This window comes from Vicia villosa, unplaced genomic scaffold (assembly GCF_029867415.1).
Source record: "Vicia villosa cultivar HV-30 ecotype Madison, WI unplaced genomic scaffold, Vvil1.0 ctg.002553F_1_1, whole genome shotgun sequence".
Classification (NCBI taxonomy): domain Eukaryota; kingdom Viridiplantae; phylum Streptophyta; class Magnoliopsida; order Fabales; family Fabaceae; genus Vicia; species Vicia villosa.
Window position 1 is genome coordinate 224,089 of NW_026705967.1, and position 72,089 is coordinate 296,177.

The following is a 72,089-nucleotide window of genomic DNA, read 5'->3' on the forward strand; positions in this document are numbered from 1 at the left end:
TTCTGGATAAAGGCTACACCAAGGCTGATCATGTAAAGAAGATTATCAGAAGCTTACCCAGAAGATGGGGCCCAATGGTGACTGCATTCAAGATTGCCAAGAATCTGAATGAAGTTTCTTTGGAAGAGCTTATCAGTGCCTTGAGAAGCCATGAAATAGAGCTGGACGCAAACGAGCCTCAGAAGAAAGGTAAGTCTATATCTAATGTTAAAAAATGCACTAACGCTTTTCAGGCTAGAGAAGAAGATCCTGAAGAATCAGAAACTGAAGAAGAAGATGAACTGTCCATGATCTCCAGAAGAGTGAACCAACTCTGGAAGAGCAAGCAAAGGAAGTTCAGAGGCTTCAGAAGTTCAAAGAGATTTGAACGTGGAGAATCTTCTGGTGACAGAAGATCTGACAAGAAGAAGGCTGTCTGCTATGAGTGCAATGAGCCTGGACATTACAAGAATGAGTGTCCGAAACTTCAGAAGGAGAATCCCAAGAAGAAGTTTCATAAGAAGAAAGGTCTTATGGCAACATGGGATGATTCTGAATCTGAATCAGGATCAGACTCTGAAGGAGAGCAGGCAAACTTTACGCTGATGGCGACAAAAGATGATGGATCAGAATCTACATCAGAATCAGATTCTGAAGAGGTATTTTCTGAACTATCTAGAGAAGAGTCAGTTTCCAGTCTAACAGAGCTTCTTGAATTAAAAGCTCATCTTAGTATCAAATACAAAAAGCTGAAAAAGCAATTTGAATTTGAAACTAAGAAGCTTGAGTTGGAAAATTCTGAATTAAAAGAAAAAGTTTTAAAATTATCCAATAATGTTGGATCTCCTTCTGATTCAGAAAAATCCACTCCCAGTCTGAATCATATTCTGAAAGAATATGATTTAAGTTTCAGGAAGTTCTTATCTAGAAGTATTTGCAGAAGTCAGCTAGCTTCTATGATATATGCTGTGTCTGGGAACAAGAGAGTTGGCATTGGTTATGAGGGTGAAATCCCATACAAGCTTGAATCTGTGGATGATATGAAAATATCATACAAGCCTCTGTATAACCAATTTAAATTTGGCCACTCCCATGATATTAAGCACACATCACATGCACAAAGTTTTCACATAACACACACCAAGAAGCATGTGACATAACCTAAGAAATATCATGGAACTCAGAATAAGAAGTATCATACTGTTCCTCCTGTTAAATATTTTGCTAAACCCAAGTTCAATCAGAACTTGAGGAGAACTAACAAGAAAGGACCCAAGAAAATGTGGGTACCTAAGGAAAAGATTATTCCTATTGCAGATATCCTTGGCGGCAAAGAGGACAGAAAGCAAAATGTCATGGTACCTGGACTCTGGGTGCTCGCGACACATGACGGGAAGAAGGTCTACATTCCAAGACCTGGTGCTTAAACCAGGTGGAGAAGTCAAGTTTGGAGGAGATCAGAAGGGCAAAATCATTGGCTCTGGAACCATAAGTCTTGGTAACTCTCCTTCCATAACTAATGTACTTCATGTAGAAGGATTAACGCATAACTTATTGTCCATAAGTCAATTAAGTGACAATGGTTATGATATAATCTTCAATCAAAAGTCTTGCAAGGCTGTAAGTCAGAAGGATGGCTCAATCCTATTTACAGGCAAGAGGAAGAACAACATTTATAAGATTGATCTTTCTGATCTTGAGAAGCAGAAGGTGACTTGTCTTATGTCTGTTTCTGAAGAGCAATGGGTCTGGCACAGAAGATTAGGTCATGCTAGTTTGAGAAAGATTTCTCAGATTAACAAACTAAATCTGGTCAGAGGTCTCCCAAATCTGAAATACAAATCAGATGCTCTTTGTGAAGCATGTCAGAAGGGCAAGTTCTCCAGACCTGCATTCAAGTCTAAGAATGTTGTTTCTACCTCAAGGCCGTTAGAACTCTTGCACATTGATCTGTTTGGCCCAGTCAAAACAGCATCTGTCAAAGGGAAGAAATATGGATTAGTCATCGTTGATGATTATAGCCGCTGGACATGGGTAAAGTTCTTGAAACACAAGGATGAGTCTCATTCAGTGTTCTTTGAATTCTGCACTCAGATTCAATCTGAGAAAGAGTGCAAGATCATAAAGGTCAGAAGTGATCATGGTGGCGAATTTGAGAACAGATTCTTTGAGGAGTTCTTCAAAGAAAATGGTATTGCCCATGATTTCTCTTGTCCTAGAACTCCACAGCAAAATGGAGTTGTAGAGCGAAAGAATAGGACTCTACAAGAAATGGCCAGAACCATGATCAATGAAACCAATATGGCTAAGCATTTCTGGGAAGAAGCAATTAACACTGCATGCTATATTCAGAATAGAATCTCTATCAGACCTATTCTAAATAAGACTCCTTATGAATTGTGGAAGAACAGAAAGCCCAACATTTCATATTTCCATCCTTTTGGATGTGTATGTTTTATTCTGAATACTAAAGATCATCTTGGTAAGTTTGATTCCAAAGCACAAAAATGTTTCCTTCTTGGATATTCTGAACGCTCTAAAGGCTACAGAGTATACAATACTGAAACATTGATTGTAGAAGAATCAATCAATATCAGGTTTGATGATAAGCTTGGTCTTGAAAAACCAAAGCAGTTTGAGAATTTTGCAGATTTTGATATTGATATATCAGAAGCAGTAGAACCAAGAAGCAAAGCTGCAGAAGCTGGCAGTCTCAGAAGCAATGGATCAGAAGATCAAGTTGCTGCATCTTTAGAGAATCTCAGGATTTCTGAAGAACCAACAATCAGAAGATCACCTAGACTTGCTTCAGCTCATTCAGAAGATGTGATCCTTGGGAAGAAAGATGATCCTATCAGAACCAGATCATTTCTTAAGAATGACAATCAGAAGCAGTGATCAGAATCAAAAGGCGTAAAGTCTATTCATATTTTACAGCTGTCATCCATTATCTGATGGTGAACACGTGTCTGTACGGTTAGTACAAAGCGTGCAGTTGAAAAGACGCCGACCTAGGTAACTGTGTTAAATCATTTCATTTACCATGTTCTCTCTCCTAATGTCATTTCTCATTAAATGCATAATGATTTCTTTATTTTCAAATCATTTAAATAACCCGCTTCATCTTCATTCCTTCTTTTCCTCTCTTTCTCTCTCTCTTGTGTATCCCCTTCGTTGCATTTTTTTTAACCCTAGTTTTTGATTTGATCTCAAAGCATAATCATCATGAACTCATCTTCTTGTTCATCGAACTTAAAAGAAAGGCTCACTTCTACACAGATCCTTCTACGCAAATATGAGTATGCTCCATTGAAAACATGCTTAATACCCACGAAAGAACTGGAAGTTCTATGTGAATCTGCTGTGGACATCAACAACTTAAAAGCAAATGGCTTTAAATGTGATGCAAGAATCTTTGAGCAAGGATGGTCTAAGTATCTTGATAGATTGGTTGGTCCAATTTATCCTGAACTTGTGAAGGATTTCTGGGTACATGCAACGGTTACCCCAACTGCCATCATTTCATTCGTGCTAGGGCATGAAGTGGTTATCACTGAAAAGCTCATCAGGAAGCTGTACAATCTGAATGATGAAGAAGGTTGGTCTGGTTTTCGACATGCATCAGTTGATTGGTCTAAAGTTGAACAACAAATCTCTCAGACTTTTGGAATTGACTCTAATAACACAGGCACCTTAAGGCCGTTTTATAAAGTATGGGCTGAGATTATTTTGGGTTCCCTTCACCATAGAAAAAGGATGCTCTCCTCCTCCTACATCAGTCCAGATCACAAGTACACTCTTTTCTGCATTGGCAAAAAGATTGAGATCAACATCTCCCATATTCTGTTTGAGAATCTGAAGACTTCTATCTTTGAGTCAAGAGAAGACGAAAGAGCGAAGTACCCTCATATTTCAAGAACGACTATTCCGTTTGGAAGAATGATTTCAGACATTCTAATTGAAAGCAAAGTGCTGGACTCCATCAGAAAACTCAATGCGTCCCATTTTCTTGGAGTAGTTCAAGGTCCCATTTTCAATGGTGTGGATTTGTTCAGACTGGAACTCATTCAAAATGTACCTTCTGTGTGCACAAGCTTTCCTGACATTCTGTCAAGAAGAGTTGCTGTTGAAGGTTTTGCCTCTTTGTTTCAAAAAGAACTGCATCAGGTTGTCAAGCTTTACCTGGAAGATTGTGTTAGGAAGCAATCAGATATTGATCCTGCTTGGATCCGTGGCAGAGTACTTCCGTCCAAGGCTGGTCTTCTGAAGAAGGATCAGAAGGAACTAAAGGCTAGGCTAAAAAGAAAAGCCCAAGAAGATGAGGCTCAGAAAGCCAAGAAGTTGAGAGTCACCTATGATCCTGACAAGGTGGACTCTGAAGAACGAAGAGATAAAAGGATTAGAGATTCCTTTCGCAGAAACAGATCTTCTTCTTCTGTACAAACCTCCAGGCAGGTCTTTACTCCACCTCCTTCTGTCCCTAAACCATCTTTCCAATCACCTCCATCTGAACCAAAAGTAAACTTCACCTTACCAAATCCTTCTCCATCATACTTCTCCTCTCCCATTCTAAACCCCACACCTTTAAGTATTCTTCCCCCAACTCCTTCTGATAAATCTTTCTCACCAATTCTCTTTACAAATACTCCATCCTCTTCTCAATCTATCATTTCTGATATTCCATCTTCATCAATCATTCTTTTTTCTTCCGTATGTTTCTTTTTGTTTTTTAGCTGAATCTTTTATGTTTTTTGATGATATGACAAAAAGGGGGAGAAATATGTGATAAATGATTTGATTTAATCAGTTGCTTTACTAACAGAACTTGCAAAGTTTTATGTTTCTAAGTTGTGTTGTTGCAGGAATCGAAGATTCAAGATCAACATAAGAAGCAACGAGATGATGAAGCAACTCTTTAGAGAAATAGCTCTTGGATTATTGAAGCAAGCTGAGTGCTAGGAAGCTTCAGAATCAGAAGCAAGAAGGAAGAATGTTCAGATATTCTGATAATAGAATATGATCCAAATCATTGTCTATTTGCTCTGATACATTGTCTATTGGATCTGATATATTCTATATGGCTTATATGGCTCTGATACATATTTTGTGTTCTGATACACACTTTATGTTCTAACTCATTCATGCTGACTTTTGTCGTTTAGTTTTGTTCTGTAACATTGCAGGATGTAGAGATGCTCTGATGATGCTCTGGTACATTCAACAATGTTCTGATACAATCTAGCATGAAGTGATGTAAGAAGAAATTCAAAGCTCTGAAGCTATCCGAGGGAAGCAGAAATCAGAAGCTGTGAATGTTCTAAAGATCCAGAAAACTCAAGTTCTGAAGCTGTCCTAAATGGAAGCATGAATCAGAAGCTGTGAATGTTCTGAAGATCAAAGAAATTCAAGTTCTGAAGCTGTCCTAAATGGAAGCAGGAATCAGAAGCTGTGAATGTTCTGAAGATCAAAGAAATTCAAGTTCTGAAGCTGTCCTAAATGGAAGCAGGAATCAGAAGCTGTGAGTGTTCTAGGGATCTAAAGAAATTCAAGTTCTGAAGCTGTCCAATGGAAGCAGAAGTCAGAAGCTATGAATTATCAAAAGCAAGAAGCTTATGTGATCGTCTCTACCGAAATAATCAGGGAAGTCTTTTATTATTAAAGTTCTTCGAGTATTTATTTCAGGGGGAGATTATTCATCTCAGGGGGAGATTGTTAATCTCAAGGGGAGACATATTCACATGCTTATGCTATAGCTGTGTAATTTGTCTTTAGCCGTCTGCTCTTTCTGATCGCAAATTCATATCATTTATATATGTTTTTGTCATCATCAAAAAGGGGGAGATTGTTAGAACAAGATTTGTTCTGATCAATATTCTTAGTTTTGATGATAACAAGGATATGAATTTTGTGCGAGATAATGTGGTACTCTAATACATTGCAATTTCCCTTTCAGGAAATATATAAAGAGTATGCACAAATCAGCGCTCAGAAGCTTTGTCTCAGAAGGTTCAGCATGCAACATCAGAACATGGTCTGGCAAGACATCAGAAGATGGTCAAGGCAGAATCAGAACATGGGTCAATGGAAGCATCAGAAGAACTTGAGATCAGAAGCAGAAGCACTGAAGTTCTCATGGTATCACGCTCAGAAGCACTTCAAGGTCAGAAGACAAGAAGATGCTTTGCACCAAGCTGTTTGACTCTGATGATATTCAAATATTTTATTCACAAACATCAGATCAGAAGAAAGTACAAGTGGCAGGCTACGCTGACTGACAAAAGGAACGTTGGAAGCTATTAAAGGCAACGTCAGTAGACACAGCGTGAACAAGGCTCGAGGTAGTTGACAAATGCGTGAAACATTAAATGCAAAGATGTACGGAACACGCAAAGCATTAAATGCGCTCAACGGTCATCTTCTCAAGTGCCTTTAAATATGAAGTTCTGATGAGAAGCAAGGTTACGAACTCTGGAACAACTCTGAACCAAATTGTGTGAATATTAACTTGCTGAAACGCTGTTCAATTAAAAGCTCAGAAACTTCATCTTCATCAAAGCTCACTACATTGCTGTTGTAATATATTAGTGAGATTAAGCTTAAACGTTAAGAGAAATATCACTGTTGTGATTATAGCTTTTAAGAAGCATTGTAAAACTCTTATTTGATTACATTAATTTGTAAGTAACTAGAGTGATCAAGTGTTGATCAGGATACTCTAGGTAGTCTTAGCTTGTGTCTAAGCAGTTGTAATTAGAGTGATCACGTGGTGGTCAGGATACTCTAAGAAAGTCTTAGCTTGTGTCTAAGCATTTGTTCCTGGAGTGATCAGGTTGTGATCAGGATACTCTAGAAGACTTAGTCGTGGACTAAGTGGAAAACCATTGTAATCTGTTGCGATTAGTGGATTAAATCCTCAGGTGAGGTAAATCACTCCGCGGGGGTGGACTGGAGTAGTTTAGTTAACAACGAACCATGATAAAAATAACTGTGCAATTTATTTTTATCGTTCAAGTTTTTGAGACTACACTTATTCAAACCCCCCCTTTCTAAGTGTTTTTCTATCCTTCAGAGTCTACCTTCTAAAAGCCTTGTTTGAGATTAAGGCTTATAACTTTACTCTTGTGGAAATTAACCGACACACCCGACGCCAGTTCGAAGCCCCAAAGGGCATCTTTGATAGTCCAAAGATGATGTCAAGGGCCTTCCCCAACAATTAACGTATCATCTGTGAATTGTAATAAACTGAAGCTAAAGTCATTTGATACCTCGGAACCTACCCAACCAAATAACATTATGTAGTAAACATGTTAATCTTCAACCATGAGCAAGAACAAATTAAAAAGACGACAATGGGACTCCTTGACGCAAACCCCTCTCATTGAATTAATTTTGCTTTTATGATGTGAGAATAATTATTGGAGATTCAAACTCATTAAATTTATGTTACATAATCTCTTATCCTTATAAGAATTTTTGTATTAAAAAATAAAGGATTTATGAGTGATTTAGCCATCAGCAATAAATTTAAAACTTATAACTACCAAATGAATCAATATGTATTTTCTTATTTAAAAATTCAATAAGAAACTATACCCTTATTAAAGAAACTATAAAAGCTTTCTAGAATGTAAGATTTTCACATTAGATTTTTTTTTAATTTTTCATTTTTTTTATTAAGTATCTTACTAGTAAGAATTTCACCTTTAAATTAATTATATATTTATGAAGTGCACCGCATTTACGTATTATTAATATTATATAGGTCATGTTAACGAGTGTTTCCAGGACACTGATTAAACATTTTAAATAAGAAAAATATCTTAAATTCAATGTATTCAATATATATAATATTCTTTAAAAAATTAATTATTTATATTTTCAATATATTAAATATATATTTTGAATAAAAAATTTATCTTTTTAATTTATTAAATAGTGTTCACTTCCACGTACTGAGTAGGCCCATGCCCCCACTTGTAAACTTCTACCGATAACACAATGTTTTATACTATACTAGTATATAGCATGGCGAGCAGTGTTATTTCTTACATTTGTTTATGTATTTATTTCTTACATTAAATACTACAAAATAGTAATTATACATGGTTGAAATGGATCATGGGCGGAGACTTTAATGCTATTAAGGTACGAGGAGAGAGGAAACGGAGAAGAATGGCGGATAACTCTAATGAAATGCTTGAATTCGCGTCTTTCATTGAAGATAGTATGTTGGTAGATATTCCTTGCAAAGGAAAAAAAATCACTTGGTATAACGGAGATGGTAATTCGATGAGTAGAATCGATAGGTTTCTTGTTTCGGATAAGGTGGTGAGAGAATGGGGCGTTGTGGGTCAATTTGTAGGTGATAGAGATGTCTCCGATCATTGTCCTATTTGGTTAGAAGTTGATAATAATAATTGGGGTCCAAAACCGTTCATCTTCAACAATGAATGGTTTTCTTTTGATTATTTCTTTCCTTTCGTGGAGAAGGAGTGGAGAGACTTTAGGGTGGAAGGGAGAGGGGACTATATTTTGAAAGAGAAGCTTCGTCTTCTTAAAGAAAGACTTAGATGGTGGAACAAGGAAGTTTTTGGTAAAATGGAGTTGGATGTGGAGGAAGGAGTTAGGGATATTAATAAAGGTGATGACAGATTGGAGTTGGAAGCGGAGGACCTTCATATTGATATTATATAAGAGAGGAAAGAAGCTACTAGTCGGTTTTGGTCTAAATTGAGAATTAAAGAGAATATGTTAGTTCAAAAATCGAGAGTTAAGTGGCTAAATGAAGGCGACTCCAATAGCGGGTTTTTTTCATAACGTAATGAGGGAAAGGAGAAGACATAATCACATTGGCCCAATCAATTTACCGGAGGGAAGTATGGCATCGGTGAAGGACATTAAAGAGGAAGTAGTTCGTCACTTTTCAAGAAAATTTAAAGTGGTGGACAGAGTATCACCTACACTTGATGGGATTCTTTTTGATAAGCATAGTGAGGAAGAAAGAGGGTGGCTTAAAGACCTTTCCAAGAGGATGAATTCAAGGAGGCGATAGATGGTTGCGGCGTTTCCAAAAGTCCGGAACCGGATGGTTTCTCTTTTCTATTTATTAAGAGATGTTGGTCTTTTTTGAAAGTAGATTTCATGCGTTACTTTGATCATTTTTATGTGGGGGAGAGTTGTCAAAGGCGGATACATCTTCTTTTTTAGCTTTGATTCCTAAGTCTTCTAACCCGCTATCCTTGGATGATTATAGACCTATTTGTTTGGTGGGATGTATGTATAAATTGATGGCTAAAATCTTAGCGGGAAGATTGAAACAAGTTTTGAATTCTATTGTATCTCATTGCCAAAGCGCCTTCGTCCCGGGGAGACAATTCCTCGATGGAGTCCTCGTTGCAAATGAAGTGGTAGATTATGCTAAAAAGGAAGGTACATCTTGTCTTCTTTTTAAAGTTGATTTTGAAAAAGCTTATGATAAAGTATCGTGGGATTTTCTTAGATACTTGCTTATTACTTTGGGTTTTGGGGTGAGATGGAGGAAGTGGATGGAATTATTGATATTTAATAGTAATATGTCGGTTTTGGTCAATGGTAGTCCAAGTAAGGAATTTGATGTCAAGAAGGGCTTACGTCAAGGCGATCCATTATCGCCTTTTCTTTTTGTGTTAGTTACAGAGGCTTTAACAAGGTTGGTTAGAAAATCCATTGAAATTAGGGAGTTTGAGAATTTTGTCATAAAAAGAAGTTGTAGTGTTGATATTCTTCAATTTGCGGACGACACTTTGTTGATTGGAGAAGGGTCGTGGAAGCATGTTAAGGCGCTCAAGATAGTGTTGAGAGCTTTTGAGTTAGTGTCGGGTCTCGGCATTAATTTTCATAAGATTAAATTGATTGGAATTAACGTGTCTCCTCATTTTTTAGAAGTCGTCGCTTTTTATCTCTCTTGCAAGATTGAAGAAAGTAACTTCTCTTTTTTGGGAATTCCTATCGGTTGTAATCCTAGGAAGATGTCTACTTGGTCTCCTCTCTTGGATAAAATGAGAAAGCGTTTGGCGGGGTGGAATAATCGCTCTCTCAATTTTGGAGGTAGAATTACTCTCTTGAAATCCATATTGAGTTCTCTTACAATATTCACTATGTCATTTTACAAGATGCCAGCGAAAGTTGTAAAAGTTGTTAATAAGATTCAAAGTAATTTCTTATGGGGGGCATGGAGGAAAAGAGATGTATTCATTGGGTTAGTTGGAAAGTAGTGACTTTACCATACTTGAAAGGGGGATTAGCGATCAAAAATATTTCTGACTTCAACCTTGCGCTTTTAAACAAATGGAGATGGAGGATTCTTCGAGGGGATAATTCTTTATGGTTGGATGTCCTAAAGGCCCGTTACGGCGATCTTTGTGTGCTTGTTATGTGTGGTGGTGATGTAACTAATTTGTCCTCTTCTTCATTTTGGTGGCGTGATATTTTAAAGGTTAGTTCTTCCTCTTCTTTCTATAATGATCCGTTAGTTTCCAATTGTCACTTTGTGGTTGGAAACGGTTATAATACTCCTTTTTGGAAAGGTAGATGGTTAGATAATTTTATTTTGAAGGAAAAGTTTCCGGAACTTTATTCCGCTTCTTTATTGAAAAAAAGTCTCGGTGGCGGCCATGGGAGGTTGGAATTACGGTGTATGGCGGTGGGGCGATTTAGGCATTTCGGATGCGGTTTCGGTAGCGGAGAATTTATTTCCCTTCCTCACGATTCTAAGGCCTCTTTTAGAGGCGTTTTGCGGATTAAATGGTGAAAATGATACCGTGGAATGGACTATTGATTTGGAGAAAGGATACACGGTCTCTTCTTGTTATTATTCGTATACCTTATTGTGAATACCTTACGGCCCTCCTAATAGGTATGACGAGGTATTGGAATGGATTTGGAAAATAGCGGTTCCTTTTAAGATCAAAGCTTTCGGGTGGAGACTTCTTGTAAATAGGTTGCCTACAAAAGATCTTTTGTCATGTAGAGGTATTAATTTATCTCCTTCTTCTCCGAACTCAAATTGTGTTTTTTGTGGTTTGCATAAGGAAGAGAGGGACATATGTTTTTTGGGTGTAAAGTGACAACGATTGTGTGGAAAGAAATTGCTTTGTGGGTGGATTTTCCGGATTGTTCGAGAAGGAATGCGGAGGGGTGTATCCCGTCTTTTATGGAATGGTACACTTGGAGCCATGTAAAAAGGATTAAAAAGGGCAAATTGGGGGTGTTATGATTGGCAACTTCTTGGATCATTTGGTTGACTAGGAATGGCTTTTGTTTTACAAATGAGGTGTGGAACATAAATAATATAGTGTGGAACATTAAGATTTTGGTTTGGAGATGGATCTCTTTTGACGATATTGCCCTTCCAAATATTAGTTTTTACGTTTTTTTCAAAAGACCCGTTGTCTTTTATGACGTAGGTATATTTGGATTGTAATATCGTGTTGTCGGTTTCGGACCGTCTCTTGTGTATCAAGGTTGGAGAACGCTTAGTTCTCCCTATTAATGAAATTCTTGCTTACACAAAAAAAAATGGCATCCGATGGTAGAAAATTGATAACAATACATGATTGGGTCGTGGACTCGTGGTTATCAAAATGGGTTATTCAATTAGAACATAACATTTTATTTTCTTCACTTTCTTACTGCAGTTTCTTCGTAAATTTTAGCAATTTTCATACCATATATTATATATATATCATTTAATATTATAAATAACTAATTTGAAATTGTTTCATATATCATATATCTAATACTGTACATATGTCTTTTGAATTCTTAAAAATGGTTTTATATATATATATATATATATATATATATATATATATATATATATATATATATATATATATATATATATATATATTCGCTACGGACAGAACAGATGACCAACAACGGTAGGATTGATCTTCGGTGATGATTGAGGAAAAAAAAGGATTGTACCTGCAAGGCACTCCGATGTCAAAGTGAGTAAGAGAACAACAAGGTACAACAGAAAGTATAAGATTTTGGGCAATGTTTGGATTATCTTGAAACCCCTAAAAACTTTTCAACCCAATTGATTACACCAAATCCTAATTGGACCTTATCAAACTATCTCTTGATCACACAACAAAAATGATTATGTGTAGTTGACCCATATTACTTAGGAGTCGACTCCAAGTGGACATAATTTTTTTTGAGAAATATGCTTCAGTAGGAGTCAACTCATAACACGTGGGATCGACTCCTTCGTATTATGTATCGACTCCAAATACCTAGGAGTCAACTCATTTTGGACGGACAAATTATTTTCCGAAAGTTTTCATTGGGAGATGACCCACAACTTAAGGGATTCAACTCCTTAGTGATGTGTGTCAACTCTAAGACCCATATGTATCGACTCCTTTTTTACAAAAAGTTTTCTTTTAAAATGCTTTTAGTGGGAGTCGACTTCTAACATCGCCTCCAAACATGATTTTTCACAACAACAAAAATGATATTTTTGACATTTTTAACTTGTCCAAATGCTTTTGACTTGTTCCCTAAATGTCCTAAGATAAAAATGAAACCTAGACATAGAAAGATAAGATTCAATGTACAAATACTATATACACATAATACAAATAAATTAATTTGTTTATTCGGGTTAACAGACACTCAAAAAAAGAATGAGGCACTCCTCGAAACTACTACATATTCTTTTGCTAGATTCTACGAGGAGAACCGACCATTCAGAGGAATGGCCGACTACAATATTAGTCATACTCACGGTCCAAATATCTCTGAGTCCACCCAATTATGTTTGTTTGTGTCGGTCGACTTCACTAACGTGTCTTCTTTCAGAGATATCTAATCAGTCCAAAAGATCTTGAAGAAATTGAACCAACTAACACCCTCCTCTGTCACAACATCAAAAACATCCTTATAGTGATATTCATCAATATAATATATATTCTCTATTCCGATACAAAATAGAGTCAAGTTGAATTGGCTAGCATAAAAGAGATTTTTGGATTTCTACATTGATGAATATAAAATATAGTAATAATATTACAAAATCATATTTGTACTCTTTGTATTCAAGAGTTTTAAAGTGGTTGTGTGATCAAGATTGAGTGTGAACTCAGTACTACAAAATAATAAAGTTTAAAGATATCCTCATGACTATGATTAGATATTTGATTCTCTATGTGTATGTTAACAAATAATAATATCCGTTGAAATAGATCAACAATTTAAATAAAGTTCAATTATGTCATGAAATTAGAATTATCAATTGTAGTTAGAGTAAATGACAAGGTACCAATAAATTAGTTCACATGATGTCACAAGACGCAGTGTCATTGACCTCCTATTCAATTGAACGGCTTGGATCTAACCCTGTATTACAAAGCATATAGGAGTATACATACTACTACTCACTCATTTTTCCAATTAAATATCACATTTATTTTTTATCCAAAGTGCTACTATTACTAATACAACACGTGACTAAATTCCATCAGACCTATATGTGTATATAAATACAAAGTAAAGCAAAGGAAAAGACACCCAATTAACCAACCACCTTAAATTTCCTTCAATCAACAAAGCATCATATTCTCTTTTCCTCAGTGTCTGTCTCCAATTCAATTTCAACTTTAACAAGTATGGAGAATATTGGTGAAGAGTACAAACATTACTGGGAGACCAACATGTTCCTCCAAACCCAAGAACTTGATAGGTAATAATATCACTTAATTATCTTTATTCAACTATAGGGCTATATACAATTAGTTAGAGTATTAATATTTGATATGTGGTGGCAGCTGGGGATTGGATGAATCATTTTCAGGATACTATGATTCAAGCTCCCCAGATGGTGCTACTTCATCTAAGAATATTGTTTCAGAAAGGAATAGAAGGAAGAAACTCAATGAAAGACTCTTTGCACTTAGAGCAGTGGTTCCCAATATTAGCAAGGTAATTAAACATCACTAATTTTGATAATCCATAATCCATTAGTTAATTAATACTAATCATGGTTCAAACTAATTAATATGATGAGTATCGACAATTTTTGTTGTTGTTGTAGATGGATAAGGCTTCAATAATTAAGGATGCAATTGAGTACATACAACACTTGCAAGAACAAGAGAAGATTCTTGAGGCTGAGATAATGGAACTTGAATCTGGGATGCCAAATAATATTAATCCAAATTATGATTTTGATCAGGAGCTTCCTGTGTTGCTGAGGTCCAAGAAGAAGAGAACAGATCAATTTTATGATTCTGTCAATTCAACAAACTCCCCAATTGAACTTCTTGAGGTTAACTACTTGCCCCACATTCTCTCTCTTGAATTATTGATGCTAAAATATTAGACGTGGGGTATGATTATTATTATTATTATAAATATGATTGGCTTTGTAAAGAAATATTAATGAGGATTTTTATATATGGTGGAGTGCAGCTTAGGGTAACATACATGGGAGAAAATACAATTGTTGTAAGTTTGACATGTAGCAAAAGGACAGACACAATAGTTAAATTATGTGAACTGTTCGAATCTTTGAACCTCAAAATCATCACTGCCAACGTCACTTGTTTTTCAGGCAGACTTTTGAAAACAGTCTTCATTCAGGTTAGGTTACTTTCTATTCTATCCTTTCATTTTTTAACTAATCTAAAATAATAAAGAGAAGATATGCAATTTTCAAAATTATAAAACAAAATAAAACAGCTAGAATGAGGGGTCTACATGTTTCAAAACCATTAGACACTTTTTACAAAGTGGAGCATCCATTAAATGAATAGCGAATTTTTTTTTTTTTCTTTTTATATAAAATGGCAATTCTAGTAAAGTAAAGTGATGAATAGTGATAATTATATAGTTAAAATAACTTAGGTATATTTTGCATTAGTAGAGTATAGAAGATTAAAATTTTTTGTTAATATTTGAGTAGGGAAAAAAATTTAGCCGAGTAGATATACGAGTGTGAATTATCTATTTAAAAGAAAAGATTAATTACTATGTATTGTCAGTGTAAAATTATTTACACAGTCAGTACAACACAACTATTTATAAATATTATTTTATAAATAATTAAAATAAAATAAAATGGTCACAATTGAGAGAGAGAGAGAATTTTTTTTAATAAGTAACGAGTACTAACCCAATACAAAATCAAATCAGCAAAACAAACAACAAAAACCACATGCGGCAAAAAAACTATTCATCTACGGACTCCACAGGACAACCTTGTAGAATAAGGACAGAAAGGAGTGAGTGAGTATGACATAAAGGTTACATGAGAGAGAACAAAGAAAAATACCAAATTTTGAGAACGTGTTTCTCGTTATTATTGTCCTAGTTTTATTTCGGCTTGACTTCCACCGTGTGACACTGCGGGGTGCACTTTTTTATTTTCACGCACGTTTTTCTTCTAATTCTTCTACTCATATTCTTTGATGCAATTTACTTTTTATACTATTGTTATTATTGTTAACAACAATTGTTGCATTATTTGGAAACTCGGAAGCTTCCACCAAACCTACTCTTTCTCACCCACACAAAATTCATTTATACTATTGTTTTTTTCTTTTTGTGTATGATTAGATTAAGAAAAGGAGAGAGAACTCGACCAAATGGATCCAAATCCTATTCATCATCATAAATATAAAATGAAAGATAGTAACTTTACATAATATTAAATTATCAATAAGAGTGAGAACTGAAAAAATTGAATTCATATTATATTAAACGATTGAAACTGACACTCACTTTAAGACAATGTTTAGAAACAAAAATAGTCACTTTTCATATAAAATTTGAAAATTATTCATAAATTATTATAATCGATATAGCTCTTCACCAAATCACCTAATAGATAATGCTATAGGGTTGTAAAAAATGCAATAAGGTGTTAAAACCTAAAAGTCTCTAGCGCTTTTAATTTGAAATGTGTTATGACTATTATTTTCTTTGGGGTTAATGGATCTCTACTAGATAAATGGTGGTAAAATTAACATGGTATGGTATGTACAAACAAAATTTGTTAATGAAAAAAAGAAAATAATATGAGAAATACCATGTACTATATCATAACATGCATTTTGTGTTACTTTGTTTTTATCCTTTTTCAGGCAAATGAAGAAGATAAAGATCTATTGCAGATAAATATCCAAACAGCCATTGCAGCTCTAAATGATCCTCTAAGTCCTATGAGCATCTAATGAAGTATTTATCATTTTTAAGTCACTAGGGTTGAAGAATCTTGGCTTTCAACTTTTTATTAGAATTTCTAGTCATTGTGTTATTTGCTACCTAATTTCTTGCCCCATTTCTATTTCCTACTCAAATTTCAATTATTAAAGAGCTTTGTTATCTTGAAAAGTGTATCTTTAATTGAATATCATATAAAATGTTATTGTAAATGTAGAGTGAAGAGGTGTGTTATTGTAAATGTGGAGTGGAAAGGGTCAGGGTGTAGTTGGAACATGATACACCTGAATCAAACAATTGCAATAGAAACTTATTTGAAAACCTTTAATTGATAGTGCAAGCAAAAAAAAGATAGAATCAGTCACATCTAGAAATAGACCAGGCATCAAATTCACAAGCAAATAAAATAACAACTAGTTTAAACAAGAACTTCTGAGCCATACATTCATACCATGATAATCCACTATCTATAATGCTCTACCAATCGTTGAGCAGGTTAGCAGCCATAGCCTTGAAACTAACTTTCTTTTTCTTTGAAGTCGAAGGCTCTATGTTGGTGGAGGTTTCCGGTCGCTTCTCTTCTTCAACACGGCGATTAGTAGGTTGCTCAACTTTACTCATAGCAAGGCTAGGAATCATGTCAAGTAACATTGCCTGCATAGGATCAGTCATAATTTCAAGTTTTTCAGTCGCCTGACTGCTTTGCTCATCATTGCGCACATCATTCATTTCAATTTCAGTAGCCAACATATTTTCATGTTGGTTGACATTCAAATCCTCTACTCCTTCAGTACTTTGGACATTGTGAGTTTCTTCAGTCTCATGTGGTTCTAATTGTTCATTGTGAAAACCAGCACTTCCTTCTTTAATGTCGGCCTCTTGCTCGTATGGTCTTTTTTCAAGAGAATCACTTTCATCAGATTCATATTCACTTATTTTAGCGCGTTTTTTTGTAATTTGCGATCTTGCTCTTCGAGCTTGGTTTCCGTCTGTTTTTATTTTTTTAATACCTTTGCCTGCAGCTGGCCTTCCTCGTTTCCTTTGGCCACGCGTCCCTTGTGATGCCAAAGCCAAACTGTCTTGAGAAGCAGCTTTTGCACTACTCTGTTTACTTACCTTGTTAGAGAAAGATTCATTTTGGTTTTCTACATTATCTTCAACCATATGAGCATCCACCGCCAAGTCATGTCCGCTAAAACAGAGACAAAAATTAACATCAAATGCATTTACACGCAGAGATTTACATCCCTGTCTCCAAATAAGGGGGAGATTCTAAATGCTTCCATGCGTTAACTTACCAATCCTCAGCGGTTGACTCTTCTATTTCAAAGGACTTCAAGCTATAAGTGTCTTCTGATAATCTTTGGCAACTGTTCAAACAATCTTCTAACCACTTGGAATTAACTACATGCAACCTCTTGATTCGGAGAAGTTTTCTCTCAACTGAAGTGAAACTACACAAAAATGAAACCCAAAATAGAAGTGTTAAAGGCAATAAATAATAAATAAATAATATACCAATCATTAATATTCACCTTTTTCTTTCAAACCAAATGTTAATCATTCAAAACACGAGTTGCCAACAAACAGATCACTTACCTACTCTGTATTTCTTCTTCATGGTTGGTATGATAACTTGGTATGAACAAAGCCACTACATGAGTTGCAAAATTGATATTAGAGGTGAATTTACCACCACCCATGAGAACTTCAAGCTTGAGTCTCTTCAAAGAAAGTTCTAATAAATATTGCCAATCTTCTTTCCTGTATGAAAATTCAAAACAATCAGAAAGCAACAGAGCAAACTAGGAAAAATTTATACGATCATGACCAAAACCCTAAAACCCATATTCTGTGCTGAGTAAAAAACATAGATCCAATTTCACATTGAATGTAACTTACAGTGATGACATTATGTTGCGGAAATAAATGGAGCATCCATTGAAGACAGACCACTTATCCTTTGGGCAGTATTTTTTCCTGTAATGATCGACAGTGCTGACATCTTCTGACCTATTAATATTGCCTAAGAGCTGCAAAACGATGAATGAAAGGCAACTAATGATACCGAGGAATACCCTAAGTAGATCTTTGTTAAATATTACTAAAAGGAAAAAACTGGCACATCAATGAAGTAGCTACATTATAATGTAAACAACACGCCATACAGTAGAATATCCATGATACACAAAAGGAAAAGAGGATACAACAACTACACACACACTAATGCAATTTACCTGTTTGATGTCTTCAAGATTGAGATCCAAGTAGTAAGAGTCTGAGAACTCGTCAATTTCTTCTTGTAACTTCTTCTTGGTCTCTTCAGATAGGAAGAGGAAGTATCTTTCAAAGGAAACATTGAAAGCAACATACAATCAGAAGAGCTTTACATAATTAAGCAAGTCTATATTCTGTCAGAAACTCACTTTGGCTGTAGGCGGATGAGCTTCTTTTGTGCATAACAATCTAGTACCCAGGTATAATGAATGATATCACCACGACGTTTTGCTGCTTCAAATTTAAACCCTGCAGACAAATAGCAGTCCTTATTAAATTTGCAGCCAATAAAACTCTCTTTTTCAAGCAGATGTCAAAGAGAGAGAACCTTTGCTGTCTGCTGCAACACAATGGGTGACGGAGTTATTCAAATTCATTGAGAAAGTGCCGCCATTCTCAGCAACTAATTTGTGGAAGGACTCAAGAGAATGAGATGGAGGGACATTGACAAAGTCTATACATTATACATGTCAAAGGAAACTATTTTGCACAATTAACAATTTTCAGATCAATCAGGATGATTAAAATTATGAGTTATTTTTCTCATGCTGCTACACTGTCAAAATCTTCAAAAATAATTGGTAGAATGGACATGTGCTTTATACACGATTCTTAACATGAAAAAGTGAACAATAACAAGTATGATTTCACCAAAATGCTACTGGATAGATGATAACATTGTGAGATCTAAATCATAGAGCACTCCTAACAATGGGTGACTGGACATGTGCTTTTTACAAGTCACCACGCCATTTGACTACCATGATAACAACCAAGCCTTATCCTAATAGTTAGGGTGGGGAAACATTTATAACAACGCTGTAATTTGGAAATAAGTATAAAAGCATATTTCTAATATATTTCAGCAGGACAGATGATTGGTAGCATAGCGTGCAAGGTTTTCCAGGATACAGAACATCATATTTGAAAACATTAAGGAACCTCCCTTAACACTGGAAACATCTGTTTGGCTTAAATGAGAAGGAACAATTAACATATTTTTCTTTTCTCCCTTTGTAGAGGATTTTGTTTGTTTTTGTTTACTGCCCTTCTTGTTCCCGTATTCTGTATCCCTCTGTGTGGTACCATTGCTAGATTGCACCAATTCTATAAATGCTGCAAAGGGGGGAAATAAATGAATTAACCTGATAGCAAAATCACCAATGAATATGCAACAACATATTATGTAAATCCCTTACATTGTACATCAAGGCATTCATGCCAAGCCTTGCCATATCTCACCCTGTCAATCCGAGGAAATCTCAGACAGTAAGGTGCAGAGAATACCTGCAAATATAATCATTCAGATTAAAACGTGCAGATCAAGAGACAAGAAAGACTGCATAGACTACAATTCTTCCAAACTCAGATACACACTGTATTCTCAAGACCACACCTCAGATTCTATAGTTCGGATATCACTGGTTATAGACAGAATAATTGATCTGCAAAAAGAGAATGGTAATCATGGATCAACATTGAAATTGCAAGTGATATGTAATTCAGAGCTCAAACATGTTTAAAATACTCACTTTTCAGGGCTGTCGACCCACACATCAGGTCTTTCTTTGGAATGATTAGTAACTTGATAAAAACTTGGTGGCCTCTTCTTTGGATACTCATACTTTCTGAGGGAGAGAAGGAAGGCAGACTTAAACTATAAGTTGAAGATATTTGATTGAATACAAAATTTAAATTTTTCTGCTTCAATACCAGAAAATAAAGACAACTAAGACACAACAAAACTAATGAGCTCATGAATAAAATTGAAACACATAAATCTACAAGGTTTTTATATAGGGTCTAGTTCATCCTTACAAAACTGATTTGTGAACTAATTGGTGCCTCCTTTTTACAAATTGTTTTCAAGTTTTACCTCTCTTCAATGTAATAACTGAGCCTATTCCAATACACCCCTCAGATTCAGCAAAATTGAGCTAGGTAGGTGAATAATTTGGTGTGTGGCCTGAATAGATTAGTTTTGATACCATATTAGGTTTTTTGCATGGTGAGGGGTGCATCTTATTTATATTTCCAGACCTTATCTCTTTTCAATGTAGGACTTAGGTTTTTCCCAATAAAACCAACCTGAAGTAAGGTTTCAATTTGGTTACTACTGCTTCAAGCTCATCATCAGAAAGTCCAGTACCAACTCTGCAAAAGGAGACAAATCTGCAAAAAAAACAGGACAATATATTAATAGAAATATGCATAGATAACTGTTGGAATTATAAAATATTGGTATTATAAATTTGTATTTAGGAGTCAATACATGTACCTAGGAGTCTATGCCTAGAAAATTACATACATGTATCTAGGAACTAGCATCATCCTTGAAAATCTTATCTTGTATTTACTCTCTAGTGTGTATATAATCAAATTACTTGAGTGCATTAGGAACTCAAGCATTTCACCAAATATTCAATTCTCTACATGGTATCAAGAGCTCTCGATCTTGAGAGACTTGCTTCCGCATAAACCCTAGCCGTCTTCATTTCGGTAAATCCTAAGTCACCCTCATCGTGACAATTTTTCTGCCTTCATTGCAGCCTTGTTACCCTTCATTGCAATTTTTTTTCTGCCTTCATTGCAGCCTTGTTACCCTTCATTGCAACCTTGTTACCCTGTTCAGAAACACCTCACACAAACCCCTCTTTATTCCTTTCATCTGTCAACCCTTCATTGCTGTCTTGTAGGCCCCTCTTGAGGAATATTTCATCTTGTTATTATTATTATTTTTAGCTTGCTTCAAATGGCTAAAAAAAATTATGCTGATTACTCTTTATCATTCACCGAGGATGAGGTGAATCGTTTAAAGGTTATACTCGACTCTGTCAGTAAGCCTTTTGGTAGTTGTTCTCTACCGACGACCGGCTTGAGCGTATGCTCGCAATCCTTTAGTGTTTGCGATAAAATCCCTAAGAATGCTTGGATTTTGGACTCTGGTGCCACCGACCATATGACATTCAATCCCAGTTGGATTTCATCTTACACCTCCTCCGAGAAGAACCGTTATGTTACAGTTGCTAATGGTTCTTATGCCCGTATTGATGGCTCTGGGAGTGTTAACTTGCAACCTTCACTTCAATTACAGGATGTGCTACATGTTCCCACACTCTCTCACAACCTAATATCTGTTCGTAAACTCACCCGTGATCAGAATTGTAAAGTAATATTTTTCACTTCTTATTGTGTTTTTCAGGATCTTACCACGGGGAAGACAATTGGAGTTGCTAAGGAAAAGGGAGGGTTGTACTATCTATCTAATGAACCAAATTGTTCGAAGGTGTTGGCTTCCTACTTGCAGACTGAGTCTTCGGTATCCTCTTCTCATTCCGCCGCACAAATTTGGCTTCAGCACAAACGTCTTGGTCATCCACCATTCTCTTTAGTTAAGTCTATGTTTCCTTCTTTATTTTTACATCATTCAGTTGAGTCTTTTAAATGTGACGTATGTGAGTTAGCTAAACATCATCGTGTCTCTTTTACTCCTAGTTCCAAGAGAAGTGTTGAACCTTTTGATCTCATACATTCTGATGTATGGGGACCAGCACCTATTTCTAATATTTCGGGTGCTAAATGGTTTGTATCATTTATTGATGATTGTACTCGAGCAACTTGGATTTTCTTGATGAAGGATAAATCAGAAGCACCGGAATTGTTTATTAGTTTTTTAAATATGGTACAAACACAATTTGGCAAGGGGATTAAAAGAATCCGCTCTGACAATGGAAAAGAGTATGCCAATCACATCCTTTCAAATTTTACCAGTCAACGGGGAATAGTTCATGAATTTACATGTGTCGACACCCCACAACAAAATGGTGTTGCAGAAAGAAAGAATCGTCATTTACTTGAAGTTGCTCGAGCCATTCTCTTCCAAATGGCAGTTCCCAACTCATATTGGGGAGAAGCCGTTCTGACAGCTGCCTACTTGATTAATCGGGTTCCATCTCGCATGTTAGGTAATGTCAGTCCTGTTCAGTTTATGACTTCACGGTTTCCTTCTGTTTCTATTTTGCAGAGTCTCGAGTCTCGAGTATTCGGTTGTGTTGCCTTTGTCCATATCCATAAACAACACCGAAGTAAGTTAGACCCCCGCGCAGCCAGATGCATCTTTGTTGGCTATCCCCCAAACAAGAGAGGATATAAATGCTATCATCCTCCTAGTCGTAAGTACTTTGTCTCTAAAGATGTCACGTTTCATGAGAATTTAGCCTACTTCTCTCGTCCTCAGCTTCAGGGGGAGAGCATTCAGAATGTAGAATCTGATTCCGAATTTTTAGTCCTACCTGAGTTGCCCATGACTCCTCTCATAAGTCCTATTACCGGTCCTACAATTGAGTCTCCCGAGTCAACTGTGAATCCTGTGTCAAGTTCTATTACTGATCCTCCTGTTATTGATCCTGCTTCTCCAAATACAGAATATGAGTCGCCTGCTTCTATTTTTGTCCCTCCTTTGTCGTCTGTTTTGCAGGAACCATCATCTTCCATACCAACAAAAACTAAGGCTGGTGAGCCAACCTTGGTGTATCAAAGAAGAAGTAAGCCCGACCTGCTCCAAACACAACTCCAATTGCCAGAACCGGAGGTAAGTGTTGAAACTCATAATCCTATTAGTGATTCCCATAGCTCTGACACTTGCGACACTAATACAGATAATTTGCCTATTGCTTTAAGGAAAGGGAAAAGGTCATGTGCCAAATACCCTATATCTCAATTTGTCTCCACTAAAAATCTTTCCTTGCAGCATCAAAGTTTTATTTCTGCAGTTGACTCTGTGGTCATCCCATCATCTGTTCAAGAGGCATTGAAAGATAGAAATTGGATCCAAGCCATGGATGAGGAAATGAAAGCTCTTGAAAAAAATGGAACTTGGGAGATTGTTGATAGACGGGAAGGCAAGAAACCCGTTGGTTGCAGGTGGATCTATACAGTCAAACACAAATCAGATGGTACTCTTGATCGTTACAAAGCCAGACTAGTAGCAAAAGGATACACACAAACATATGGCATAGATTATGAGGAAACCTTTGCTCCAGTTGCGAAAATGAACACTGTTCGAATCTTATTATCTCTTGCTGCTCACTCTGGATGGGAATTACAACAATTTGATGTCAAAAATGCATTCTTGCATGGAAACTTAGAAGAAGAGGTGTACATGGAAATTCCGCCAGGATTTGGCCCTTCATGTGGGTCCAACAAGGTGTGTCGATTGAGGAAAGCCTTGTATGGGCTAAAACAATCTCCAAGAGCATGGTTTGGAAGATTCACAAAAGCAATGGTGTACTTAGGCTACAAGCAGAGTCAAGGAGATCACACTCTTTTCTTTAAGCACTCACATGAAGGAAAACTGACTATCCTTCTTGTTTATGTTGATGATATTATTATTACAGGAGATGATCAGGCAGAGAAACAATTGCTAAAGGAAAAACTATCGGCAGAATTCGAGATGAAGGACCTTGGACAACTCAAGTATTTTTTGGGAATTGAGCTTGCTTACTCAAACCAAGGCATTTTCATATCTCAAAGGAAGTATATACTCGATCTCTTGCAGGAAACTGGGAAACTAGGATGCAAACCTTCAAGTGTTCCCATAGAGCAAAACCACAAGTTGAGCCTTGAAGAAGAAAGTGCCAAAGTTGACAGAGTCCAATATCAGAGGTTGGTAGGGAAGTTGATTTACCTGGCACACACTAGGCCTGACTTGGCTTATGCAGTCAGTGTAGTGAGCCAATTTATGCATGACCCGAGAATGCGACACCTACAATCTGTTGATCGCATCTTGCAATACCTCAAGGCTACTCCAGGAAGAGGTCTATTGTTCAAAAGAGGTGGAAGCTTAACTATAGAAGCCTACACCGATGCTGACTATGCAGGATCAATTAGTGATAGAAGATCACTTCAGGTTTTTGCACCCTCTTGTGTGGGAACCTTGTCACATGGAGAAGTAAGAAACAAAATGTAGTGACTCGATCAAGCGCTGAGGCAGAATTTCGAGCTTTGGCTCAAGGAATCTGTGAGTTACTTTGGATGAGGATCATTCTAAATGATCTGAAAATACAATGTGAAGGGCCTATGAAGTTGTTCTGTGACAACAAGTCAACAATCAGTATTGCTCATAATCCTGTTCAGCATGACAGGACCAAACACATTGAGATTGACCGCCATTTCATCAAGGAAAAGCTAGACAGTGGTTTAATAGCTACATCCTACATTCCTTCTAGGCATCAACTAGCAGATGTGTTAACAAAAGGCTTGCCACCTGATCGTTTCAATCAATTGACTTGCAAGCTGGGAATGATTGATATCCATTCACCAGCTTGAGGGGGAGTGTTGGAATTATAAAATATTGGTATTATAAATTTGTATTTAGGAGTCAATACATGTACCTAGGAGTCTATGCCTAGAAAATTACATACATGTATCTAGGAACTAGCATCATCCTTGAAAATCTTATCTTGTATTTACTCTCTAGTGTGTATATAATCAAATTACTTGAGTGCATTAGGAACTCAAGCATTTCACCAAATATTCAATTCTCTACAATAACTATGCACATGCGTTAAAGCAGGCTAGTGTCTTAAGTAAGACGATTATCTATTTATCCTGAAAGAGGTCCCTACTTCTCTATCTATATAAAAACAAAATGAAACACATGCAATGGTTTTGAATGGACCCTATCAAAAGTTTTGATAGGGTCCTTAGGAGTTAGGCCCAGTTGAGCAAATAAGCTAGAGCTGTATTATGTGTTAGATCAAACCACAAAGAAGGCCATTATAGTGAAGTTATAGTCTAGCAATCATATAAGGTCAGACTCTCAAAAATGTCATGTTAGACCTCCAAAATTTTATATCATACAAATAAATCAGAGCTAGATCTTATAAAATTCAGTCTGTCCTATCGATTTTTTTATCTCTCTGTCTCATGCCTACTACTAGTAGTGTTTTTAACCTTTTTTGTTTTTTTAAATCTTGGTATCCGGCTTTGTGACCGACTAATCCAAGGGGACCAATCCCACCGTCCACTCACAAGAATTGTTTGCACCTGGTGTTTTAACTTATATATTATTATAAATAAAACTTAACCTTGCTAGCCATCTTAGAATTTAGGTTGGAACAAACTCAACCTTATAAAACCGGCTTGTAGGGCAAGGAATGAGGATTGTCCACCACCACTTTTCAGGCCATATCTTTTCTAATGTGAGACTAACTCAGTTTATCCTATCTTTTTTTATCTCTATGTCCAATGCCTCTTAGTAGTACAGTTTTTAATTTTTTATATTATAAATATAACTTAATCTTGTTGGCCTCTAACTTAACCTTATAAAATCAGCTTATAGACATATTTTCAGGCAATGTCCTTTCAAAAGTGGGACTCTTAACACATACCTCACATCCAGAACTGAACATCTTGAACGAGACCCGAGTGGTCTGATATCGGAAACCTGATAGCAGGTGGTCAGGGAGATTTTGTATAGGTTCTCTGATATCATCGTAGGTTTTATAGTAGACCTAACTCATTATTAAAAAATTGTCTTGCAGAGTGATGATTGTCCACCACTTAAACATACTTTCAAGCTATATCATTTCCAACGTGGAACTTTTAACAGGCCTATCAGTAAAGTTGTCTATTTAAACATAGGTCAAATGACTTAGTTTAAGACGTTGATATGAAATAAACCTTTAAATAACATGTCGAACTGGAGCCTTGCAATTTTTGAACAAATTATGTATTGAGATGTAGAAAATCTACTTGCCACATCAGCACTTGACATAATCATTTGAACGATAAGGACTAAAATTGGTCACTTCTAAATAACAAGAAACTACAAACTAGACTAAAATTGGTCACTTCTAAATAACAAGAAACTAAAACTAACCGAAACTAGAGATAGAGCAAAACCAAAATTTGGCATCTTAGTAAGAATAGAAAACATAATTCCACCCTAAAACACTTATACCGCTTGGGATGTGTATTTGGGGATGGACGCTCTGCAAGACCCACCAAGAATTGAGCAACCTGTAATGAAAAAAATGACTCTATTAAGTCCAGTTTACAAAAGAATAATTTGTTATAAAGTCAATTGCTAAAAAATAATGGTGAAACCTCTCCCCCATGTCGTCCGGAACCATAGTAGCCACCTAGAAATCATCAAAAACAGAAAAATCAAGATAACTATGTTAACCGAGCTACTCCAAGATGTACATAACTGTTTAATTTAAGAATACAAATCATATAAACCTATGATAAGTACATCCAGATCAGAGCCAGCTTGAACGTATTCAGGCTTCAATTTCAGCCATTTTCCACTGCGGTCACTGGGTTCCCATTTGGAGCTGAGGTCTTTTACTACAATTCCTTCATCTCTAGGTAAAGGAGAGAAATAAAATTTTTAAGAAGCACGCCTATTTTATTCTTTTTTTCTACTTTTATTAAAGCAATATTTTAGAATCAAAGGAAAGTAATCATATTCTTCACACAAAAATAGTCCAAAGAGCAGTGTAGTCAACCTTGCTAAGACTTGAAAAAGAAAGACACCAAAGAGCCAGAACTGAGCCGCTATTATCCTAAATCCATTTATTGCTAGATTATGAATATTCTTCTTTAGTTCATTTATCATGTTTAACTATGGAATCTTTAGCTAGAAATATGAAATAGCTATCAAGTGTTTGAGGCATCCTAAACCGTCTGAGGTTACATTGTCTCGAGACAAATCACAAGAAAAAAAATGTTTGATTATATAAATAAAAAAGGTTACTGTTTTAAATATCCAAATATATTATTGCTGACCTATTTTCAATGGTTTCTTTAAAAAATCTTTCAACTTCATCCGCATTTTGAACAATAAGCGACCAACATGGTTCACCTGCATATCACAATGGGGTAGAGATTGTTCAATCAATCAACATACGGCACATGGTCATCGATGTTATATGAGCATATGACTCATTGCATCACTGAACAAATAAATATGTGAATAGAACACTTGAATTTTCCATTTGTACTCATTTACACCCTTTTTGTGTGAACAGAAGATATTACCATCGTCCATCACCCATTAAAATGGTTACCTCAAATTAAATGTGCAAAATTAAAATGATATAGAATATTTATCGACTCTTTTTTCTTAGTAATTAAATTCAACTATGAGATGATAATAAAATGTTAAAAATATCTTATCTCTTAATTTTTGTTAATGAAGATCAGCTCATGAAAAACTTATAAATTATTTTATTTCTAAAAGAACCAATTTTTAAATTATAAAATATAAAGACATATTTATGAAAAATTATTCTTTTCTTCCCAGGGGTATTCCCTGCTCTTGTTGCTACAAAAGTTCAAAGCAATAAGACTCATAAGCAACAATAATAAAAATAAATCAAAAAAGATTTTTAAAAATAAATAGAAAGAGTGAAGAAATGATAGAATGCAGATAAAAAGAGTTGTGCCTTGATATTATCTACTACAGTGATATTAGTTATCTCCGCTGAGAATTCACTTCACAGTAATATGAAGGAAATAATTGAAATTTTATTAACTAAACAGATTTCAGAAACAACTGTTGCGCCACTTCATTGATGCAAGACACATACCAGGCAATGGAAATCTAAATTAAATTTAGTCTATTCATAAAATTCAAATTAATTCAATAGTAAATGCTAATGTACAAGAATTACGACTGTGAATGATTACATCAATGAGTCACCAAACCTCGTGCAATTTTCTATCTCTTTACTTGATTTACAACTAGAAAAGCATATCACAATTGATTAAAACTGTTCTAGAATATAAATTTCGTTCACATTCTCCAGAAAAAGTTCAACCCATACCACATGACCATTAATCCGTCATCAGAGCTGGAGTGACGAAAATGAGCAAATAATATCCACTTAGACATTATAAACAGTAAGGAAGAAGAATCAAATCTAACTTAGCCCACCTATTGCTAGATCAGAGAGCTGAGTCACCAACTAGATAAGATATCAACAACAACGGCAAAATGATGCCAAAACAAAAAGAATACTTAATCAATAAGTAACCAACAGGATTGGATGAATAATTGCTAACATGCAAGGAGAAGAAGTCTTTCAGTAAGGTAAGCACGCATGACAAGACAAATTGCTCCTGAGAAAATCTTACCAGAAGGCCGATGACTGTTGATACCACCATTATTAGGTAGTAAAATTTCCAAACGACCATTCAATGGCCTCACAACTTTACGTAGAATCTCATGCCGCTCCTTCAAAGTTTGGTGAATTACACTAGTATCTCCAAAATAAAGGATATCAAATGCAATGTCTAACCATTCTCGAGTCAAGGCATATTGGGTATAAACTTTCTTCCAGAAATTTTCATAATATATATGGATTTAGATACGTATTCTATTCTATCATGAAACCAATTCACATCACATTTACTGATAGCTGAAATTTATAGTTGAACTGTTCAGAGACAAGGATACAGCATAACTGCAACAAGAGAGAACAAAAAATAATTAGAACTACAGTTTCTCAAAAATATTATGATAAAGAAGATCCAAAATTGAGAACCTGTCTATTACTATCAAGTCCATCCCTTGCTGCCTTGGCTGCCAAGAGAAGAAAATATTAATTGGCCAATGCTACTGAAAATTAAGGCTTTACAGTGGCTGAGACATTAAAGTACATGCCTATTTCCTGATTAGAGCCAAACTCAGCAAAACGATTCAAGGATGTATCCCAGACCAACATTTCACCATCAAGTATGCATCTGAATAAGATCATAAGATCAAAAACAAAAAAGGGAAGATAAGTTTTTTCACACACATATATACACTCTTCATAAATTCATAATGATACAGTAATAATGATATAATAGAAAATTGCATATTGTTGGAATAAAAAAACTGGTTGACAAATCCTCTTTGTAAAATAGTGGAGTGTCTTTCATTTTTTTAGCAAAGAATAAAGTTTGTTAATGACGTTGATTATAATCATAATACTTTCGAACTGATTATCCCAGATATGCATATTTGTATAATTGTACTATGTAATGCAAGTTAGTCATTCTAAAATATTCAGCTTGCATCAAAGCTTTGTGGTTCACTTCCCGGTTTCTTGTTTTGTGATAGAGACTTGGGTATTATAGGGTGCTGAAGTCCCAGATTAAGTGGACTGGGATGCTCATGCTTGGTGGAATCTTAAAGTGGCTTGGATTTTTCCCCTGATAGCTAGGTTTCGTGCTTGAATGCTTATTGATATTAGAGATGGTTGTCAACGGTTATGAAAGTGCTACCTGCAGAAGGGCTAACTGGAAAGGCCGAGGAAAGCATTGTAAAGGTGCAACAGTTGAGACATCAGCTTTCACGGACGGTGCTACGATACGGAATTGGGTATTACAGGGTGCTCCAGTCCCCCATCATATAGTATGAGATGCTCGGTGGAATATTTTAGTGGCTTGGCTCTTCCCCCTGATTGCTAGCTTTTATTTAGGGAGGATTCCCCATGTGCTAGAATACTTATGATTTTGTTTCATCCGTTCGGTTTTAGGGTTTTGGAAGCCAAGCACTGACCCATATCCAATTGTCTGACCTCCAAACCACTATCGGAGTCTCAGCCAAAACAATTGACATAGCTACCACCCGCAACATTCTCCCCATCATTAGAACCAAAAGTTGAAAATATATCATCCGCCCGAGCTCACACCGTCAACAGCCGGTTTGCAACGCTTTCCCATAACTGGTTGTTAGAGATTAAATCAAACACTCAGTCGTCCATGACAATATTTTTTAAGAGATATTATAAGATAGTCAAAGATCAAGATATAAGATATTTTCCATATCCTCTAACATATCTGACCATCCCTCTTGGGAGTGAATACTGTATGCTTGAGTGTTCTTGAACATGACCCTTGTTATTCCAACTTTTGTATATTAAAATTCGAAACAAACCCATGTCAACCTCGTTGCTATATGTTTAATGTCACACACACAAACACCTCCAAATTACAATTACATTGCCTATCATGAAGATTAAAAGAATAGGAAATCATTTGACAGGAACATAAGGAAACGTTCTCACCTATCTACAAGAATATTTTGTATTATGATATCTGACATCGCATGTGCATATTCAGAATGATCAAGAAAGTTCCTGCAATCATGGGTGACAATATAAATAACAGAACACCTATTTGGGTAACAATCAGTGAAAATATAGAGCGCGGAAAAGTAAGACATTTTAAGAAATACCTAGGTGTAAAGGAACACCGACAAAAAACAAAGAACAACTACCATATCAATATCATATCATATTAACCTGCTAACTTCTTAACTTTATAAGCAGCCATAGATTTAATTATATGAACTGGGAAGGTGGTGTAAAAGCAAGAATCCTCTCAACATAAAAGAGGTGCTCTCTGATTTAAAAACAATTACATTGTTACAAAATACACAAGTGCACTTACCTTGAGAAGAAATGTATCTCTGTTCCATTTTTATGAATTTGGATGCGATCACCATCAAATTTGCACTCAGCAACCACTTCCTTACCATGAAGCTAAATAAAAGAAAACATTAAAAAAAAAGTCAGTGATAACATCAAACTAATCAATTCACTATGGTATAGAGGGGGAAAAGAAAGAAACTTTCAATGATATTCTCTAATATTCAAATGGGGAATAATGATATAATACAAAAGACGGAGCAGAAGCCCTAGTTTACAATGAGTTAGGTTAAGTACTAGACTCCTAAATCCTAATTGCCATAATCAAATAAGGGAACAAACTCATTAAAGATAGGATAAAACCTCAGAATAAAATATGATTATTGATTCGTAAAAAGTTAAGATCCCTGAAAATAAGATAACACAACTATATCTAAAATAAACAAACTTAAATGAACAAACTATCGAAAGGCATTATGCATTGCATCATCCTCCCTCCCTAAGATATTTTGTACATATTATAACAATTTGAAAAATAGATACCATTTCATTCTAGATATTCATAGTTCAGGATTCAAATTGGTGGATTTAAATTTTATCCAGGCAGAGATCTATGGACAGATATGGAAGAGTGGACTGTTGGAGTAGAAATTTCAAAAATCCATCATTTTTAACCTAATTGGAGAGTTGATAGAAGTGGCTGAAAAAAATTATCTCAACTGAGTCCCCTAGAAAACTAATATCATTTCCCAAGTATGATGGATATAGAAGTGATCAGCCATAATAGTTGTAGTAACATTTTAAAGGTTTAGCCTAGAGCCAAGGCCCCTAGCTGAAACACAGGATACATAGAGGTTGATTTAGAAGGAACAAGTATATTTTAAGGAGGTCAGAGGATAAACAGAAGATATTTAATGATAGAATTTCAGCTATTCATATGGAAAGAGAGAGAATATCTATGATAATTTGCTGAGCCATAAAAATGTAAATATTGGCTTTATTATTTCAGTGTATTATCACATTGAATAATTAGGAAAAACTCTATCCTCGTTCCAGGTTTGTTCACGTGCTTGATGTGGAAAGACAAGTTGAGTGAAACAAACCTGAATGTGGCAAAATGTTTCCCATTTTATTTTAATAAGTTAAGATTAAAAGGCTAAGTGAAACAAACCTTCTTCCATGCTTCAGCAGCGTTAGCAACTCTCTTAGCTAATTGAGGCCGCACAGCTTTTCCAACTTCAATATCCTACAAAGAAAAGAAGTCATGCACATGTACGAAACAGCTTTCTTCTGTTTGGAACCTTTAAATATATATAAATATATATATATATATATATATATATATATATATATATATATATATATATATATATATATATATATATATATATATATATATATATATATATATATATATATATATATATATATATATATATATATATATATATATATATATATATATATATATATATATATATATATATATATATATATATATATATATATATATATATATATATATATATATATATATATATATATATATATATATATATATATATATATATATATATATATATATATATATATATATATATATATATATATATATATATATATATATATATATGTGTGTGTTTATCTTTATTTTCCACGGCAAATAATTCAGAGAAACAAAGGTGGGAATAGATAAAGCAGCTTTATGTTTCTGGCATTAGGTCTAACATGGCCTCAGCCTATTCAAAGTTAGGATTCAGTCCTATTTAAAAACCTTACAAGAAAGTAGGCTTTTAAACAAGCTTTCATGTCAAGATGGACAGCAATCAATTCACATATATGCTCTGGAGATGAAGTGCTCTTTAAACTATATAGAGTTTGAAAAATAATTTAAACCACAACTAACCTGCCGCTTATGACGTTGGTTCCGATCCCTTAGTTTTTCACAAACTAATTTTAAGTCACATGTAACATTAAACAAGTCTTCAGCATCTGGATGGAATTCATGAAAAATGCTTTTTTCACTAATTCCTAGCTTCAAATCTGCGATGAAATTTAGTTACATGCCTGAGACTTATTTAAGGTATTAAATTGATTTACTGGTGCAAATGATAAACACCTTTCAGGATTATCATGATAATCCACTTCATTTCCTGTGCGTTTGTCTTTTGGATAAGGGTTGAAAGAACCAAAGTCTTCTCACCCCTGTAACCATATACAAGAACGATGTTAAATAAAAACTACATAAAGAATGGTGAACCAGATGGTAAGACTGTTTGAATATTTCACCTTTCCCAATTTAGCTTAAATTGTGATAGCAACATATTAGATATGAATGCATGGAGATAAGGTCTTATGGTTCAATATACTACAAAGTGTTTTCATGTTTTATACACAAACAATAACAGTTTTACCAAACAGGGCATTTCTAAAACACGACAAACATTGAAGCATCGTGAAAGTATAAACAATCTTGTTTGATTTTCAATCCCATCTGCAGGTTGTTAAGAACCTACAAAATTGTAGCAGATAATAGAAATGATACAAATTGATTTATCCCGTTGGCACCAACAAATAAATCAGTTTTAGTTCTATTTCGAAGTCCAATTACACTGTTATCAAAGTTCCAACCGAAATTGATCGTATCCTAGACCTTTGGCATGCAAATACAACCACACACATCCAAAAAAGCAAAGGACTAACAAACATAGCACAAAACAAATAGCACATAAATAACAAAGCGAAGAAACAATCAAAGCAAAAACCATAAACCTATTTTCACTTGAAGACAATTGATCAAGCAGGTCATTCAACTCCTTTATCGTCAATCCACCCGAAGCAGTACCTTGTCTAAGCTGCAGCACCTGTTTTATAAACAACATGTCAACAACACTCCATTTTCAACAACAACAACATCATTTACAAAAGCAAAAAAGACAATCACGATACAAAACCCTAAAAAAATAGTAAAATTCAAAGTAAATCTCATCATAAGGAAGCTATGAAGCACAAACACCGGAAATACGACACCGACACTAACACTTTGACACCAGTAATAATTTTAAAAACTGAATAAATTAAACGTAATCACAAGTGTCGGTGACACATCTTTTTTCAGAAGTGTCAGTACTACATAGCAAGGAAGTAACATTGAATGAATGAATGTATGATAACAAAAGAAGAATCTAATTTTTTAAAAATATTTCTAAATATAAATCACATTTCAAACTATCAGATAAAATTATTTTTATTTTCAAATATATTCTATACTGCTAACTAACTTGGGATAAAAAGTCAGTTTTAGAAACACAAGTTCAGAGGTCTATAATTGATTTTGGAATGATTTTGAGGTATTTAGTTCTTCTGAAGTAGAATTGATTGTGCCTCCTGAGTTGATTATTCTTGTCGCTAGAATTTATAACTTATGAAGTTAAACGTGATTTTTACGTTAAAGTTATCCAACATAAATCTCTTTACATTCAATTCACTTTTAACCATACTCATTTTACATTCAAGTGACTTTTAACCAGGATCACTTAAACTCAACTCACTTTTAACCGGAATCATTTTATATTCAATTCACTTTTAACAGAATCATTTAAATTCAACTCACTTTTAACCGGAATCATTTCACTCAAACTAAATTTATCAATATTTTTTCAACGGAGAACCAAACATACACTAATTTTCTTAATACTACTCCATGTTACCAGTTCTGGAAATTAGTAAAGGAAGCTTATAATAACTAAGAAAGGTAGAAGAAGATAACCTCGGCGGCGACAAGTGCGAAATTACCGGCATTAGCACCAGTTTTGGAACCACCTTTCCGCCAATTGATTAGTCTCAGAGCATCAGGCGAATCTTTAGACATTCCAAGAGCGTCAATGAGCGAAGTAGCGAGAACGGACTCCTTGAGACCATAGGAGCCGCGTTCGCGATCAAGGTTAGGAAGAATGAGGCGAATAGCGGGAAAGTAGTTCCGATCGGGGCAGAACGAGTCGAGAAACTTCCGGAACTTGGCGCGTTTCTTCGGCGGTGATTTTGTTCGCTGCGTCCATGTTAGGAGACTGCATAAGACGCTGAACTTTGTTTGCTCTGTCATTGGGGATGGAATTTGAATTTGGAGAGATGAGTAATTGCTATTAAGGGGTTATTGTTGTGTATTTTTTTTTTTTTGTGGAGGTTGTGTAGGTGTCACTGGAAAATGAAAGGCAAAAGAAGTATTTGAAGTTTGAACACTAACGACTTCCTTTGTACGTTTGGGGTTTTTGGACTTCGGTGGCAAAATTGGAAATAATCTTTCTTAGTCGCCTCCTTCTTACATGATTTAGCTCTCTTTCAATCCATTCAAAGATTTTTCAAGAGCTTCAAATAAAAAAATTAAAGGAAATAACTTCTCTTTCTATTGTAAAAAATTGAGTAATATACTTTTAGAGGAAAAAATAGGTTGCGTTAGATTTAGGCTTTCGTAAACTTGAGTCTAATAGACTAAAAAATTCATAGTTTAAATCTGGCATGTAATATATTATAGACTTATTTTTACGTTTGAATTTAGCCTTTTTGAAGATCTGATTGGTCTACTAACCTACTTAAAAGTCTACTTCATTTGATCATTTGTAAATAAGTTATTTAACTAATATAAAATAGACTAAAAAATTAAAATATCTATGAGACTAAATATTCTTTTTCATTTACTCATTTGAGTTTACATATTATCATAAGTTTTGTGATACGATTTGTTTGAAAGCACTGATGAAAACAACTTATCACAACAACTTATGATTTGTTCATATTATAGATTTGATATTATTATTATTATAGATCTTAAAACTCACTCATTTGGTGATGGATTTATCTTATGTGTTCGATCACGGTGGTCGCCTGTGATTAATTAGAAATAAGTTAGGTTTCAACCTTTTTTTTTTCTTTCTAATTTGCTCTCTTAATATGATTGCTTTGTTAATATGGTGAAGACATATTGGTGAACATAGACATTTCTGAGAAAAAACCATATTGATACAATAATTTTATTTTTGATGGTCTTTATGATACAATATTTCTCAACTTTGATAGTTCTTTTTGGAATGGTCAGTGATGAATGGTTGGAGCAGTTGTTGCAAAACAATCTATCCACTTGCTGTTTGTTTTTACTTCGTCTACTTCTTCTCTGTTCCATGTGTATTTTAGTTGTGCAGGTTGTCGTAATTGTCGGTGAAAATGTGTATAGGGAACGGGTGATGGAAACGTTTGAGAAGGATCTTCATTTACCGGTTGTTTGTGTTGATGCTGTAAATTCAACCGGATGTTTGGCATGCAGTAGCTTCTTTGTTTGGATATTGGTATAACTCTTTCGCACTTTCGTACAGTCTCACAATTGCTTATTACATAATTTCTTTGAACGAATATGCTATGAACGAAGCTTCTAAATCAATCAACATTGGTTTTATAATGGTAAATATTATTGTTTTGCAAGGACAGTCAAGACAGCAGGCTATCAGGAATAAAGCTAAGTCGACTCCAGTTAAGTCGAACTAATCTATTTATTTTTGCTTACTGTTTCCAACAGGTTAATATAGTTCAAGGGAGGTGCTTGCATAGCTCCATCCCTAAACTTGCAGCAAATTAATCCATAGACAGGGACCTATGCTGATGGGAGTGTCGACAGAAAGCCAGGATCAAGTGCCTCGGGAAGATTGGGACTTGGGGCCACGGCTGATCCAAATGAAGTGAGTCAGTATGATGATGTATATACATCTTACAGGAAGCAGAGAAGCACAAATTATCACACTTCAATGAGTGCTAGAGTAGCTGTGAGATGAAATCTATCATAATAAGTTTCACATCGTTGGGTCACTTGGGTGTGTAGACTGGGTCACGTTGGGTTGTCTTTGTTGATGTTTATCTGAAACTGGTATTTTTGTTTTTTATGATCTAATGTTCTTTGTCATGTTGATTCATGAATGATTGGATATATCTTTCTTTGACGGAAACTAAAGTTCCTACAAACTTGAAAGCACACTTGGTGATGGGATTAAAGAAAAAACAAAGTAAATTTCAAATTCCTCTAAATGCAGCACCAGACTAACATCATATTTCTATTTTTTTAAGATCATTTTTCCAAAAGATACAAAATTCCAATTCTATGGCTACTGCTACTATTCCATCTTCATACATAACTCAGGAACAATTACGCTCAAAGAATTTCAGGCGTTAATGGATGACATTTTTGAAAGATACCCTCAGGTGAAGCTATTCCTAAAGAATAAACAGATGCATGGCATTGCTGATCTTTTGGAAGAATCCAAAGGAGATATTGAAAAAGAATCTATTGAAATTACTATCTAAGAACTCAAAACTGCACTTTTCAATTTGGACTCGCTAATGAAATTTCCTCCTGCTACAGCTCAGGTGTTTGTCATACTATTTTGTTGTAGCATTTTCTTTAACGGCACCTTCCTACTTTTGTTAACCATGAGTGTTTTCTTTTTATACTTGTGTCTCGAAGCATTATTTTGTGTTATGTTGCAGTAAAATCTCATCACCATATTTGTCGATTGTTATCTCTTAAAATTCAGGATCGGTATAACTCGGCACTATACGGTTACGTTTGCAAGTTCAGCACCCTCAACCCCCTCAACTCATACTCCTGGAGATGCTATTTCAATGCCTGCTTTGCCTCATAATGGCAATTCTTCAAAGCCTCTAATGATATTTGGCACTGATGGCACATGGACTCTTACATCACCTTCAAACCAGTTGGTGAGTTGCTTTTTTCGTGGTCTGATGTATCTACTGTTTGTCTGTTTGTTTATTAGGTTCTGGTGACCTAAACTTAGGAGGGATGGATTTCTCGGTATGTATCACGTTCATGTGGTTCTGAGTTTTAACCCTCTTATTAATGTTGTTTTATCCTAATTGTTATTCCCTAGACAACTGATTAATTATTTTACAACTTTCTACTTTTCGAACAAATTGCCTCTTATTAGATTGCCTTATACACAATGTGCCAAATGATTCAGCTCCGTGAGTGTGTTCCGGGAACCCGACTTAATTGTTATATGGATCTTGGTAAACATGCTTTTGGAACAAAACTTGGAGGGCTTGTGTGAATGTGTTTGAATTAATAATCATTCTGAAGGGAATGTGTGAATGTATGAGTGTTCTTAGGAATGGGCGACTCCACTGCGGATATTTTCTCAGAAGTGTCACAATGGCTATATGACGTTTCAGGAATTCTTTATACATGATTCTAATTTGCATTTTTCTTAATGACTTTTGAAAAAAAAATTGGACACTTAAAATAGGGCTTGCAGATTGCTTCAAGAATACTGATATGCAAATTTACGGCATATACGTACCTATATAATAATGTTCTTTCACGAAATTTTCTGCAGGAAATAATGTTCATATTGATGTTATTGGTAACAAAACATTGTCTGCTTTTCACTAATGTTTGTTTCGTCCTTAATTGGAAGATGACAGCCTGTGCGTATCCCTGACTCGAAACGCAGTGGCATGCGCGTCTTCGATGCAGCTGGAAGCAGTGAAGTCACTTTTTCCGCTCCTCTTTTAACTTATACAAATGTGCTCATTTCAAATGTTGGCTTAAACTCAACTGCCTTCCTTATGAGCTCATTTTGTAATATGTCTCCATTGTTTGTTATGTTTATGTTGTTGCCATCAGATACCTGGTGACTTTATATTTTTCTTATTGAATGTTACAATACCACTCTTTGCTAAATACACTTTTGTTTTCTGGTTTTCTGGTTTTTTTACAGGTGTTGAAGATGTTGATATATCAGGATATATCTAAATGATGAAATCTAATTGAACTACTAATTATACAGGGATGGATCTGCTTCTTCTCACAAATCCATTATCAACTTACAAAAAATATAGGTGGCGGAGAGGAGGGTTGGACCTACAGGGGCTGTTGGCGGCGGTTCAGGCTTGCGTGAGGAGATGTGGCGCGTTGGTAGTGGAGCGTAGCATGCGCGGTTGATGTGGAGTGTGTGTCATGACTCATGAGGAGGTCGCGAAGTCACGACGGGACTGTTGCTGCGGTGGTGAGGGATTGTCGGGACAAAGGTCGCTTGTCGGAGTCACGATTCCAACGCTTTCAGTCTGGGATCCCTTTGAAGCTACTTTTTTCTTCTCTTTTTTTCTAAGTTTTTGTTTGTTATGATAAAGGCTTGGAATGTGTGGAATGACAGTTATTGTTTGAGGCAAGTTTTCATGGTGAAGATTATGAGATGTAGTGATAGACAACACGTGAATAGCTCTAAACCAAGAATTATCAAGAAAATAAAAAATTTAATATATAACTTAGTATGGTTCTGGTTTGATCCTTACTCGAGTTGCTAAGTAGCATGTCAGATTTATTTGTACATATGCATGTGGAGTTTGTACAAGAATGACAACAATGATTAACAGAAAACATATTCATGCAACTTTATATTAAACACTTGATTTTACCTATCTCATTCAGATTATATGATTCTTATTTTGACTTAGTCAATCAGTTTAAAAAATAATTAACATAGAAAGTGTGAATAAAACTTATCATAATTGAAAGAGGTGAACCATACATAACGATTGGAAAATATTAATTGTAGCACCAAAACCATAAAATACTTTCCTTGAACCACCATGCAGAGCAATCAGGGAAATAAAAACAACAATTGAGAAAACCAATTCAATTCCATTCTTTTTAGCTTATTTACTTAAAGTTTGTGTCTCCTCCAAAGGAACACCAGGGAATACAAACCCTAAGACAATGGTCTATGGTTGGATTTGTATTTTGGTGTGACAATCTTGGTAATTCTTCGGTTGCAAGTTCGGGGCCAGTTTTGTTTGAGTATAAGTGATGCTCGAGATTCCAATTGCCAAGATGCCATACCTGCTGAGGTACTATATTACTATAGTTTTATTTTGATTATTTATATTTTATTATATATTGAAAATAGGTACTATATTACTATAGTTTAATTTTGATTATTTATATTTTTATTTTATATTGAAAATAAAAACGTGCATACAACACCAGTACTCGTGTGAAGCTACGGGTAACACGCGTGTAAGCGCACGTGTAAGAAAAATAAAAGTAAAAAAAAATGTATCAATCCAAACACGATATAATTATTTTATTTTTTAATTATTTATGAATCCAATATTTATTTTGAAATTCTTTTTAATTTAAAATATAATATTATTTAAGATAATATATGGAAATTCTTTTGTTTTAAATCTATTATGATAAAAAAATTATATTTTAATCATATTTTAAAAATAAAGCGTGTGTACCACACCAGTACCTATGCGAACGCACGGATAACCAAGTCAAAATCTGTGTGAACGCACGGGTTAATGATGAGAGTACAATTAAATAAAATAAAAATATTTAAAATAATGTATATGAATTCAAACACGATAAAAATGTGTTGTTTTTTAATCATTAATGTATCTAATATTTTTATTTTGTAATTTTTTTTAATTTAAATTATAAGAATTTTAAAGATAATACATTAATAATTGAAATATATATTATTGATATCTTTCTTTAAAATTGGAAAATTGATACAAAAAACTTTTTATTTTAAAAATATGTCTTTCATTTAAATATTTATTTTTTTATTAACTTATATATTTATCTTTAACTACTTTTTTTTCTATTTTACAATTAAATTAAAATATTTTCTATTTTATTTCAATTTTAAAATCAAACTGGTGACATATTCGCGGTCCACACCAGACATTTTTCTATAAATTCAATTATTATTTTTTCACGGGTACCAGACCTTTTTTTAAACATTCAATTATTATTTTTTTACGGGTACCAGACATATTTCTAAACATTCAATTATTATTTTTTCACAGGTACCGAAATTTTTTCTATGCATTCAATTATTATTTTTTTCATAGGTATCAGACATTTTTCTATACATTCAATTATTATTTTTTCACGGGTATCAGACATTTTTCTATACGTTCAAATATTATTTCTTCACGGGTACCAGACATTTTTTTAAACATTCAATTATTATTTTTTTACGGGAACCAGACATTTTTCTAAACATTCAATATTATTTTTTCACAGGTACCGAATTTTTTTCTATGCATTCAATTATTATTTTTTTCACAGGTACCAGACATTGTTCTATACATTTAATTATTATTTTTTTCACGGATACCAGACTTTTTTCTATATATTAATTTATTATATTTTTACAGGTATCAAATATTTTTTTAATAAAATATATACATTTGAAACAAATGCGCGTCCCGTACCAGAACCCGTGCGAACGCACGGATTTATTACTAGTAGACTAAAAAATTCATAGTCTAAATCTGGCATGTAATATATTATAGACTTATTTTTACGTTTGAATTTAGCCTTTTTGAAGATCTGATTGGTCTACTAACCTACTTAAAAGTTTACTTCATTTGATCATTTGTAAATAAGTTATTTAACTAATATAAAATAGACTAAAAAATTAAAATATCTATGAGACTAAATATTCTTTTTCATTTACTCATTTGAGTTTACCTATTATCATAAGTTTTGTGATACAATTTGTTTGAAAGCACCGATGAAAACAACTTATCACAACAACTTATGATTTGTTCATATGATTATTTCAACCTATTTTCATAAGATCTTTAGAATAATTAAGTTTTATTTTTAAATACAATATAATAATAATAATAATAATAAAATTATTCATGTCTATTTAAATAGACTGATCCAATAGGTTTAAAAGGCTTTTTTTATAGCCACCTAGCCTTTTAAACTAAATGGGCTGATAAAAAAGCATTTTCTCATTGCATTCTTGTACAATGGGAGGCACCTCTGAAAATTCTAAAATATCCTTAGATGAATTCGGAGATACATCTCCGAACGCACCAAATACCATTTTTTTGCCTAAATTTTGTTCGGAAATGCATCTTTGAATTCACCCAAGAGTAAATTCGCAGATACATCTTCGAACAATGTGTGGAGTTAATTCAGATATGCATCTTCGAATTATTGCATGTGTGTTTTTTTCCATAACCAGTTTACTAAGATTGTGGTGTTTTCAATCCAAAATAATTTTAATTCGATTATAATTGTCGTTATTTATTTTAACAATTAATAAAAACGAATATTATAGAATTGAGTAATGCGTTAAATATTATAGAAACTGAATATATTAGTACAACAATTATTTTCCAAGTCGATGAAAAATAAATAAAATATGATCAAAAGCATAGTCTATTGAGTATGCTTAATCCTAACACCTCGGCTCCTCTTTTGCCTACAGTAACCCAAGGCATTTTCGTGCCTTAGTAAAAATGGAACATGCTAAGGCAACCGCTTCATCGCCACCTCTCACAAATAGTCCTGACTTGATGCTCTCTCTTGTCATCCGCTTAATATTCTAACAAATCAGCAACACATTAATGGCATGATCATCCATGGCCTGCTCAGTCTCCAAGATCTCCTCATGATAAGGCCTAGGAAGACGTCTAGTAGCGTCTTGTGTCAAGTAACGGTGTGACACGTTATAGAACTAAGTTATGTAACCCTTAACATAACTCCACTAAGATGTGGCTTCATGACTCCGATACTCCACCGATAATAGACGACTCTCAAAATCCGCCAAAATACCTTCCATCTCTCTGCGAGTAATACTGATAGGAGCAGCTTGTAGGGGGACCTCGGAATCATTTGCACGTATTCAAACTTTCACATGCACCACTCGAGCAGATACATACACATGATATTAGTCCTACATGTAAACCATCCAGAGTATAAGGAAATATGGTCTAATGGAATTCTTTCCTGGGTAGTACTATATGGCATCCAGACGACGATATCATGCTGAATCCGATCAATATACACATGAAACGACAAGATAGCATTATTCCCTCTATTATGGATAAACTAGCAAGCAAATGGATGATCATCAATATAGAAAAGTTCATTTATAAACTCGTAAATGTGGTGATAGTGGGCAAGGATCCATCCCTGAAAACAAATAAGAAAAAGATATTAGTAACAAGTGTGAAAAAAGAAGTTGTTTGTAACTTAATAGTGAGATTTGGAAATTATTGTAAGCAGGGTGCATGAGCTTGTCATTTTCTTTATCATCCATTTACAAATTTCATACCCCAAAATTTGCCCATCATATTTCGAGATATTTTGACTCACCTGACTTTCAACTGCTTAAGACTATGCAAGAATCAGGCACATTTACCTGTCTCCTAAGCAACAAGCCTCCAACTAGGATTTTTGTTTCTCTCCAAGTAAAATCAGGTTCTGATATCTCAAGTGTACTTCATGGCCTATCATATGCTTTAAAGTATCCTCATGCCAAATTTTCAAACCTTGAATCACAAGACTTCCCAGTCAAAAGCTCAAATGGTCAATAGTCGACTAGTTTGACCTAAAAGTCAACTATGGTCAAATCATAGTCAAAACTCCTGATTTTTAGTCAACATCAATAGTTTGAAGTTATATTCATCATTTGATCAAGATTTGATCATGATTCATCAAGGAAAACTCATAAATCATCAAAAGTCCAAGTTTCTAAATTAGGGTTTCTAAGCAAAAGTCAACTGAACTTTGACTAGTCATAACTCTCACATACTTTATCATAAATTCCTCAACCAAAGATCATTCTCAAGTAAATTTAATCATCTACAACTTGTATGTTGGGCCCAAGACCAAGAAATACACTATTTGAGAGATATGAGCCAAAACATTACAGGTCCTTCTAGAAGTTCACAAAAAGCTGTTTTTTGTCAGGACCAATATCATCAAGATAAAATCTCTAAGTGCAAAATATGTTCCAAAGTGGCTTGTAGAGGACATCTTGAGCTTCTCAAAAATTCCGAGAACACCTTCATGTGATCATTATTGAGAGAGTTAGGGATTGCTAAAGTTGGACAATTTTGTGAAAAATGCATGAAAGTCAAAGTAGTGAATTTTGAGTTTGTGACTAAATGGGCCTAAGATATGGATTTCAAACTTGTCTATGGGCTTCATAATAACTCTTAAAACAATTATTTTATTTTTATAATATTTATTTTTGTTTATTTGAATTTTATTTCATTTAAATATTAATAAATCATATAAAATTTGAATAATTTGTTTTAAATCCAAGATTTGGTTTTCCAATCAGTTTCAATCATTCAATATATCAAATATATGGTCCAATTTCGTGGAAAGAGATATTGGAAAGAGATGAACAAGATTGGAGCATGATTGAAACAAAAAATTAAGTTTTAATGCAAATTGAAAATCAAATATTTTCTTCACAAAGACAAGATATTTTTCCATATTATTTGACCTAAAATCTTCCTCTATTTAAACACAAGAGGCATACATGCTCAGGGACGAAAATTGGTGCAAGGGCTAGGGTTCCAAACTTTCAAAGTTTACAAAACCTAAGGCACGAGCCATAATCTTCTCCAGCAAGTTTCAACAACTTCTAAGCGTTCAATCTTATCCATGAGGCTTCTAGGAACACAACCCAGCCATCGTTGAAGCTTGAGGCATCCCGGATCATCTTCATTCACGTTGCACCTGTTGTAAGAACTTTTTCACTTTCAAAATCCCATGTTACACCATATTTATTACATCCATGTGCATATTCGTGATTAGAATGATGTTTAGGCTAATTCTTATCCATCGTTTGCGAGCTTACACGCATGAATCATTGGTTGCCATGTTTAGGGCTTGAAGCTTGTGAAGCTTCGTTTTCATAGTTACAGGCATTGTCGATCCAAACTAATGCGTCCATTGAATTTGCAGCATGATTGTTAGTGTATCTGGGCTAGTTTGTGCGCAGTTCTGTTTGGTTTTACAGGTACCACGACGAAGACTGACCGGAGAAGGTAACCAGAAGCACTGTTCGGTGGCTGCAAGTGTTTCAGGTTGTTTGACTCACAGGTGTGGCGCGTTGGCAAGACCTTATTGTCCAGTCAAAGTCTGTGCATCCTCTCTCCAATTCCAATTGGACAGTCAACCAAGTCCACCCCTTTCCCCAATTTTGATTGGATATGCAGGTGGTAGTGGGGATCCACATCACTTCGCTCTTTTATATTCCATTAACTAACGAATTTTGTATATTACGTTTTCTTTTTTGGTTTATTATCAATTGTTAAGCGTGGTACAGGTGGTGAAGCGTGAATATGTTGGTGGCCAAAGAAACCTGTGTTCGATCCCCCAGGTCCTAGGTCGTATAATTTTGTTTTTTCAATTCGTTTGAACACTGATCCAGCGCTCTCTGCCAGCCATCCCTTACCATGCGCCCTGTTCCTTCTGACGTTGGATCTTTGAGAGATTCAATCCAATGGTGCTAAAGATGATCCCCACGGTGCACCTTCAAAGAGTTATCGCACTGGATAATACGCCCCACCTTCTTTTTATTTTTTCTTTTTATTTTGTTTGTTGTTGTTTTGTTTTTTGTTGTATTTATTTAACTAACCTAAATTAACCATTAACTAATAAACCACAAAATTAACATTAGGATTATAATCAGGTTTTTAATTAATCAACCAATTAGGATTACTAATTTAATTATTAATAATTTTAATTAGTTAATTTAGGCTAAATAATTTAGGTTCATTTTAATATTTAGAATTTAGGGTTTTGTTTAATCAATTAATTTTTTTCGTAATTTTAATTTAGTTTAGCTCATTTTGTGCAATTAAGCTTAGTAATTAGTTCCCCTATAAAAAAAACCTAAAAAATACACATTAGGTAGGTGTTACCCATTAACTAGGTTTTTTTTAACCATTAGGTTTTTACCCTTAGTTTTTTTAACCATTAGGTTTTTAACCCTGTAGGTTTATTTTACCCATTAGGTTTTTACCCACTAGGTTTTCTCCCTTAGATGAATGTTGTCATTAGGGTTTTAGCCATAATGTTTGTAACCATTAGGTTTTTTAAATTAATTTAACTTAGGTTTCTCATTGATCTTGATTTTTTTCTCTAACTATAATTTTCTCATCGTGATCTTCTCTTCACATCTTAAAACTCTGTGATTGTTAATTTTTATTTATTTAATTTTTGTCATTTAAATTCTAGAAATTATGTACTGCAAGGATTTTTGTAATAGTAATTAGGATTTAATTTCCGCTTTTACTTTCCCGCACTTTAATTTCCGCATCCCCTAATTTTTGGTTATGTATCCCCTAGTCCCGAAGCCCTGTAATAGCGTAGATTTTTGGACAACAAAGCAAATGACATGCTCCTGCACCCTGTTGACAATAATTTCCATAGCCACTATTAACTTTAAAATCAATTTTTTACACTTGTTACTGATGTTTTTTTCTTATTCTCAAGGATGGATCTTATCCCACTTTCAGCGCATACATGGGTTTGATCGTATGCCACCGTATATTGAGAATTATCCACGTGCTTACATTTATTGCCCGTGTAGATGGAATGATGTTGTGCGGCCATTCCGTGTGTATATTGATAGGACCCAGCATGATGACAATGATTGGACACCATATGCCATTCACCGGGATACTATTTCCCTTCGACCCCATTTCATATTACTCCGAATGGCTGGCATATGGGAGCTCTTTGATGTATAGATATCTGCCGAAGCGGTGCATACATCAATTTGCATATGTGCAGATCATTATGAGATTCCTCTTGGTGGCCGCTCCTATCAACATCTCCCGTAGAGATTTTGATGATATACTGGCGCATTACGAGAGTCATTTGGTACCGAGGGAGTATTAGAGTATGTCAGCCAGAAATTAGTGGCATTGTGCTAAGGGTTACATGACTGGGTTCTATTTTGTGTCATACCTTGTCATGACATCAGACGCTCCTAGACGTCTACCTAAGCCTGTTCACGATGAGATATTGGAGAATGAGAAGGTAAGGGATGGCCATGTCGTTGATGTGTTGCCTATTTGTTAGAATATTATACGGATTACGAGAGAGGGCATAGAGTCTGGGCTTTTTAAGATAGGTGGCGATGATGCGGTTGCACTAGGAAGTTCCATTCTTACTGAGGCACGTAATGTTTTGGGTTACTTGTGGCAAAGGAGAAGTCAGGGTTAGGATTAGGAATATGTGGTAGGCTATGCCTTTTTATGTATTTTTGGATGTTCTACCAATATTTTTCTGACTTTGAGAACTATGTTTGTAATATTATGACATGTTTTTTTAATTATTAATGCATTACCCTAGTTTTAGATTTTAATTGTTGAATCAAATTATGGATTATGGCACCGTTAGTCATATTAAAAGTGAAAAAATCAAATGCTGCAGGTTCGAATATGCATCCGGCATTTTAATTTTCACTTTAAAAGAACAAATTGGACAATGTTTATGCCCACACTTCATGCAGGAAAATTTTCGAATATGCATATCCAAAATTACCTCACAAGTATTCACATATATATCCGAAACTTTTACTGAATGAATAAATAATAATTCTCATTGAAAAATTTTAGGAAAATCGGTTTGTGGATTTCGGAGATGCATCTTCAAATACACCTTAGAAATATTCGTAGATGCATCTTCGAATCAAATTTTGGCAAAAATGATTCATGGTGCATTCAGAGATGCATCTCTAAATATTTGTGAAGGCATTTATGGATTTTCATAGGTGTTTTTCACTATACAAAGGTGGGAAAAGAAATTGCCTACTTACAAATGATTTGACATATTCATGGACCTTACATACACCAAGCCTTCCGTCATTCAAGTTTAAAAAAATTTCACTAAACCTCATTTTAGAAAATATATTATATTTTCTTGTATAATATTTTTATTTAATTAACTTAAATAAATATATTTTTAATTTATAAATAATATTTTGACTTAAATATAATTTTTTTGTCGAGTAGCTAGAATTCATCCTTTAAAAGTAAAAAATTAAATGTCGTGGGTTCGAATATACACCCCTACATCTGATATTTCTTTACAACTACCAACTGAAGTGGCTTAACGGTGCGACTTCAATATATTTTTCATTTGTATAAAATTAAATCCTTATAAACTTTGGCTAAATTGCATTTTTGTCCTTTAATTTACTTATAATTTTTCTTTGTTCTCTTACATTTTTGTTTTAATTTAGTAAATTAACTTAGTCTTTTAACTTTTTTTATTGTATTTTGATTCTTTATATTATTAACATTTTTGTCCAATAATATTTATGTCATCCTCATAGATATCTATTATAGCGAATACGTTTCTATATTTTTTTTATAAAAAAAGTAAGGACAAATGGAGTAAATTGTAAATCCCGCCCTTAGAAAATATTCATTGGAAACGATTATAACACTTTTGTCCAGATTGTTTCAGCCCATAGATAGACTTGCTCAATTTGATGGAGTAACTTTCTCGAAATCCATAATTACGTGCATCTGGTATATTAAACCCTTTAGGGAGTTTCAGGTAATTTTCACTATCTAGTGAGCCATACAAATAAATAAGTTGTTACAACATCCATCATGTGAAAATTAAGTCTTTCATGTGTTACAAGGCTTATTAAATATCAAAAAGTGCTTGCATCCATTACATGTGAATATGTCTCATCAAAATCAATTCCAAATCTTTGTGAAAATCCTTGAGCCAAAAGTCGAGCTTTGTATCTCACAATTTTATTATTTTCATTTCGTTTTCGCACGAAAATCCATCTGTATCCAACTGGATTCACACCTTTGAGGCGTTCAAACTTTAGGTCCAATAGTTTGTTTGTTGCAAAGTGATTTTAATTCTACTTAAATTGCATCTATCCATTTTGGCCAATCCTCCCTTTGTCTGCAATTTTTAATAGATATTGGTTCATGATCCCCCTTTTCATTTATCACATTTAGAGCTATATTATATGCAAAATATCATCAATGTCGACTTCTTGTCGGTTCCATTATTCCATTTGAAAATTCTAGTAACTCACACGCGATGTCGTACTGGATGTTATGACATCCACAATCACATAAAATAAAACTTTAAAACAGAAGTGCATACAGACAGTAAAGAACACATCAAATTTTTCACCCAGTTCGGTATACAACAATACCTACTCTAGGGGCTACCAAGCCAGGGAGGGAATCCAATATAAGCAGTATTAATTCAGAGTTAAACTCCCCCATTTACAACTCCTCACTTAAGACCTACCCAATACAATTCCAATCTAATCCTAGACCTGAGTATCTCCATTGACTCCCCCTCAATCACATCAGTGATTACAAACAGACATTAATCAAATAAGAGAGAAGACACACTTCAAAACACACCTTGATCTGCTTAAAAGCTTCAATCAAGAGACACACACTCGTGCTTAAAAGCTTATAGTGACAAATTACAAAAACAACCTATTCCAATACAATCATCAAAAGACAATTGCTTGAAGTACAAGAGACTAAACACATAGACAGAGAACTACGGTTCTTCACAATTAATAAATCTCTCTACGTTCCAAATTAGAATTGCAGTCTTCTTATATACAGCTCTTGGGCCTCAGACTTTCCAAGAACCAAATTAGGGTTAACCAAGTTAACCTAATTTACACGTCATCAGGCTGTTACAGAATGTGCTGTTAACAAAATCTTCTAGGAGAATTATTCAGCACACAATAAAATGTTTCCTAAATTGTAGAATGAGAGAAATCAGGAAACATAATAGTAAAACATAACAGCTCCTGCTCTCAAACATGGATGTCATGACATCGGTCATGACATTCACTGACAAAACTTGTATTAGCTTAAACATATGCAGCCTGCATAACATCATATAAAGCATGTCATGACATTGGTCCAGACATTAAACACCCAGGTATGTTTTACCACAAATGCAGCCAACATGAAAACACCTACAATCTCCCCCTTTGGCAAATTTTTGGCTAAAACAACCTGTCACACCATATTAGAGAAACACTTACAGCAGAAAACACACAACCATACACAATCAGAGCTAATACAGTACATCATACCACACAAACAACATACACTACGACTACCATCAGTATGCATACATCAACCACATCTACTTCTACTTCTACAGAGCACTCATCAAAGCACATATCATGGTTGTACTACCACTACAACCATACCATATGAGCAGCTGTCAAGTATACCAGAAATAAACTGATGTACTACACACAATTATATCAATCAAATCAACACAAAAGAAAGCATTAGAATTGTTGATCACACATACTTGTTGTTCTGGGGTGACATTACTACTCCCCCTATTTGGCCACAAAAGTTGCCAAATCAACCTTAATATGAAAATAAGTACATACCAGAATTAAGTAAAAAAAAACAAGAAAAATATCACCACCACCAGTTGTCTTTATTCTTCATATTCATACATATCAGAGTTGTCTGCATCACTTTCTTTAGCTTCTTCATCTGAACCATCAGCTGGAATGGTATTTCCTTCTTCAACTTCTTCTTCAGAATCTCCTCCCTCTTCCTGTTCATCTTATGCTTCTTTCCCTGCAGCGCCTGCAAAATCCTCATTACCATCCTTCTCTAGCATGGTGATCATCATCTCAAGAGATTTCTTCCTTGCCTTACTCTTCTTTGGAATAACCTTGCTCCAAGATTTTGAGGGACCAATGCCAACACTTTTAGCCATAGTTCTGCTCTTTATAGGTCCTACAGAGGTACTCTTCTTCTTGACAGAGTCTTTGGAAGGGCTTTTAACATCAGCTTTCTTCACAGGAGACTTCTGAATCACAGCTTTGCCTTTTCTCCTAGTCATGAGCCTTTCGGCCACACTAGGGTTCATAGTAGCAACCAAATCATTGTCAGAGTACTCATCTACATCAACAACATTTGTACCTGTTCCAGCATCTGCCCTTGGACTATCATCAGCTCTAGAATTTTTGATGTCATTGACATCCTCAGTGACATTGGTGTTATCAGCATCTTCTTGAACCTTTTCATTGTTATCTTCTTTAGGAATGTGAATGTCACTACCAGCAGTGTGAACATCGTTATCATTACGTTTGCTCTTGGGAGGTTCAAGAATTACGGTTTGTAAAGGGATAGATATCCCAGGGACCTAATGATTTTCATCCAAAATCCGTTTGACAATCTTGGCTATGGAGTTATGAACATATCTTGTTCCTTCTTTAGTAAGTTCCTCAAGAGGGTTGGATGATGAGGAATTCGAGCCCTTAGTACGAACACTCTCCTTAGGTATTCTTGCATGCGAAAAAGTATCATTTGCATTGCAATGTGAATTTTATTTATAGGACACAGGAGAGATAGAAAATCACAACCATTTATAGGGAATAGGAAGATGAAAAAGAAGAATTAAGATGGACATCCACTTTTATCTTTATTAATAACAATATTACACTTTCAAATTATTTAAACAACTCCAACACGTTTTCAAATATCCATCCAACTTACCAAAAACTTTAAAAATGAGTCCCGCTAAATCCCACAATATTTTCCATATTAAATTTCTTTGCATTCATTGCCACTTAAATAATTAAGTTAATGCATAGTTGGAACTTGTAGTAATGTGTTTCAATCAAAGAACACTTGAATATATAGAAACGCTATTTGAATTGGTTTTGAACCGAATTGAAACCATTTTGCATTCTCGGACTGATTTTATATAAAATGGTTTTGGTTTTTAAATTAAGTCCAATAAAATGGATTGGTTCTTGTAATTTGGTAACCATGGACACACCTAATGGCAACCATATGAATTCTCTCGCCCTCTAATGAAAAATAAAAAATACCTATCTTGTATTATATTGTTTAAAGTTTTAAATTCAATATTCCAAGAGCGTCAATGAGTGAAGTAGATAACGGACTCATTGATATTATAGGAGCTTTATTCCCCATCAAGGTTAAGAAGTTTGCGATTAGGGATAAAATTTTAAATTGGAGATAAAAATAACTTCTTAGAAAGGGTAATTATTCTATAATTTTTTGTGTAGGTTGGGTTGTAAGTGATGAAAATTAAAAGGAAAAACAAGTACATTGAACACCAACGACTTCCTTTACATATTATGGTTTTCAGACTTCAACGGCAAAATTGGAAATGATCTTTTATTTCAAACTGAAACTAAAAATAGGTTGAGATTGGATGGAATGGAGTTCTGATGCGATGGATTGAATTTCCATAAGGTGGAACAGAGTGAATTTGTAAGGTTAGCACTTTAATGCTCAAGTCAGGGAATGAATGAGAAATTAATTTGAGAGTGTGAATCGTGTAGCAACCTGCCCTAAAAATTAAGCTTTTAGAGTCGCCACCTATTCTACCAAGGCGAATAGGAAACCTACGCAGTTAAGAGATCAGGGTAAGATACTATATTCAGGTCGAGGGAAGGTGTTAGGCACCCTCAACCCTTTCCTATGGTTTGCATTACATAGTCAAGGTTTATGGCAGAAGATAAAGAAAGATGACAGACAGGGTCAAAGCAACAATTATCATAATTAAAGGTTTATAATTTAAATCGGGAAAAATGAGATTTAGAGGGAAGGGGACTCGCCTTGTTGCCAAGTGCCTACGTATCTCCTTATGGAGAATCAGAGTCAACGTAGTTCGGGCACAGGGTTGTACGCCTTAGAATTAGATTTGAATGGTTTGAAGGCTTTTTTTGAATGGCCTATCGTAGTTTTGAATGAGGATGAAAATCCGTAGTTTGAAATTTGTGATTTGAAAGGTTTGAAAAGCGTTTTGAGGTTCGGGCGTACAACCCTGATTTGGTTTTGCACTATTAACCGCAACGATCAATAGATTCGATCGCCATAGTTAACAGATTTGAAGTTGCACCGTTACCAATTTTAATCAATTGATTTGATTATTACTAATAACGAATTAGAATATCTTTTAATAATTTTTAATAATTAATGTGCATCGTTACCCCTCGTAATCGATTGATTCGATTAAAAAGAATAACAAATTTGAAGTTAGAAAAAAAGAAAGGATTAATCATCACAACTAATAAGATAGTCGAAACCATTTAACCAAATAGAAATTAATTATATTTTAATTAAATAAATATTTTAAGAAAATTAATTATTGCCCATCACGACTAATGAATTTAATCGGAACGAATCAATAAGTTAGAAATTTAACATTTATAATATATATTAACTTATTTATAAAAATAAATTATTATATAGATAAATATTAAATATAATTAACTAAAATATTTAAATTAAGTAAAATAAATAAGTTAATTAGTGTTTTGATTCAGTGTGGTTGCAATTGGAGTATATGGTATAGGGACTGATTTTAGGGCGCTGGATCTAGGTAATTGATATTTTAAGGGTTAGATGCTGAGGGTGTATGATGGTACGCAGGGCTGTAGATGCATAAGATTATATAGAAACAAGTTTAGAAAAATATATGTTGGAGGAAGGATTCGAACCAGCGACCCTCCCCTCACAACTGCCTCTCTTTACCACTCATCCACATGCGCCAGTTGGTTTATTACACGCATTCGTATCATAATATTGGAAATCCAGAAACCTAAACCCCAAACGCGCGCGAATTTTGAATGAGCCATTGGCATGCTGCCAGCTCATCGTCTTCCCCAAACGACCTGCAAGAAAACCTATAATATTTGCTACGGTTTCGCTACCAACATTCTTCGTAGCAGAATCAGACGACACCCTAAAAACCTCATACATGCATGTAAATTCTTCGCGAATGTCTCCCTCGTTTCGTCCAAGTCCCCTAATTTTAGCTATGCCCATAATTTCCCCAGATTTTACCTTAAACAGAAAAACCCCAAATATATGTTATGAACCCTAACTTGCTCATCAATGGCGAAGTCACCCCAATCTTGCCCAGAATTTCAATTAAAATCACATACACGTTCGCAACACACCAACAAACCATAATATGCAATCAGAATCACATGAGAATGCGTGAATTACCCTATTCGAGCCAAGTTTCAGAGCAACTTACCTTGGCTAAACGGAGATTGATCTGGGGGTGTTAGGGTCGAGTGATGATCCACACAGGCTCAGAATGATCCAAGGAATCTTTTGCCACCTTTAAATCTCCTTGCAATGACCTAATTCTTCCAAATCGATTTAGAGTTTTGGATGAACTTTTTGTTCTTGGCTGCACCCTCTCTTTCCCCGAATTTTCAACCCTTATTCGTGTGCCCACTCTCCCTTACTTATAGTGAATGAATTAGGTTAGAAAAACTCCACAAATACTCACTTGAATCAAATCTTGCATTCTTTAAAAATTGGATTTCATTCTTGAATCACAAGTTTCTATTTTGGCCAAAATTATGTCAATCTCCTTCCAATCAAGTTGTGCACGAAAATTGCAATATATTTTGTCATTAGTATTGATTGGAAACAATCAATATACCTCCCTTACCAAAATATTTGATTTTTATCTTAATTAAATCATTAAAATGAAATAAAAAATCATATTAAATCAAATATAATGCTAAATTTCGTGGCAAATGATTTTGGGCATGCTAATGACTTGTGGACCAAGATTGCATCAAAAAACATAGGCCCATTTGCAAAGTTTCTCAATTTGAACCTTCTTTTTTCACCTTTTGCCTCCAAAAAATCACCCAACTTTGATCAATCATATCTCACTCAATTTTTAAGCTATGAGGGAGTTCTAAGACTATTTGGAAACCTCAAGAGGTCCTCTATAAGCCACTTTGGAATATATTTTTCATTTGGAGCTTTTATCTTGATCATATCCTCTTTGACAAAAAACTGCTTTTGGAGGATGCCTGGAAATGACCTGTAATCTTTTGCATTGTATCTCTCAAATGAATCATTTCTAGCCCTGGCTTGTGAGAGACAAAGTTGTAGGGAATCCAATTTCCTTCAAAATAGGCTTTGAGTGGGGAATTTTTGATGTTCCATGTGAAAGTTATGCCCAGTCAAAGTTGGGCTGACTTTCTCCTAAGAAACCCTAATTTGAACCTTTTTGTATTTGTTCATCTCTGAGTTTCTATTAATGGAATCATGATTAATATTTGATCAAATGATGGTTATACCCTTATTCACTTTATGTTGACCCAAAATTGAGAATTTTTTACTGTGTTTTGATCATGGTTGACTTTTAGGTCGAACCAGTTGACTGTGGGTTACCTGAATCATTGAGGGAGCAAAGCTTTGGATTTGAACTTTGAATCATTGTGAATGGAATTATGGAAGGCAAATTTTAGGGTGTGACAGCTGCCCCTGTTCAATCTTCTTGAACCTGAAGAGGTAGAAGATGATTGGACACTGAAACGCCCTGAAATTTGCTTGCGTAGGGAAAGAGTTCTGTGGGAGATGGGCTTATAGATGCCATCTATTTGCTTGAAAGGGTACTTGTCTAAAGCATATGCTTTTCAGACCTGGATCATTTGATTGTATCTGAGGAGAGAGGAAGTAATGTCTTACATAAGGCTACATGAAGAGGTTCCTGAATAGGGTATATCGAAGGTTGATGCGAAGAAGCTTAGGCTTTGAACAATGCTTAGGAAGAATGTCTTGGAGAAGACTAACTGAGGAGTTTTTTTTTAAAAGAACTAAGTGTGTCTTAGAAAAGATTGGATAAACATTTTAAGAAGGCTACCTAGAAAGGCATGATATGTCTTAAATAAGACTCACCTAGAAAGGCTCCTAAAAAGATATGAAACATCTTAAACAAGATTCACCTGGAGAGGTTTTTAGAAAGGATATGAAATGTCTCAACAAGACTACCTGGACAGGTTCCTATAAAGGATATGAAACGTCTTAACAAGACTATTTAGAGAGATTAGGATACGTCTTACACAAGACTAACCTAGGAAAGTTTTTTGGAAAGGATGTGATACGTCTTACACAAGACTCACCTGGAAAGGCTCTTAGATAGGATACAGGATATCTTAAACAAGACTTACCTAGAGAGGTTCCTATAAAGGGAATGATACGTTTTACACAAAACTACCTAGAAAGGTTCCTATAAAGGGTGCGATACGTTTTAAACAAAACTACCTAGAAAGATTCCTATAAAGGGCACGAAACGTTTTAAACAAAACTGCCTAGAAAGATTCCTATAAAGGGCACGAAACGTTTTAAACAAAATTACCTAGAAAGGTTCCTATAAAGGACAAGACGTTTTAAACAAAACTACCTAGACAGGTTCCTATAAAGGGCGCGATACGTTTTAAACAAAACTACCTAGAAAGGTTTCTATAAAGGACATAAAACGTTTTAAACAAAACTACCTAGAAAGGTTAGGATATGTCTTAAACAAGACTGCTTGGAAAGGTTAAGATAATTGTCTTGGACAAGACTACCTGGAGAGGTGAGGAATTCTTAGATTGCTTCTGGATTGTCTTTGAAGAAAGACTTGGAATGAGGTATTAGAATTGTATCTGTTAAGATTGAATCGTTGATACGATCGTATTTTCACTGTAATTGGATGATAACATCCTTTTGATTATGAAGTGACCTGAAAAGGCAGCGTTAGTTTTATGCAATGTCATGTAATGAGATTCTCAAAATAAATGAGAATTATGCATGTATACCGATCCCACACTGCGGGACGTAAATAGTACAGGCGTGGGAAGATCAATTACGCAACAATGCTCCTTGTGTGATACTAGTGTGACTTCCCGAATATCAGAAATTTTGAGAGACATGCCCCTTAATTTGAAGGAGGGACCTTTAGAGGGAACTCGAGTTTCATCATGTCTTGCCTGATATGCATTGCCCCAGTGTTTGAATTCTTGAAAGATATGCCCCTAGTCAATAGGATCCTTGATTGTATGCATTGATTTGAATGTGAAGCAGATGCTTTTCAGAGTGAGTCATGCGTTTCGGTCGCGTCCGACGGACAGTGATTTGCCGAGTACTCAGAATGAGACGATGTTTTCTATAAGACTACCTGAAGAGGTCCTTGGAAAGAATGGGAAATTTTCTTAAACGAGACTGTGCTTTAAACAAAGCTCAAAGGGATATGTTTGCGCAGATGGTCAAAAATATTCCTAGAGAGGATAAAGACTGTTTTTAAGGAAAGTGGGGTTTTAAACAAAACTTTAGGAAAAACATCTTGAAGAAGATTACCCTAGAAAGGATGGTGAACTGCCTTAGAGAAGACTCTGTACTTTAAAAAAAGTTTGACAAGGTTCTTGAAAGCATAAGAGAAGTTTGAATATGTCTTAAAAGACTAACTGAAAAAAGGTTAAGAGATGTCTTACAGAAGACCACATAGAAAAGGTTCTTGGAAAGGAATATGTCTTAGAGAAGACTGTTTGAAAGGGTTTGAAAATAGAGAGGATAAGAAAATGGGTCTTTAAAAAGACTATCTGAAACAGGCTCCTGGAAAGGGTAAAAAGTATTTGAACATGTCTTAGAGAATACTATCTGGACAGATTGAGAAATATCCTAAAAAGGTTCCTAGAAAGGATGTGAGAGTGGTATTGACCCCATCTGATACTGAGTGATCTTTGCAACGTGCCCCCAGGTAATGGACTTGCCCCATGGGCTATTCAGCGTCCTTGAGAGATTCCAATGGATCTTGATTAGATTGCCCCATGTAAATGGGATAATGACGAGTTATGCCGTGTGTACACATTAGCCATCCCAGTCATGCGTAAGGGATGTTTCTTCTTTTGACGAGTTTTTAAAGCTACTTCGTCAATCAGTAGGATTTTTTAGCCATTAGCCATGCCCCATGCAAATTCTCCTTGATGTTAAAACATTCGAATCTATATAGACCAGTGTACTTTATAATGAAATTCATAAGATGCGAATGCATATGTCTGTCTTGAAAGTTCAAAAACATTTTTGAGTAAAACAAAGTTTTTTTTTTTGTAAGAAAGTGATATCAACTCAAGAGTTATAGTAGACCTTAAGGAGTCGGGATACCTTTGGTAACAGTATGCTTTCGAACTAACCATGCTTCAGTTAGGACTTTTAAGGGTTGTAACGTGGCCTGGTACACGGTTTAAAGAAACAAAGGATAGAGGCTCAAAGTTTATTTGTACCCATCCCCATCTTCGTGATGTTCTCCAGTCCTATGCTCAGTTGACTATGCGTTTAAGCTCCAAAAGACTTTGGGAATACTGATGTTTCTGATGGTTCAACAACCAAAGTTTTACTTGCAAAGGCAGTCATTTTCCTTGTAATATTTTTTTGTCGAGGTATATAGTGACCTCTTTTCGACTTTGTTATCCCTAACTTTTTGCCTGAACTGTTCGTTTTAAAACTACAGCCAGCGGGATGCCCCAATTTTACCTAAGTCTCCTTAATAGGTTTTGACTTAGCAGGCCCTTGCATCGCTTTCTTTTTTTTTGCGGACATTGACTGCCGGACTTAATGATGACGGGGAACCATCGGTGATTATGTTCAAAGGAACAACTTGGAATAATTAAGTTAACTGAGCAACTACCCTACCCCAGGTTATGTATTAAGGGTTTTATTTTATATGAAGGAAAACTCCTACTTCTTTAGGCTCAAAGGGGTTGACAAGGGATTAACATCCTTATATCTCCGTTATTTAGGAATTGAAACAATGCCTGTACATCGTCAACACGGTCTGTTCGAAAGCGTAGTGTATGAAATTGTGGTATCGTTTTCGTCATTCTCACTCTAAAGGCGTACGACTTTTAACGAGAGTTGAATATCACAAATGAGAAAACCGAGTAAAAACACAGTTTTAAATATAGTGAGAACACTAGGAATGAATCAAGACAAACGTAGGCAATGCATTAATGATTATTGTAAAGTACACAGCATATGTCGTAAGACTAATGTTTAAACAAACGGAAAGAAATTGCGAATGAAAACCAAACTAATGATCTAAGAAATCATCCTTCTAGCCACCTATGGTATTAGACTTGCGAGGATCTTCGAACTCAATGAGCCCTTCTTCAATCAAATCTTGGATCTTGTGCTTCAATGGCCCACAATCCTCTGTATCATGGCCAGGACTATCTGAATGATAAGCGCACCTAGCATGATGCTTGTACCCAGGAGCGGGGTTAGCTGGAGCTGAGTATGGAGGTAGCAGAGTTACCAAGTTCTGACTGAGCAGACGTTGCAAAGCTTGGGACAGTGGCATGTACAACGGGGTAAATGATCGTTTTGGCTTGGGCCTCCAGGTACGTTGGCCACCCTGTGGCTTTTGCTGATCCCTTTGCTGTGATATTGGGGTCTGATTACCCATGATTGCCCCCACAGTGTTGGATTCCTTTTTTCCGTCATACGACTTCTTTGTGTGATAGGAACTTGAGGGTGCCCCTTGTATCTTCCCATTTTTGATTCCATCTTCAATTCTCTCACCAATGACTACCAAGTCCGAGAACCCTGAAGATATGCTTCCGACCATCTTGTCGTAGTACAGTCCTTGCAAAGTGCTCATAAATATGTCCACCAGTTCTTTTTCCATTAGGGGAGGTTGGACTCGGGAAGCCATTTCCCTCCACCTTTGGGCATACTCTTTGAATGCCTCATCCTTCTTCTGTGACATGTTTTGTAATTGCATCCGATTGGGTGCCATGTCCAAGTTGTACTTGTACTGCTTCAAGAATGTGTTAGCCAGATCATTCCAGCTTCTGATATAGGATTTCTCCAGTTGCATATACCAGTCAATAGATGCTCCGCTTAAAATCTCTTGGAAGAAGTGTATCATCAGCTTTTGATCGTGAGCATAAGCAGCCATTTTTCGCACATACATGCGCAAGTGATTTCTCGGACACGTGAGCCCTTTGTATTTTTCGAAGTCTGGAATCTTGAATTTGTGTGGGATAGTCAAGTCTAAGACTAAGCTCATTTCGAAGGCATCCACGTCAAAGACATCGTATCCTTCTACCACTTTTAGTCTCTCTTCCAGCGCCTTGATTTGTTCACTATCCTTGGAGTCTTCCCTAGAGTCGGGATTAGACTGTTGCGTCTGAGGTGCTTGGTCTGTGTTGTCCACTTCTTGCACTCCGTATTGTAGATCCAGGTAATCATCATCCCTAGGGACATTGCTAGCAGGAATGCGAACTGTGCGGGTTGTCCCTTTCGTTTGTGGAGTGGGGACAAATCCTTCTTGGGAGGTCTCTCCTTTCTCTTGGAACTAGATAGCTCTCTTGACAGATCGGGCCTGAGGTTTGTCCTTAGCTGGGCCAAAGCCTGAAACAAATCCTAGCAGCGGGTTTTCGTCGTTAGGGATCTCATCCTGAACCAGGGTATCCCCAGACTGAACCTCTTTTTCTTTTTCTTGTTTATCCAGGAGGGCTTTCATGAATCCTAGCATCTGAGTCATACCTCCTTTAACTTCTTCCATACTAACCTTTAGTTGATCCACCTCCTCACGAAGAGCGGCTTGATTCTGTTCCAGCTGATCCATTGATCTCTTTTGCTGAAATCTTGTTTGATAAGACGGTCGGGACGTTAGGTTATCCTTCCCAATGGTCCCTTGTTCTGGAGATAGAAGAGAAATCTTCTCTTAATGCCATGAAAATGATGTGTATGCCATGCATGATATGCATGATATCCTTTTTTTCTTTTTTTTTTGAATAAAATATGATGCAAGAATGCCCATGATGTATGATGAATGGAAAAAGGAATAATAAAAAAATAATGATCAACACATATATATATATATACATATGGCATATAATCACATAAGTTCATAGGTTCGACGTAGCGGCTCTTGGGAGCCAACCTTTTTATGGGGGGGTTCTAGAAGGTCTCATGGGGTCGTTCGTAGCCGCCGAGACTTTCTGTCTCTTTGGATTTTAGAACAGCTCATTTTATCCATGAGGTTCGAGTTTTTGGGGTAGGTTCTCGGAGAGATCAGCCAAGTATCCAGTCCCGCCCTCAACAAAGTCAAGCCTCATTTTGGACATTTCCGAATACTCAACCCACTCCGAGTGGAGTTATCAATGAGACTCGTAGGCGATTCATGTCCCCTATTGATCTCAAAGTTAACTCCCACACTTAGGGTTTTAACATGACATAATATCCAGCAGTGCGTATAAAAATATAACAGGCAATAAAATATAAATATATTCACATAAGCGATTAGATATAGACATATCCTAAATAATTAAATATTTTTAGATAAAAATAAATAAATAAACAAAATTTAAAAAAATAAAAAATAAAAATAATTACAAACCCTGAAAAAAGCACGTTAGCCAAACCCTAAAAAAAAATTGTCAAACCTAAACGCTGCTAAAACCTAAAACCTAAAACCTATAGGAGCATAGTATTCACCATTTAAGTTATCCCCAGCAGAGTCGCCAGCTGTAGCAACCTGCCCTAAAAATTAAGCTTTTAGAGTCGCCACCTATTCTACCAAGGCGAATAGGAAACCTACGCAGTTAAGAGATCAGGGTAAGATACTATATTCAGGTCGAGGGAAGGTGTTAGGCACCCTCAACCCTTTCCTATGGTTTGCATTACATAGTCAAGGTTTATGGCAGAAGATAAAGAAAGATGACAGACAGGGTCAAAGCAACAATTATCATAATTAAAGGTTTATAATTTAAATCGGGAAAAATGAGATTTAGAGGGAAGGGGACTCGCCTTGTTGCCAAGTGCCTACGTATCTCCTTATGGAGAATCAGAGTCAACGTAGTTCGGGCACAGGGTTGTACGCCTTAGAATTAGATTTGAATGGTTTGAAGGCTTTTTTCTGAATGGCCTATCGTAGTTTTGAATGAGGATGAAAATCCGTAGTTTGAAATTTGTGATTTGAAAGGTTTGAAAAGCGTTTTGAGGTTCAGGCGTACAACCCTGATTTGGTTTTGCACTATTAACCGCAATGATCAATAGATTCGATCGCCATAGTTAACAGATTTGAAGTTGCACCATTACCAATTTTAATCAATTGATTTGATCATTACTAATAACGAATTAGAATATCTTTTAATAATTTTTAATAATTAATGTGCATCGTTACCCCTCGTAATCGATTGATTCGATTAAAAAGAATAACAAATTTGAAGTTAGAAAAAAAGAAAGGATTAATCATCACAACTAATAAGATAGTCGAAACCATTTAACCAAATAGAAATTAATTATATTTTAATTAAATAAATATTTTAAGAAAATTAATTATTGCCCATCACGACTAATGAATTTAATCGGAACGAATCAATAAGTTAGAAATTTAACATTTATAATATATATTAACTTATTTATAAAAATAAATTATTATATAGATAAATATTAAATATAATTAACTAAAATATTTAAATTAAGTAAAATAAATAAGTTAATTAGTGTTTTGATTCAGTGTGGTTGCAATTGGAGTATATGGTATAGGGACTGATTTTAGGGCGCTGGATCTAGGTAATTGATATTTTAAGGGTTAGATGCTGAGGGTGTATGATGGTACGCAGGGCTGTAGATGCATAAGATTATATAGAAACAAGTTTAGAAAAATATATGTTGGAGGAAGGATTCGAACCAGCGACCCTCCCCTCACAACTGCCTCTCTTTACCACTCATCCACATGCGCCAGTTGGTTTATTACACGCATTCGTATCATAATATTGGAAATCCAGAAACCTAAACCCCAAACGCGCGCGAATTTTGAATGAGCCATTGGCATGCTGCCAGCTCATCGTCTTCCCCAAACGACCTGCAAGAAAACCTATAATATTTGCTACGGTTTCGCTACCAACATTCTTCGTAGCAGAATCAGACGACACCCTAAAAACCTCATACATGCATATAAATTCTTCGCGAATGTCTCCCTCGTTTCGTCCAAGTCCCCTAATTTTAGCTATGCCCATAATTTCCCCAGATTTTACCTTAAACAGAAAAACCCCAAATATATGTTATGAACCCTAACTTGCTCATCAATGGCGAGTCACCCCAATCTTGCCCAGAATTTCAATTAAAATCACATACACGTTCGCAACACACCAACAAACCATAATATGCAATCAGAATCACATGAGAATGCGTGAATTACCCTATTCGAGCCAAGTTTCAGAGCAACTTACCTTGGCTAAACGGAGATTGATCTGGGGGTGTTGGGGTCGAGTGATGATCCACACAGGCTCAGAATGATCCAAGGAATCTTTTGCCACCTTTAAATCTCCTTGCAATGACCTAATTCTTCCAAATCGATTTAGAGTTTTGGATGAACTTTTTGTTCATGGCTGCACCCTCTCTTTCCCCGAATTTTCAACCCTTATTCGTGTGCCCACTCTCCCTTACTTATAGTGAATGAATTAGGTTAGAAAAACTCCACAAATACTCACTTGAATCAAATCTTGCATTCTTTAAAAATTGGATTTCATTCTTGAATCACAAGTTTCTATTTTGGCCAAAATTATGTCAATCTCCTTCCAATCGAGTTGTGCACGAAAATTGCAATATATTTTGTCATTAGTATTGATTGGAAACAATCAATATACCTCCCTTACCAAAATATTTGATTTTTATCTTAATTAAATCATTAAAATGAAATAAAAAATCATATTAAATCAAATGTAATGCTAAATTTCGTGGCAAATGATTTTGGGCATGCTAATGACTTGTGGACCAAGATTGCATCAAAAAACATAGGCCCATTTGCAAAGTTTCTCAATTTGAACCTTCTTTTTTCACCTTTTGCCTCCAAAAAATCACCCAACTTTGATCAATCATATCTCACTCAATTTTTAAGCTATGAGGGAGTTCTAAGACTTTTTGGAAACCTCAAGAGGTCCTCTATAAGCCATTTTGGAATATATTTTTCATTTGGAGCTTTTATCTTGATCATATCCTCTTTGACAAAAAACTGCTTTTGGAGGATACCTGAAAATGACCTGTAATCTTTTGCATTGTATCTCTCAAATGAATCATTTCTAGCCCTAGCTTGTGAGAGACAAAGTTGTAGGGAATCCAATTTCCTTCAAAATAGGCTTTGAGTGGGGAATTTTTGATGTTCCATGTGAAAGTTATGCCCAGTCAAAGTTGGGCTGACTTTCTCCTAAGAAACCCTAATTTGAACCTTTTTGTATTTGTTCATCTCTGAGTTTCTATTAATGGAATCATGATCAATCTTTGATCAAATGATGGTTATACCCTTATTCACTTTATGTTGACCCAAAATTGAGAATTTTTGACTGTGTTTTGATCATGGTTGACTTTTAGGTCGAACCAGTTAACTGTGGGTTACCTGAATCATTGAGGGAGCAAAGCTTTGGATTTGAACTTTGAATCATTGTGAATGGAATTATGGAAGGCAAATTTTAGGTTGTGACAAATCGGAGAATATTTCAAATGACGTGTGTTGAGTTTTATATAGAGTAGACGATTAAAACCGTTCAGTATAATATGATGCCTTACACACAGATTGTCAGGTTACATATGACGGTGGGCGGGCGGATATCGAGTATGAGTTTCATGGTTGTGGGTATCTTAAGTCTCTAGTTCCTTGGTATGTGTGTTGCTGGGTTTAGTTTTGTCCTGATTGAACTTTCCTCTTTTGGGCATATGTGGCTAGTCTGAAACAATTGTCCCCAAAATCTGTTATTACACAACAATGTAACGACATTTAAAGTACTCATTTGTTGTTCACTTCGATCGTGGTCCTTATTACTGATTCCTTTCTTAAAGAAGTAAGAAGATTTAGAGATACGGAACATGTAACCTTAGGAACAATTGCATTAAATGCAAGTCTTGTCATTGAAACATTTTGCAAGATGACATGTGACTCTAGATCCTTAGGGAAGGGTGTGACTCTGCACTTTAAAGTGCCCAAGTGCCCTCAAATACCATTTAAAGGTATATCTTAAGGTATATCTCTTAAATTTATCATTTAAAAAAATAAAATACAAATACTTTAACTTTTTAACTTATTAAGTTAAATATTTAAAAAATTACCTTTGACTTTATAAAACAATATAATACCTTTCTTTTAAAAAAAATAATCCTGTAGCATTTATCTTTTATATTCTTTTTACACTTTATAGTGATTGATTTTGCTTTTTTATAAAGAGAGAAAATAACATGTTATAGGCTTTGACAAAATATTATTTTAAGTGCTCGTAAGATAATAAAAGATATGTTTGATAACGGTCTTTTAATCATGAGCTTATAACTTATAGTTTATTTATAGGCATTATTTTAAATATCGTTTTACTTTATAACTTATCTTTTAAACGCTATTTCAAATAGCGTTTTAGTTTATAGTTTTTTTTAATCTATTTTTTTAACTATAACTTAGAGTTGTCAAAATTGACTACCCAGCCTTAAACGGGCTGGTACTGGTGGTCCTTGAGCTTTTTAGGGCCGGACTAAAAAAACTCTATTGTAATATAGACCTTAAAAATGACTACTCAAGCCCGGCCCTAGAAGAATTTCGGACTATCCAGCCCTAAACAGACCTTTTTATATAAAATTAAAATAAGAAATCCATAATATTTATTATAAATAAATTAAAAAATTTAATTATTTTAAACATAATACATTTTTAAGTACTATATTATTTTTTATAAATACTATAACGTGTTTTTAAATACAATATATATATATATATATATATATATATATATATATATATATATATATATATATATATATATATATTGTATAAAATAATATTCGAAAATTTAACATAAGAGAAACTAATAGAATACGAGGAAATAATATTGATTATATTAATGTACAATATTTAAAAGAGAAATATTAAATAGAATAGAGACAAAATTTAGTAAAGTGAAAAAAAAATGTGTTGTTTTGGAGTAATACAATATAAGAATTAATATATATTTTTAAAAAAATTATAACTATGTGGGCCTAATGGAATATCCACGGTCCATATGGACTATCCCTAATGAGTAGCAGACTTTTTAGGGTCGGGCTAAAAGAGCCCATAAAACATGAGTTCTAATTTAAAAGTCCAAGCCTTATTACTTTTCAGGCTGGGCCGACCGGCCCATATGGGCCACCCTATTTTAACAGCTCTCTGTAAAACCTACTACTATTTTTTATAAATTATTTTAATTTAAAATAAAATAATTACATATTAAATGTCTTTTATGTAATTTTAATTTATCAACTAATTAAACTGCTAATTTTACCAAACACTTGAATTAACTTATTAATTATAAGTCATGAACCATCAATTATAAACTATAAGCTATAAATTATAAACTATCAATCATCCGTCATAAGTCATAAGGTATAAGCTATCAGCTAACTTATTAATAAACAGCTACTTTTACAAAATCATAATCTTATTAATTACTCCCTCTGTTTTTTATTATAAGTCATTTTTAGACTTTTCACACAGATTAAGAAAAATAATAATTGTTGTATGAAAATGAGAAATTATGAAGGTTTTTACAAAATTATCCTTCATTAATGACATGTGGAAGATAAATTTATATAATTAAAAGGGGAGAGAATAATAAATATTTAAGGATATAATAGGAAAAGTAGCATTAATTATTCATTGGAATTTTAAAACGACTTAAATTTAAATACAATTTTTTTTCTAAAACGACTTATAATAAAAAACGGAGGGAGTATACTTTTATCAAACAAAATCATAATCTTATTAATTATACATAACATTTACCTTTTATATTCTTCTATATACTTTTTAGATTTTAATGTTATTAATTTTGTCTTTAAGTTCTTAAATATGCAGCATTCATTAGTATTATATTTTCTTTAAAACAACCTTTAGTGTTAGAATGTCCTTTTAATGTTTTAAATCTAACACATGTTCACCTCTAAGTTTACTAAGGTGTTTATTTTCTTGAAAGTTGTATAATTTTTGAAGTTATAAATTGTTAGGCAAAGTTAATTTTAATATCAACTTTTATTTTATTTTTATTTTTTTAAAAATAATTTTATATATATATATATATATATATATATATATATATATATATATATATATATTAGACTTTAAAAAATTGATTTTTAAGTCTATGAAGTAAATGAGTTGGATCTAACAAATTAAATCTAATTGTTCGTGAACTTAAAATGAATTGAGTTTTAGTTTTAAAAAAGTCGTGTTTAACTCGAATCGAATTTCAAACTGAATCAATTTTTATTAAGTCGATCTGAAATAATTTTAACTTAATTCGATTCATTTTCAACCCTGCTAAACATATAAAGAGTCACCGTTCAGTATTGAGAGAAAAAAAGAAAAGAAATAAGGTTGAATAAGCAAGAAAATAAGTCAAAGATAAATGTTTACTCATAGATCTAATGAAAAAACTAATGTGCATAGAAGATACTTTATAAATAAATTGAGTAGAAAACTTTGAAAAAGAAATGAAGATCAAAACTCATATGACTCATAATTGTCAATCTAAGAGTATTAACAATAACAGTATTATTTCATCATTTTATTCCAAGGATCTACATAAATTTCAAGGAAAAATACATCACAATGAGGAGATTATTTTTCTCCATCTTGTCCCCTTTCTACAACAACCTTTTTATTCCAATCATAACAATCTAAATTATAACCATTAACTCTACATGGTCCTGATTTGTTTATCCCCCAATGACATTCTGTGTTGCAAGGAATCTCATCTCTTGCTTCTTTGTAAATATCAAAGTAGTAAAATTCATTAGGCCATGTAAACCTACAAAACCACAAGCTTTTTTCTATAATAGCCATAGGCCTAAAAGTGAAGGCATAACTTTGATTAAAATTTAGTTCTTGATATCCAGCATCATTGTTTTTGTCTTTGCAATGAACACCTAGTTTGACATCGGTTATGTTGTTGACAACATAAACAGTTACTTTAGGCTTTTCAAAGAGACTACTTTTTCCATCCTTGAACTGCAAAGTAATGAGAATAGTTAGTAACATGAAAAATGATAGCATAGATTTGGAGAGAGAAATCATCATACTTTACAAGTGATTATTTGATATATTGATAATGAAGCATATGCTTCTTGTTATATACACTGTTGAGTTGGATAAATATAATTTTTTAAAATAAAAATTACAAATGTTTATTAATTATTTGACAAAAATGGATGATTTATTATTAGTATGTTTAATAATGAATGTTTTTTATTCTCAAAGTACATATGCTTTTTGGTATCAAATATATATTTTTTGTCTTATTATTATTTTTAATATTTAATTTCATTATTGTGTATTTAATCTTTTAAGTCATTATTACAAGATATTATTTTTGAACAATTTTATTTTATTTTATGTTTCGTGAGACATTTAGCGCTATTGATGATAATTTATGATAAAGAAGGTTTAGTCAATATTAAAATTTTGAATAGAAGAATGAGTTTTTTTTTTCAAAGAAATGATAAACTTAAATGGACAAAAGCATTTTGAATGTATCAATAATAGTTTATGAAAAAGAAAGTTGAGTTAAAATTAATATTTTTTAATAAATGAGATTTGTTGAATAAAAAAAGGAAAAATAAAAGGGATGAAAAAATATAAATTCTAATCTATCAAAGTTAGCTAAAATAAAAGTTGCAACTCTCTCAAAACACTTTCAAAACATAAATTGAGAGTAAATTCCACTAAGCGTTCACTACTAGAAATACTCTGTTTTCCTGCGGATTTGAGCAAAATTTCCGCAGGAAACGTGTTTCCTGCGGATTTTCCTGCGGTTTTGGTCCCCAGCTAAAACCTTCGTGGGTAATATTTTCGGCAGGAATTTCCGCAGGAAAATCCGCAGGTAAATCCGCAGAAAAATATCCACAGCTAAATCCGCAGGAAATTCCGCTGGTAAGTCCGCAGGTAAGTCCACAGGAATGATAAATCCGCAGGTAATTTATTTCTAAATTTTAAAAAAAAAATCTAAATTATTATTTGATCCTCTATCAGTATACAAGTACATCAGATCTATATGGTTACAACTTGCTATAAATACTAGCCTTAACTGTTTTCTCCTTATTTTCAACTTCTTTAAGCAATCCAATATCAGGAACTGCAAAGTTATATAGCTGTGAAGCTCTTATCAACAATTAATTCTTTAATAATTTTATGATTCAGTCCATCGTTTACATATTTTGTTACTCATAATACATAAACATAATGGCTATGAAAACTTTTTTAACAAAATGAAAACATATTCAACTAATGAGTATAACCAATACTTATTGCCTAATAAAATCGAGATGTGTGAAAAACCCATGTCTAATCCTTGGCTGAAATCCTTTGCAATGATCAATGCTATAAAACACCACACACACACATACACACATAACAAATTGCAGAAAATTGAATTTGAAAACATGTAATTTAGGGAAAATTTCAGAACGCAAACAATATCGAAACAAAATCGAAAAAGAGTTGATAGCTAAAATTCAGTTCGATTCTGAACCAAATCGAAACAATAACCTGAATCAAAAACTGAAGCAACGTCAGAATAATATTGTTTTATCTTTTCATCATGGAAATGAATGCCTACAGTGAGTTTCAACTTGATTGAAGGTCTTTCCATTGAACACCACAAGTTTAACAACAAAATCAGTAAAAACCTCAACAATTGAATTATCTCACAAAACTAACTATAGTCCTTCTAACTATGACTGAGGATTGAACTGTTCTCTATACTTTAACAACTACTCTACTTAAATCATACTAACAGATAATCAGCAATTATTTTAACTGACTGAATTAAATAATCTGAACTAAACTTAAACAAAAGATGTTTAATACAGTAATTAACTTTTCCTTTAATTGCTTTTCTCTCAACTTTAACAATCTTTTCTTTTTCTCATAATTCCTTTACCAATTACTATTAAATTCCATTACTAAAAACTAAGATAGAGATGGAAATGAACCTCAACCAATGCAGCTTCCTTCCTTGACAAAGATCCAACAATAGAAGGAGAAAGACCAACATCCTTCGCTCCAGCAATTAACGCAGCTTCTGTCCATCCCAGCTTCATCTGAAAATCCATAATTTGCAGAAATGAAACAATCAAGATGCAGAAAAATGGAATAATCATTAAATTGAAAATGGAATAATCAAGATGCAGAAAAATGAAGATTAAATCGAAAAGAATAAGAGAAATAGAATCGACGCACTAACCACATGAGTGAGTGAGGCGTGAAGCAAACGAGCATGTTCGTCCTCGTACTTGGCTCTCGATTTCGAACTCTCGCGCCGTGAATCTTCATCTGATGATGATGATGATGATGATGATGATGATGATGTTGAAGAAGTGGAATCATAGAAGCTAGGGTTTTCGATGGTGGAAACGGGTATTGCGTCATGGATAGAGTGTGGATTAGAAAAAGGTTGATTCTCCGTCGTGGAACAGCGGGAAGAGGTTATCAATGCAAGTTTAACAACAACAAAATCAGTAAAAACCTCAACAATCGAAATAGCAGCTGCAATATCTTGGTGTAGCACTTGCATCAACATTTGTTACAAGATTAAAAATGGCAATTAGAGAAACCATATAAGTGTTGAAAAAGTTGCTGACATGTTTACCGAATCTTTATTGGGTCCTAGGATAGCTTTCATATGTAATAAGTTGGATGCATCTAATATCTATGCATCAAGTTAAGGGGGAATGATGATTATGATTATGCCGTTATTCGTTCATCTTCATTAGCCTCTCATAGTTCCCTTGGCTTGGATGCCAATTTGATTCTGATATTATGGAATCATGTTTCTCTTGTATGTATACTTATAAATCTCTTGTGAATATGATTAACTGAAATCTCTAAAGATGTCTTTACTTCATCTTTGTATCATATTATGTGAACATTTGACCACTCACCATGGTATCATTCAGGAACTGCCAAACAGTTAAGAGTAACATTAAACTACAAATTAAGTACATTCATTAATTTACAAAACCAACTCATAAATCAAACTTTTTAAATTTATTATAGACAACTGAGTAATAACTACCTGTAAGTTGTAACTAGATGGTGAAGAAAAATAGAGAGCTCTAGCCTAGAGAGTCCTACCCCTGGACATAATCTTTGTCCACCACCAAATGGTGTAAAACAGTAGCTTCTAGTCCCAGCTTCAATTTTCGGCACTAAAAAATATATAGCTTTTACGATTTTTTAATAAAGTCGTGTTTTTAAATTGCGGGCGAATATTAATTTTTTCCAGATATTTATTTACCACAAACATGGCAATTTGAATAGCAGAGCCCAAAGTAACACTGTTAGGGACCAAATATGTATGTGTAAGCCAATTGGGCTTATTGTTAGGGACCAAATATGTATGTGTAAGCCCAATTGGCTTAGGCCCATTTGTAGTAATCCAAAGTAGAGAATTAGAGGGGTTATAAAGAGGGCAGAAAGGAAGAGTGGAGGTATCAGGGAGAAATCATTTGTTTTAGTTATGGACAGAGAATATTGTTCTCTGTAGGAGCTTGGCTCTGGGGTAGATTGGGATTCTTCCCTTTCTGCATTTAATATTGCTTCATTAATCAAAATCAGTTTATTTCCTAAAGTTTTACCGCTTTGTTTCTTTAATTTCTGTTTCGGAATTTCGGGATCCTATCAATGGTCCGACCTACCGGATTCGACGAGGAGCCAGTGATGTCGACAAAGGTGGTTCCTAGATTCGACGGAACGGGAGATGGTTATTGGTGGCTGATCCAGTTAGATCGATATTTTGAGGCCAATACTTGGCTTGGTGAAGGAAGAAAGGTGGGATGGGTTACTGCATTTGGGTTGAGTGGGGATGCTTTTACCTGGTGGCTCTCTTGGAAGAAAGGTAAACAGGATGTCACATGGAAGACTTTTGAAAAGGCTTTTATTATGAAATTCATCCCAGATCTGTGGGAGATGATGGAAGTTGCAGAAGTTAAGAAGGAAGAAAGCCATGGATACATTCTGAATGAGACGGTAGACAATGATGCAAAGTCAAAGGATGGCGATAATGTATCGGTTCTAGAGGTGATGAACAATACTGGAGAAGTTACGTCTAGCGATGTATTACGACCAAGGTTAACACCTCAGCCAGAAAAGATCGCGGAAATGAAAGAAGTGAAGGAGGTACAAAGAGGAACAAATCAGGTGTTTAAGTTTGGGCCACATCCGTCGCCGACACCGCCGGACTTGGATTCACCGATGAAGACTTTACTCGAACCAAAGCCACCTGATCTACTCTCCCGGGAATTACGTCCGTCAGAATCACCGGATTCTAGCCCAAAAGTGGTTGACCAAGCATCGTTACTTTTAGGGCAGCAAAAGCCATTCGAATTGCTGGATATTGGACAACTCAATGCGACTTTTCCACGACCGAATCCATCACCGAAGCCGCCAGATGCGCCGATTCTGATTGGAGGTATATGTGCGACAATCCTTCCTCAATCGAAACCTTCAATCATTATTCGCCGGGTAGT

At 34.6% G+C, this 72,089-nt stretch overlaps 3 protein-coding genes and 1 pseudogene across 3 annotated transcripts; 1 reads left to right on the top strand and 3 right to left on the bottom strand.

Moving 5' to 3' along the window:
- The first annotated feature begins 13,517 nt into the window (after window positions 1–13,517).
- Window positions 13,518–16,516, top strand: LOC131639194 (transcription factor bHLH35-like). Its single transcript, XM_058909698.1, has 5 exons — window positions 13,518–13,708; window positions 13,794–13,947; window positions 14,060–14,293; window positions 14,437–14,607; window positions 16,110–16,516. The coding sequence occupies exons 1-5, from the start codon at window positions 13,635–13,637 to the stop codon at window positions 16,197–16,199; spliced, it is 723 nt and encodes a 240-aa protein (XP_058765681.1). The 5' UTR covers window positions 13,518–13,634; the 3' UTR covers window positions 16,200–16,516.
- A 38-nt stretch (window positions 16,517–16,554) lies between these two features.
- On the bottom strand, window positions 16,555–35,177 carry LOC131639195 (DNA ligase 4-like). Its single transcript, XM_058909699.1, has 26 exons — window positions 34,660–35,177; window positions 33,663–33,754; window positions 33,010–33,095; window positions 32,797–32,933; window positions 32,062–32,136; window positions 30,913–31,004; window positions 30,528–30,599; window positions 29,138–29,217; window positions 29,019–29,056; window positions 28,609–28,807; window positions 27,259–27,334; window positions 26,710–26,834; window positions 26,575–26,609; window positions 26,429–26,487; window positions 20,554–20,637; window positions 19,998–20,093; window positions 19,862–19,910; window positions 19,665–19,752; window positions 19,378–19,581; window positions 18,794–18,919; window positions 18,615–18,714; window positions 18,426–18,531; window positions 18,091–18,221; window positions 17,788–17,952; window positions 17,487–17,642; window positions 16,555–17,380 (listed from the first exon to the last, which is right to left on the bottom strand). Exons 1-26 carry the CDS (start codon window positions 34,990–34,992, stop codon window positions 16,666–16,668), a joined length of 3,519 nt encoding a protein of 1,172 aa, XP_058765682.1. The 5' UTR covers window positions 34,993–35,177; the 3' UTR covers window positions 16,555–16,665.
- A 31,939-nt stretch (window positions 35,178–67,116) lies between these two features.
- LOC131639203 (uncharacterized) lies at window positions 67,117–71,995 on the bottom strand (annotated as a pseudogene).
- Window positions 69,438–70,638, bottom strand: LOC131639197 (uncharacterized). The gene is made up of 2 exons (XM_058909700.1): window positions 69,806–70,638; window positions 69,438–69,662 (listed from the first exon to the last, which is right to left on the bottom strand). The coding sequence occupies exons 1-2, from the start codon at window positions 70,139–70,141 to the stop codon at window positions 69,525–69,527; spliced, it is 474 nt and encodes a 157-aa protein (XP_058765683.1). The 5' UTR covers window positions 70,142–70,638; the 3' UTR covers window positions 69,438–69,524.
- Window positions 71,996–72,089: the final 94 nt, after the last annotated feature.

Bases quoted from the DNA above. Each gene is read 5' to 3' on its own strand.
- LOC131639194 (XM_058909698.1), top strand. From the start codon at position 13,635: ATGGAGAATATTGGTGAAGAGTACAAACATTACTGGGAGACCAACATG. The intron at 14,294-14,436 runs GTTAACTACTTG...GGTGGAGTGCAG, and splicing joins CCCCAATTGAACTTCTTGAG to CTTAGGGTAACATACATGGG. The intron at 14,608-16,109 runs GTTAGGTTACTT...ATCCTTTTTCAG, and splicing joins TGAAAACAGTCTTCATTCAG to GCAAATGAAGAAGATAAAGA.
- LOC131639195 (XM_058909699.1), bottom strand. From the start codon at position 34,992: ATGACAGAGCAAACAAAGTTCAGCGTCTTATGCAGTCTCCTAACATGG. The intron at 31,005-32,061 runs GTTTGTTTCACT...TCTTTTATTTAG, and splicing joins CTGCTGAAGCATGGAAGAAG to CTTCATGGTAAGGAAGTGGT. The intron at 27,335-28,608 runs GTAAGATTTTCT...TGTGATATGCAG, and splicing joins CAACAGTCATCGGCCTTCTG to GTGAACCATGTTGGTCGCTT.
- LOC131639197 (XM_058909700.1), bottom strand. From the start codon at position 70,141: ATGTTGATGCAAGTGCTACACCAAGATATTGCAGCTGCTATTTCGATT. The intron at 69,663-69,805 runs GTTAGTGCGTCG...ATGGATTTTCAG, and splicing joins ACGCCTCACTCACTCATGTG to ATGAAGCTGGGATGGACAGA.